The 72,089-nt window shown below is 33.9% G+C and overlaps 3 protein-coding genes across 6 annotated transcripts; 2 read left to right on the top strand and 1 right to left on the bottom strand.

The window, feature by feature from the left end:
* The first annotated feature begins 34,897 nt into the window (after positions 1-34,897).
* LOC127083245 (protein MAINTENANCE OF MERISTEMS-like) lies at positions 34,898-35,683 on the top strand. Its single transcript, XM_051023537.1, has 2 exons — positions 34,898-35,160; positions 35,255-35,683. Exons 1-2 carry the CDS (start codon positions 35,101-35,103, stop codon positions 35,681-35,683), a joined length of 489 nt encoding a protein of 162 aa, XP_050879494.1. The 5' UTR covers positions 34,898-35,100.
* Position 35,684: 1 nt separating this feature from the next.
* Positions 35,685-37,189, top strand: LOC127083244 (extensin-2-like). Its single transcript, XM_051023536.1, has 2 exons — positions 35,685-35,975; positions 36,057-37,189. The coding sequence occupies exon 2, from the start codon at positions 36,316-36,318 to the stop codon at positions 36,913-36,915; it is 600 nt and encodes a 199-aa protein (XP_050879493.1). The 5' UTR covers positions 35,685-35,975; positions 36,057-36,315; the 3' UTR covers positions 36,916-37,189.
* An 8,112-nt stretch (positions 37,190-45,301) lies between these two features.
* LOC127086558 (uncharacterized) lies at positions 45,302-52,021 on the bottom strand. 4 transcript variants are annotated; one of them, XR_007789507.1, is made up of 9 exons: positions 51,843-52,021; positions 50,231-51,120; positions 49,703-49,821; positions 47,545-48,402; positions 47,105-47,456; positions 46,832-46,997; positions 46,341-46,446; positions 46,062-46,252; positions 45,302-45,587 (listed from the first exon to the last, which is right to left on the bottom strand). XR_007789507.1 is itself a non-coding variant. In XM_051027332.1 (8 exons), the coding sequence occupies exons 2-8, from the start codon at positions 51,056-51,058 to the stop codon at positions 46,138-46,140; spliced, it is 2,544 nt and encodes an 847-aa protein (XP_050883289.1). In that variant the 5' UTR covers positions 51,059-51,120; positions 51,843-52,021; the 3' UTR covers positions 45,879-46,137. The 4 variants fall into 4 exon arrangements, 1 of the variants encoding a protein (XP_050883289.1); XR_007789508.1 differs by lacking the exon at positions 45,302-45,587 and adding an exon at positions 45,713-45,943; XR_007789509.1 differs by lacking the exon at positions 45,302-45,587 and adding an exon at positions 45,713-45,937.
* Positions 52,022-72,089: the final 20,068 nt, after the last annotated feature.

Below are 72,089 nucleotides of genomic sequence, written 5' to 3'. Positions count from 1 at the left end.
TTTGAGAAAAATGTTTTAAAAGGAAAAGTGCACAAAGGGTAGAAAATGATTTGAATGAGTTATGTATTTTTTAAGTATTTTGAAATTGGTCTATATATGCTTAAGATGGATTAGCATTTATTAAGAAAAGGTTTTGAAAAAATCACTTGACAAAAGTCAAGGTTTATTGAGAAAATGGTTCAGGTTAAAAAAACAAGAAGGTTTTGAAAAAGAGAGGAGATTTTGAAAATTAAAGAAGGAGAGAAGAAGAAGAGACTATCTTAAAGCATGAATTAAAAGCTAGGGAGGAAAGATATAACCTAGAGATACCAAGATGTGTGACATAAGTCAAACAAGAATTCCCTCCTTTGGATTAAACATCAAGCAAGCCAAATAAGCAAACCATAATTATGCATCAGATGAAATCAAAATAACCAAGTCAAGTCTTCACAGAGAAGTCCAAAGTCAAAGGTATCAGATGAATCTCAAGGTCTTGAGTCGCAAACTCCCAAATTAAGGGTCAAGGTCCTAGTTATAAGTTCATAAATCCATAAAAATGCTAAGGATAGTAATCATAAGTCCATGAATCAAGGGAAATTAATTATGTTTTAGGTATTTCCTTTGTTAATGTCTTTTACAAGGAAATGAAAGTCCAAATGGACAAAGAACAAATAATATAACATGAGATGCTAAAAATAAAGCATAAAGTAAATGAAAAAAGAGTAAACGTATAAGATAAAATGACATTAAAGTAAAGTCAAGGCAAAAATATGTTAGTAAATGTCAGTGATTAAAATGAAAGATGGTTTTGTCATCTTTTGGAGAACATTCAACTATTCATCCACAAGTATGAAAATATGAACCTCTACATCACTTATGAGAGGGACTCCAACTTGGATAAAATCAACAAGTATGCCACTGACTCTCATCAATGAAAAGGAGGCAATATTTTCACACAATACCATGAGGAGTTGGAGACTTACAATATCACTTATATAAATGACTTACTTATGGGAAAAATTTAGCGCTATGTTAGCAATCCTAATTGAACTTATATAGAAGTTACAACTATCTAAGGTCGGTCAATAATAATGTTTATTTTAATACATGCTATAGAAATGATATATAAATCATTCTCCTAAAGCCATGCCACACAAAAAGAAAAGAGGATGGATCAAGCACAAAGGCTGGGAGGATGGTCCATTACTTCAATCCATACTTCACAGTACTTAGGACAAACTTATGCGTCAATCCAAAGTATCTTAAATGATCCATGACCAATTAGGAGGTAGATTTGAAATGATGAAAGCTCATCAAGTACCAATCCATACATCATGAACAAGATGGACACAAGTCATCCAATTGATCAAGGGGAAAGAAAGGAATGAAGGAGAAGTGGACAAGAGAGATCAACACCCAAATTGGATCAAAGGTTTGATCAAGTCATCATCAAAATCAATCATCCATTTTGGGGGATTAGGGTTTTCACCCCATCAATACCCAAGATCCATTGAGTTTGATGAGACCTATGATTAAAATAACTATGATCCAAGGCTAACAGAAGTCCACAAAGGTCAAGCAAATATAAAATGAATTTAAATGAAAAAAAATGCAACAAAAGTATTTTTTAAATGAGTTTTAAAATGGAAATAAAAGGTAAAATCCATAAAGTCCTTCAAAGCACCAAATAAATGGCCAAGAAAATTATAGAAGGTTGAAAATAAAATACGAAACATATAATAAATTTTTCAAAATTTTAAAATGCAGAAAAGTATTTTAAAACCAATTAAATCAAAGGAGAAAAGAGAAAATCCATGAAAAATAGAAAATCAATAAATTAAATGTGAAAAAATAAAAATCAGATGAAGAAAAATAAAAGAGAATTCTAGAAATTATTTTGGGATTTTTCTGATGTAAAATGAATTATCTATGAATTTTATAAAATAATGAAATTAAAAATAAAAATAGAAAAAGGAAAAAAAATACGAAGCGTTGGATATGGCCTCATTAATTAATATGGAAGATCCAACAATCCTCAGGCTAGGATGCATGGTGGAATTTAGCCAGAATAAAACCCGGGATCTAATTCAAGTTGGACCAATCAAAACATTCACATTATCCAATGTATCTCCAAACTCATATGACCTGAGATAAACTCCAATAATCTTCTATGATGGTCCCTCACTGGAGTTTATTTGTTTGTTAAATTCAGAACACGAGACCACCACCAATGTGATCGCATCCTCATCATGAATTCAACCTTATTCTCCAAATTCATTTATCTAAATTGAGCACGTGAAATTTCAGAGAAGTTTTAGAAACAAGCAAGCCACGACAAATAAAATAAAATGATGAACACGATCAATCAACACCAGATAAGTTAAGGGAAAGTATCATAGAGTGAAGAACTACATTGTGGTAACTTGTTTGAGTTCAAATGGTGCTCAGAACTACCTTGTCTAAATGGTGATCAGAGGTTGATGAAGTTTGATCTAGTTAGACCACTTCAGGAGCTCTCAGGGATTGGGAATTGTTGCAAAAGCTTCATAGGAGGCCGAAGATGCTAATGGAATCAATAAATTGGGTTGAAACAAGATGGAATTCAAAACACGACAGTTGAGTTTTTCTAGAAAATTTCATATTAAAGCAGGGGTTTCTTGGCTCTCAAAAGCTTGGAAATCAATGCAGTAACTTCCTCTATTTATAGAAAATGTGTTTGGATCCAAATACATGTGGAATCAAGCTTAATTCGTGCAAAATGAATTAGATCATGAAGTGAGAAAAATGTTACTTGCAATTCATCGAAACTTAGCCAAATGATGTGTTTCAAGGGTCAATTAACTTTTGAAGACTTGTTTAAACATGTTTAGGTCCAAAACGTATGCTAATTTGGCTTGGAATTGAGATTAGTGAAGTTCAAATTCGGGCAATGGTGATTTCTTCAGTTCCAAGTCACCATGTTCAGCTTAATGGGGCATCTTGCTCAAGAGGCTTTTTGGTCCCATTGTTTTTATGATGTGTTGAAATCATATCAAAGATTAAAATATGCCAAGAAAGTTTGCATTTGGATGCTTAAGCATAAAGTTATGGCACGTTGAAGTTGGCATGAAAAACTGGTCATGTAATTTAGAAAAATCTAAGTCTCAAATGCCTGAAAATGACCTGTAATGTTTCAATGAATTTCGTGTTCTTCCAAGCATAATTTAACTTTGATCCTTGAAGCAAACTTGTAGAGGGAATCATAAATTATATTGTACAAAAAGAATCAGTCTAAAATGTTGAAAAATGAAGAAGTTGTGAACCTTGAAAGTTGAGGAAAAGTTACTTGAAAATAGGTCAAATTTCACTAAGTCCACAAATGACCTATAATGTCTTCAAACTTTTGATGATCCTCCAAGCATAATTGGCTCTTGTCATGTAAAGATAATTTGTAGAGGATAATGGGAAGAGTCATATGAAAAAAGAAGCATTAAAAATGTTGAGAATTGAAGGAGTTGTGATCCTTGGAACTTTGACTTCAAATGTTGACTTTTTGGTCAAACCACTTGGAACAAGCTTATGCACTTAGACTCAAACTACGGTGTCTTTGAATGTCTCTTGGTTAGAATGCTCAAATCTTGAAGTAGCTTGTTGAATAAGGCATGCAAAAAAACACATGAACCTTTGACTTTCTTTGAGAAGTTAGCCACAAAACTTTGAAATGTCCTTGATCCTAATGAGATACAAAGGTGATTTATAACCTTAGAGATCATGCCTTGAAAGATAGCCCATTGAGAATCAATGGTTGACCATATTTTGACTTGAGGAATCAACACAAACCCTAGCTGAGGACCCATGCTTGATGATTTTAATGGAAATCCTTATCTTGCACAATAAACTTAAAGAAACAAAACATATTTTGGCTATTTTGATTAGTGGTTAGATAAGTAATGAACATATAAACACAAAAGTAAAACACTAACAAAGAGGTGCTTGATGATCCTTGCTAAAAGGCAAACCCAAAGACGAGAGGGGGGATACCAAGATGTGATCTTGTTTGTGTAGCAATGATGCAAATGATATGTGGGATCTTAGGGTTAAAAATTACGGTATCACAGTAAGCATGTCATCATTAAGGTAGAAGAGAAAACACATATGCTCCCCTAAATAGTAGAAAAAAGGAAAGAACTACTCCCTCTCCATTAGTACTCCCCCTCATGGGGGAAAGGCATAACGAGGAATAAGCAAAAGAGAGAAAAATACAAAATAACCACACCACTACTCCCTCTTTTTAGCCAAAAAATTGACAAACAACCACAAAAAACTGAAAATAGAGATATTAGAGCATACGAAATATTATGTTACAGACCATAAGCACTAAAAACACTCAAATATGCATGGCATAGCCCACAAAACAAATACATAAGAAATAATCAAACCATATCAGATGTCAAAACTGGAATTTGTTTCAGTAGCAGCATCTGCATCAGCATTCCCATCCTCCTTATTTTCTTCTTCCACATCACCAGCCACATTACCATCAATACCCTCCTTAGTTAAGTCTTTCCAATATGATTTTCTTTTTAGTGCAAGTTTTAATGGTTTCATCCAAATCCTTAAAGGCATATTTCAGTTCATCAATTATTCCATCCTTTGAGGTTGAGATGGCAGTTTCCTTACCATATGTCATGACAATGTTTCGTACATGTGTCCATACAAACAACCTATAATGCAAGGATAAAGGATATTCCCTCTTACTTTTTGCATCATAATTGATCATGATCCCAGGGTGCTGACTCAGAATTATTCCACAAATTAGATAGGGAAAAGCAATAGGCATTTTCATAGCAAAAGTACTATCATGCTTCAGGGTTTGCTCAAAGATATAAGACCCAAAATCAAACTTGGTTTTGGTTCCAACAATTTAAATGAATTTACCTAAACCTGTAGATATGGTTTAGGTATGATTTGTAGGAATCCAATTGGCAGCTTCTATCCTATGAAGCACAACATTCTTCACACTGAACTTGCTAGCTGATAGCTTGCCATTTCTTGGCCATTGCGACACCTATTTGGCAGTGATTTATTTGCAAATAGTGTTATTGTAAGACCCCAATTTTTACCCTAAGATCCCTCATGCTATTCTCATCATATGCATTGGCATTGGGATCACACCTTGGCATTCTCCTTATCCCTCACTCATTGGGTTTGCATTGGGAGAGATCACCAAGCACTTTTGGTTGTATCATAATTCATCTTTTATTATTTACTAACCAAAATACCAAAAATTATGTCATTGTTAGCTTAACTCTTTCGTAGGTAGTGTGTGTGCTCACATATGCTCTATCAAGCTCATATCTAGGGTTTAAGACCCTCATTGCAAGGATCTCAGTCAAGAATTGGTTTACATTGGCTCTAAGTATCATATATGGATTCCCATGACCTCCACATGTTATTTTTATCAAGAGATCATCAAGAGTTTGGAGTTGGTTTGCCTTGAAAACCCTAATTCATCTAAGTATCTTGTGTGACTTCTTCAACAAGTTTCTTCAACAATTGATCAAATATTTCAAGTTATACTTCATATTACATCATCTTATGCATATATGATCCTCCATGAGTCCCAAAAGTCAAGAGAATGTCAAGCTAGCAAGTTGGTTCATGGTGGTTGATCAGAGAAAGTCAACTGGTCAAAATTGGGGTTCCCTAGACCCTATCTCCTACAATGTTAGTCATATGAAACTGATCCCAAGATCAAAGTTACTATATATGACATTCCAAACAACTTTCATGTTTAGGTCTAGAGCTAATTTTTCTTGGAAAGTCAATTTTTATGGTGAAAGATTATAGGTCATTTTGTCTAAACCCTAATTTGGAAGTCACCTTCCCAAGGCCATAGCTTGCTCACTTTTGATGAGATGAAAGCCATTAAAATTGCATTATTAAAATCAAGATATCTAATTCAACTTTTATGTTTGGAGGAATTTCAAATTCAACTTGAAAACGCATGTGCCAAGAGGAAACATTATAGGTAATTTTGGACCAATACCATTGAACAAGTGATTTTCCTCAACTTCTAAAATGCATAACTCCTTCATGCCAAATCCAAATGAGGTCAAATTGGTGACTAAATTGAAGAGGTTTGAAAGCTCTACAACTTTGATGAAGTAATGTTTCTCATTTGAAGTCAATATAAAAAGTTATTCAAGATGGAAGAAGCGGTCATTTGACTTGGTACTTAGAAAAATTTCAATTATGTTTGATTTATCAAACTTCCACCTTAAAATTCATCATGATCCAAGCTTCAAATGAAAAAGTCTTCAACATGAAATTTGTTCCCCTTGATCTCGCCTTTCCAAAACATCTAAGATCATCTCATTTGAACTAGAATTGAAGGACATGCGCGTGGCTTCATTATGGGAAGTGTTTTGGTAAGATTGAACTTCACATGATCATTTCCATTTGCATGCTTGCACATGATGGTTTCAGCAAACTTTGTACAAGATTTGGAAGTGGATTGCATCATCCTCAAGGCCTAAATGATTGCCCATGCACCCATGCAAGGAAGTTGCTAATTTTGTCCAATTTTTAAGTGGTGCAAATATCAAACACATTGCCTATTTAAACAAGCTTAAGGCTTCAGATTCATCATCAACACCTTGCCCAAGATTTGCTAGACCATTGTAAACCCTCACTGCCATAGAATTTTCTGAGATTTCTCTTGAAATCGAGCTTGAACTTCACCGTCTGTTTGGAAGTTCAAACTCTAGAAATTCACTTCCATTTTCATTCCATTTGGTTTCTGCAGTAAGAGGAGGAGAAAACAATCAAATCCAGATCAAGATCAAGTGAAATTGGATCAACTAGAAGGTGATTTTTCAGAAAATTCTCCTCTTTGATTCTCTCTCAATTCTCCACTATTCTTGTTGATTTTTGGTTGTCTGGAGTCCTACCAATTTAGGCAACAAGATTGAGTTGCTTTGAGGTCAAATCGAAGCAACTCAGTTCATGATCCTCAAAATTCAACTCCCTATATCTTCTCATATACTTGGAGTTAGACAAAATTAAGGTCAGATTCGAGCTCCTGAGCATTTTTTCTTTAAATACATGTCTTGCTTTTTCATTTTGGTAATGGTTGAAGGTGGACCAGTCTGGTGAGGTCCACCGGAGAAGAAGGCTGAAGCTCTGGCTCCGACGATGTGTTGGAAGCATCTCAACCATAGGACCCATTTAAATTGTTTTAATCATGTGCATTGGTTCTGATTACCACGCGTGCTTCGCAGTTGACTTAAGTACATGTGGAATACGCACGCTGATCCATCTGATCTGCCACCTCAATTAATGAGGGAGATCAGATGGTCCACGTTTTTTTTGAATTTCTGTTAATTTCTTTTATTTGCATTATTTTCATTAATTCATATTAATTTCATTATTGATCCAAAAAACATGAGACTTTCACCAAAAATTCAAATATTTTTCTCTTTCATTTTCTGAATTAAAATTATTTTTTGGATCAATATTGATATTTTTCATGATTTAATTGTTTTTGTGTATATTTTTAATTGTTTAAAAATACTTCTGACTTTTCAAAAATAGTGAAAAAAATTCTCCAAGGTCCTTTGACCTAGTTTAACATATGATAAATCTCTTGGCCGTTTATTTGGTGCTTTGAAGAGGTTTTAGATTTTTGATAAAACATAATTTAATTTAATGCATTTTAATTTGATTTTTAATTGCTTAAGTATTGAATAAATTGTGTTGAGCCATTTCTATTGACTTGTGAAGTTTGACTATGTGTTTGGGCCTTGGTCAAGGTTGATTTGACTTTTGTTGGATTAAAATTATTGGATTTAGGGGATTGATGAAATGTACATTTCATCTCCCAAAATGAACGAATGATTTTAATTTGATAAAACTCCTCCCATGACCAATTTGTGTTTGTCTCATCTCCCCTCCCTCTTCATCTTCAATCCCTTTCTATCCCATTCCTCTCATTGGCCAATGACATCTCAATATCCTAAGGCTAATTGGTTCATGAACCAATACAAGTATGGATGAGATTAGGTCCACCCTTTATTCATCTTCTTTTTGTGTATGGTATTTTTTAGGAGTATGGTTCATTATACCATATCTCTAACATGCATTAACACCAAAAAAATTTATTGCCCCGCCTCAGATAGTTGTGACTTCTACATAAGTCCAATTACGATTGCTTAACATAGTGCAAAATTTTGACACAAAAGGCATAGCATTCTAGTAAGTGAGATTGTAAGTCTCCCCCCTTTCATGGTATAGTGTGGAAACTTGGCCTTTTTTTCCTTCCTTTGGAAGATGTCTTGGTTCAAGGATCCATGCTTGTGAATAGAGGGTTGAGTGTTCTCCAAAGAATGACTTAAACCATTGAAAAGCAAAACTCCAATAACTTCTAATCAACTAACATTTGACTAACTCTTATTATTAATTGCTTTTAATTTCAAGTCATTTACTTTATGCCATTTAAATTCAATCCATTTATCATTTACCATTATACATATCATTAAACCTGTTTATTTTAATGTCATTTTCCCTTTGCTCACTTGAGCCATATATTGTGATTGTATATATTTGTTGGTGTACCTTGTTTGTGTGTGGTCTTAGGACCTTAAATACTTAATAAACAACAAAAACCCCTAAAAAATGTTTGTGTGGACTGTTGGATTTGATCTGAGCTTTGGACTTAGAATTAGGCAACATTTCCTATGCAAAAGGACTTAGACAATACCAACATTTCTGAAACCAAGTCATTGTGATGTGAGCTTTCATCTAATGTAAGTATTGGGATCCACTTGAGTTCATCTGCTACATGGTCTTGATGTAAATGTTACTTTGAACCTGTGTTCAATGCCTTATCATGAGCCATTCAAGGGGTATGTCATCTGATACATGGGGAAGATTATGAAGAAGACTATGAAGTTGCTAGCTTGGATGTGGCTATCTTTATTTGATGCCTTTCTTTTCATCTTTCTTGCTTATTGATATTTCTTAATTTTAAAGTCCAAAGGAAAAGTGGGTTTCTATATGATATTCTTCTCTATTGGATTACATCCCATCGGTCAGATCTTTTCAACTCTTAGCTTTTAATTTTTGCTTAGGATTAGTCTCTTCGTCTCCTCCCACTTCTTAAATTTCAAATATCTCCCTCCTTTTCAAAATCTTCTTTGCTTGTGATTTCTAAACTTAGACTCTATTGCAAATTAGAAACTTTGGCCTTATGTCATTGCATTTTAAACTATTTTCTTAAATCAAACCTGTAAATGAATCTAATCATATTGACTTAAAATTTCAAAAGACAAAAAGAACTAAAACTCATTCAAACTCTTTTAGGCCCTTTTTAGCCTCTTTTAAATTTAAATTTTTGTTAAAAGTAATTCACTCACTTTGAAATTGATACCATGAATTATGAGGTTTTGATCCCTCATTTTATGTTGATACGTAGGCACAAGTCTGAAGGTCTTGTCAAACACAAAAAATATAATTAATGAATTGTTTTCTCATCCCCTCACTCTATTTATTGCAAACATCATTTCATACCAAAACACATGCACACATAAAAAAGGATTCCCTAGGAGTACCTAGAACACTTTGGGTGCTAACACTTTCTCTCTGTGTAACCAACCCCCTTACCTGTAATCTCTGGAATTTTATTAGTTTTGATTTGAAAACTTCTTATCCTTGGGTTTTGTTCGTACGTTTTCCCTTTTCCTTTGGAAACAATAAAAGCACGGTGGCGACTCTGGTTTTATTGATGTTAAGTTTATCCATAGCTTAATGGTCATGAATTTACCACTACAGAAATTAAGTGGCGACTCTGCTAGGGAGTAGTCCTCAGTGGGTTTAGCCTACTTTTTTATGTGTATATAATTGTATATCTGATGTTTGTAATGATTTATGCTTTCTGCTGAATTTTCTGTTTGAAGTAACACTAAAGAAGTGAGATCAACTGTGCATTTTAGAAATGGCAATTAGATGATCACTCCTTTACAATGCAGATGGAATGAATGACCAGATGAAATGGTCATGACATGTATGTTTATGAAGTAAAAGATCCAAGGGTCAAAATTTAGGGTATCACAACCAGAAGCATGGAAATAGAATCATATGGTAGAACGATTGAAAAATGTTGACCCTGACATGTTAGAGATATGCATGGGTTCAAGCTAAAGAACTTGAGAAGGAAGCATAATTAAAGAAGACTTTTGGCATGCCAAAGAGCTAAGCCAAGATGAAGATACCATAAAATAAGGAAAGCTCTACAAAGAAAAAGAGCTCAAAGAAAACAAAAGGAAAAAGGCCACCTCTTTATCATGATCGAACATGTCACGCAACCTACCTCAACAATGCAACAGATGACCATTAAATCCTCTCTAAAACTAAAAACTAAGAAGATGAAATTTTTTATTGTTGCTGAGACTAAGGCTCGGTCTGTGAACAAGGATGCAAAGGAAAAAAGGGCAAGAAATTAGAAAAAAGTTAAGAAGAGGAAGAGAGCAAAAAATTCAGAAGGAACAAGAAAAATTAGCAGCTTCAAGCCTAACTAAGAGATAACCACCTGACAAACCCACCATGAATGAAAAATTAGTTTTAGTTTTAAAATTTTAGGTTATATCATGGAAAAAATCATCAAGCTTACCTTCAGAACATTGTTTTTACTTTAGTTTTAGGGGGTATGGCACTTATAAATGTTGCTCATCTTTATTTTTCTTATGCTAGTTTGCTATCTTTTACCAATTTTATTAGTGGCATGTGTAATACACACACACACACACACACACACACACACACACACACACACACACACACACACACACACATATATATATATATATATATATATATATATATATATATATATATATATATATATATATATATATATATATATATGTATATATATATAATGTTGGAAACAATGTTTTAGTAAATAAACAAACATTGTGTACTAATTATAACTTGGCAAGTGATGAACGCATGTCATGCCAAAAGAAGTCAGAGAGTAGCTACTTTCTTAAGTAGTTTGAATTGCTCTAGTGTATGGAATAAGTTTTATTGTAGGATTTAGTTTAGGGGAGAAAATACTAGTAAATAAGGCTTGCAAATGGGACTATTGCAATTACTAATGCATGTTTAAAAGAAAATAAATATAAATATAAAAATTTGTAAAAATACAAAATGAACATGATGAATATTGATCATGTGTCTGAAACTGGAGGAACAATAGATATTTTCAGTCTAAGTAATAGGTTGGACTAATTACAAGTGAGATCTCTAACACCCTAAACACCCCGGTGATTTTTTTTAAAGTCTTAAATCATTTAGAATATAAGAACATTAGGGCATTACACACAAAAACTCCCTATTTATTTCAAAGAAAATATAAGAATTAGAATATCAATAAAACGACAATAAATTCAAGTTGCAACAAATATCAAATCAAGGTTCCCGCCAGATGTTACAATTTCAGAGTTGCGAGTAACTACAACTATTGGCCAACATCGAGGTTAGGCAAAACATGAAATACACGAAATAAAATAAGCATATTCTAACAGAAGCTGGATTACTCCTTAAGGTAAATCTGAGAGTCAACTGTATGAGTTCACAATTTTAACACATAGAAACAACCAGGGGTGAGAATATGTTCGAAAATTATCATTGGCATAATAATAGCAGCACATCTTACACATTTAGTCATAAACACAATACATGATATTATCATACGAATAACAAATACATTTTCATAATACTCATTCAGACACCACATTCAATAATATAATTCATTCAATGATGCAACATTATGCTCAACTCCTCTACTCTCATGCAAGTGGTACCAACCTACAATACTGGACCAAAGTCCATCATCGTCGGATCAAGGTCCGTCATCGTTGGACCTAAGTCCATTATCGTCGGACCGTAGTCCTAACCTAAACTCCGATATACATGATGCATGAATCAAACTAATGCAAAATTCTTTGTCCAAACCTCATACGCTCATTATTAAGTACCAATCACAACACTCGGCCAAAGTCCTACAACACTAGAGTGAAGTTCTACATCTTCGGACTAAAGTCCATCATTGCCGATTCTCATGGACCCATCTCAACAACTATCCTTATGCATGTAAATAATACAACATCAATATTCATCAATTAATGGATATTCTTCAACATATTATAATCAAATACATCAAAGTTCGTCATAGTTTATTATTTCATAACTCTTTGATTTTAGTCACATCTTGCCTTATGCTTTAATTTATCAAATACTAGACTTTCATCCCCAATGTTACATCGTTTGCACATTTAGTGGCTTTTAATTACTTAACTGCTACATGTGAGATACAAAATTGATCTAATCAGTTCTATAGTCCATCAGTATATTGATAACCCAATTGATCAATGCATTTTTATGCACATTCTTCTACTATTGTACTTAGGAAACTCTATAGTTTATTCTGCTATTTTTACTCTTTTAGTATGTATTTATATTTTAAGTTTATTTTTGACTTTATTTTATTTTTCGTACTTTATTTTCAGCATAAACGGTTATTTGATACCTTGTCAATGTGTAGAGCATAACTTGAGCTATAAAAATCGGATTGACGCGTTCTAATATGCGTTAGAAAGATAAGAGAAGGAGAAACAAGTTATGTGTTAAAGTCAAAAGCTGATACAGAGTGAAGGAGGGTCTAATAATTCGTTGAAGTTCCGGACTTAATTAAAATAGTTGGTTTGTGCCGGTTTTTGTAATTTTCGGGTCAGATTCCATAAAGGCACAAATTTCCCTTTTGTTATATTAGGATTTACGCTACTACAATAGATTCATTATAAATTTTCATGATACAATATTGCTTAGAAGATTGCATGGAGAACTAAAGTTCACAAGATTGATCTGTTGTAATCGGTTTCGGCCAATACTTTAAGGTTTCTTAATTTTCAATCAAATTTCTTCTCCCTTTCAATATTTTGTTCTATTTCTTTATGATTTATTCAAGCTCTATAAAATATGTGTTGATTAATTTTGATTGATATATATTCCATAATTGTGTTTGCTTAATTTGCATGTGCTTAACCTGTTTACTTAATTCAGAATTTGTTTTCTTAATTCAGAAATTATGAACACCAATGATAAGTTAGGAAACCATATATTAGTATCCGTTTAGGGCATAGAAGTTATATTAACCAACGATAAGTTAGGAAACCAAAACAGTAGATCGGCTTATTTCATAATCACTTTTTATAATCACTTTTTATAATCATTTATTCTAAATCGAATCGAAATCTCCTATTTTATTTTCTTATTTGATTAATTTGTCAAGAGTCCTTGCGATACAATACTCGAGTGTCGCTTCCCTGCACTACAGTTCTAGTTACTCGTTTTTTACTCGTGTGCGACAACGAATCAATTTGGCGCCGTTGTCGGGGACTCTTATAGATTTTAACAATTATTATAGTCATATGTGTTGTTTTTCAGCGTTCTTGCCCCAACGTTCTTGCGTTCTGGCTTTTTCTCGTTTTAGCATAAAAAAAATATGTTTTTAAGAAAATCGTCTCAGATTATTCTGATTCTTTGTCGATTCATTAGAAAAAAATCAAGGATCGAAAGTCTTTATGTAGAAACTATTTTTTTATTTTTTTATTTTTCTATTTCTTATTTTTCTAAATTTTTTCTTTTTTCTTTTTTTTATTTTTCTACTTTTTATGATTTTTTTTTCTATTTTAATAGTTTTAAAAAATTCTGAAAAAATTCTCAAAATTCTTATTTCTCTTAATTAGATTAAATTTTGTGTTTTTGTATTTTTATGAATTTATTTTGATTATTTTTTTCATATTTCAATTGTTTTGCTTAATAGGGACATTGTGGTATTTTCCTATTTGTTGATGCATTGCTGAATTAGTTATGTGTTTTCTCATTGTTTGTTTTTTTTTCCTTTTCTATTGAGTTTAGCATGACTGACCAAAGAACTATGAGAGACCTTGTTGCCCCTAATGTTAATTATAATGCTTTGTGTATTGAATATCATGTTGTCGTTGTATCTTTTGAATTGAAATTTGGTTTAATACACCTGTTGCCAAGGTTTAATGGTCTTGCAGGTGATGATTCGCATAGGTATTTAAAGGAATTTCATGTTGTGTGTTCTACACCTTTGAGACTTGAAGGAATCACAGAGAATCACATCAAGCTGAGAGTATTCCCGCTCTCACTACAAAGTGCTGCAAAAGATTGATTATACTATCTTGAGCCAAATTTTGTTACAACATGGAACGATTTAAAGAAAGTCTTCCTAGAAAGATACTTTCCTTCCTCCAGAGTTGCATCTATCAGAAAGAAAATATGTGGTATTAAACAAGGCAATGAATCATTGAATGAGTATTGGGAGAGATTCAAACAGTTAGTGTTCAGTTGCCCACAACACCGGATTACTGAACAATTGCTTATCAAGTATTTCTATGAGGGATAGAAACATTTTAGATGCAGCTAGTGTTGGAGAACTTATTGATAAGACTCCAACTACTGCCAAATCCTTGATTGAGAACATGTCACTCAATTCCCATCAGTTCACAACAAGGGATACTTATGTGGTCCAAACAAAAGGTGTGAATGAGATTCAAGTTTCTTCTTCCAACAAAGCTCTAGAAACCAGAATTGATGAACTCACCTCTTTAGTAAAATAGTTGATGCTACCCCTGCCACCACCACCACTGAACCCACCCCAAGTAACCACCTCTACACCTTCTGGACCTTCACTTGAGGATCTTGTCAAGCAAATGACTGTAAATAATCTTCATTTTCAACAACAAACAAATTCTAGTATTCATACTTTGCAAACACAAATTGGACATCTTGCCACTTTAATGAATGTCATACAACAAGCTCAAGGATCGAAACAACTATCTGCCCAAACAGTAGTGAATCCAAAAGGCCCCAATGTGAGTGAAATTTCCTTGAGATCCGGAAAAGTTGCAGAACCTGTCCCAAAAAAAATAAAAAAAAATTGTTACTACAGCACCTGAACCTTCTGTTATTGTTGAGGCTAGAAAAGAGTATGTACCACCAATCCCTTTCTCACAAAGAGTTCTAAAAAATAAGAAAATTGATGAGGAAGACAAAGAGATAGAGATTCTGGATGTATTCAGAAAGGTGGCAATGAACATTCCACTACTTGATGTGATTAAGCAGGTCCCAAAATACGCAAAATTTCTGAAGGATTTGTGCACACACAAAAGGAGGCTTACCAGAAACGAGAAAATGAATTTGGAACAAAATGTTTCGGCCCTTATTCAGCCTAAAACTTCACCTACTAGTACAACCCTCACTCAGGACATGCCACAAAAGTTCAAGGATCCATGAACTTTTGTTATTCCTTGTACCATTGGGGATAGTAAATTCAAAAATTGCATGCTTGATTTAGGAGTGGGCAATAATGTTATGCCTACTTCTGTGCATAATAATCTTGATCTTGGTCCTTTGCAACATACAGGTTTAATCATTCAACTGACGAACATAAGCAATGTTCGCCCCGCCGGAGTAGTGGAAGATGTGCTTGTTCAAGTTAATGACTTGAATTTTCCTGCAGATTTTTACATTCTGGACATGTATGGAGAAACAAATTCAAGCAGATCACCAATCATTTTGGGCAGACCGTTCATGAAAACAGCTAAAACAAAAGTTGACGTTGACGATGGAACCATGTCCATGGAGTTTGGTGACATTGTTGCTAAATTCAACATTTTTTATGCTATGAAACATCCCTTGAAAGATCATTCTATTTTTCAAATAGAGTTGCTTTCTGATGTTATTGATGAAGCCTATTCTTATTTGTTTTCAATTGATTTTCCAACTTTTTCTGCTTTTGATGATATTTACTCATGTGATGATAGTACTAACACTAACCTTTGTGTTGTTTGTGTTGAGATTGATGTTGCCTTGCATGGTGACAGTGTAAATGAAGTTGTTTATATAGCTGAAGCTCTTGACATCCCGGCTTCTCCAAACATACGTCCATTGAACAACCACCTTCTTTAGAGCCTAAACTAGTTCCTGAGGATTTATATTATTCATCAAAGCTTCAACTTAAGCAGAAATATAAGAAGGGAATTGGATGGACCTTGGTTGACACTTGTATGCGTAGGATATCACTTAAAGAGAGAACAAAAGAAGTGAGGCAGCCCCGTAATCCTTTGATTCCTGATGTTGTGAAAAAGGAGATCACTTTCACGTGCTCATTCAACACTTTTACTTATCGAAGATCCTTCTTTGATCTTGGAATATAAGGCAAAGGCACTAATCAAAATTTCAAGGTCAATAGACACTACCCAAAGCTACGCCATAAGAGCCCCACTTTGGAAGATGAGACGGTAGAAGACCTCTCTTTAGGAAAGGCTGCTTATGCAATCATTTATCTGCCTTGACTCCTAGGGTGTGTTCTTTCCTTTCTCTCACTCTTATATTATATTTATGTTCTTTCATTGAGGACGATGTATATTTTAAGTGTGGGGGAGGGAATCATTTACTTTGTTTTATTTCATTTAGTTTCTTTGTTTTTGTTTGTTTTCTCACATGAAAAAAATGCATGTTTTTCTGTGATTTTTGAGTTACAATTATGACTATTTTATTTGTTCTCTTGATTAAAGAATTGTAGTGTGATGTAATTGATTCTTTTTGTTCATTCTTAGTATGATATGTAGGACTAAACTCTAAATTGTACATCATTTGTGGTAGATCAATTAACCTTGTAAGATTTTGATTCTTTTAATGGATAACATTTAAAATTCTATCTCTTTCTTTCTTGTGTGATTTTACTTATGTCTGTTAGTCTCTAGAACTTGAATTTACTCTTTTTGAAATTGTTGATTACTTGTGCACACTGATATGATAAACACAACTTATTTTATTTTACTTTTAGCCACTTAGCCAAAAAGTCAACCCTGAGTAATATCTTCCCTTGGTTGAAAATCCCTTGAGCCTATTATTCCATTCTTTGTTTAAACTCATTACAAGTCTGAAAATGAAAAACAATATTATCACCCACTCATAGGATTGAAAGAGTCTTCTTTGGAGTTTTGTGGGGTTGAATAACTATAGTTGTGATATTTCATTCAAAAGTTGGAAGAAAAAAGAATATATATATATATATATATATATATATATATATATATATATATATATATATATATATATATATATATATATATATATATATATATATATATATATATATATATATATATATATATATGTAGAAAAAGAAAAAAAAAGTGGAAAAAACAAAGAAGGATGTCATTACATTTTCCTTCTGGAAAAAAAGAGAAGAAAAAGATAAAAGAGAAGAAAAATAGAAGAAAAGTTGTTGTTTGAAAATGAATGAATGTAGTTTAACTCCCACGAGTTCTTTCATGTCTCTTTTCTCCCTTTGAATCTTAGCCCAGTACCCCTTAGGATTTATCTCACTCATACCCTAGCCAAGTTACAACCTAATAAAAAATCAATTTGATCTTTGTGTGCATGTAATTCAATTGTGGATGTTAGAGTCTTTTCAAGCTAATGGTAGTGTTAATATTCATGATGTGCTTTGAGTGGAAACAGTTAACCTAAACACTTAAGAGTTAAGTGAATTTATCTTGTGAGAATCTTGTTGTTTTTGATGTACTTTTTGGTAATCTGTTTTTCGTATTTGCTTTGAATGTCACAAAAGAGTTACTTACTAATATCATTTTCTTGAAACTTAGACTTAGAATTTTTCTTTCACTTTGTATCTTGAGAACCTTTGGAATTTCATGTTTTATTTTGCTCTTGTTTTTTTCTATTTTGAGTTTTGAATTTATAATATTGCTCGGAGTGCAAAACTCGTCATAATCTATTATTTTATAACTCTTCGATTTTACTCACATTTTGCCTTATGCTTTAATTTATCAAATACAAGACTTATATCCTCAATGTGACATCGCTTGCACATTTAGTGGCTTTTAATTACTTAATTTCTACACGTGAGTTACAAAATTTATCTAATCAGTTCTATAGCCCATCAGTATATAGATAACCCAACTCTATTATATTCAAAAAAAATTATCAAAACTCATTATATCACTTTCAATGTCTATTAACCCTAAAATTTCTTTGATGTAATAACTCAAAGTTTATTTGGCTGTAACAGTCCTTCCGTACTCTTAGATTTTACCCCTAGAATTCTCTAAACTCATAACCTCGTTCTAAGGTTAATTCACTAAAACAACTCTTGATACTGGATTATCAGCACGCTAAATAAGTTGGAAAAGGCACAAAGGCATGAAAAATAAAACATATTACTGCAAATAAAGAAAACTAAAAAACCGATCAAACATGGGTCTACTGCCGCCACTATGGCTCTGCCTACCGCAATCGCATCCGCGGAGCCGCCGCGCCCCGCTGGTTGACCATTGCCACCAACTTTTCATGTGACTAGATTCCCGATTTCGACTCGTGGACTGATTCTCCCGATTTCGATCCGGATCTGATTTTTTCCAATTTGACCTGCAACCCGATTTACCTACGATACCGTCGTGGCCAATTTTGGCTGATTTTTGCTATAGTATCATCGCGGCCAAAAAAATTCCCCTGAAAAATTTCTAACCTAAGATTTTTGAATTTGACATCATCATTGAACCCTTTCACCAACTTAGACTGATCTCTACTCAAATAAGTCCCTGATGTACCGATCAAAAAAATAAGTAGCATTTTAACCCAATAACGGTTCTTACTCATACTCATAATTTAATAGATTAATAAGTCGTGCACACAAATCAACAAATTATCCATACTGACAATTTATAAGAATCAATTATTCATAATAAACATATCAATGATTCAACACGTGTTATAACATAGATCAACAATTCAATAATAGGTTGTCATGTTTGACCTAAATGGATTAAGGAATCCCCACTACCCCCTAACTACAAGCCAATTATCATATAATTCCCCTAACTCTTATCTGCTATGATGCCCCCTTTCTCCTCATCTTTCTCAAAAAATAATGTGTTTCTACCTCCTCTCACAACCTTAATCCCTATATTTATATTAGTTATTTTAAATTTTATTTTTCCAACTAGCCCCCTTTGGTTTTTCTCTATTCCTCATTTACCCCCTCTATTTTATTCATATTGTTTCTTAAATAATTATCACCATTTATTTTAATATTTTAAAAATACTACTAATAACCCCAAAATTCCAATAATTAATTAATACAACTCATTCTTCCTCGTAATTCAATTATTTCTGCATCAATACCTCATCTATATTATTTACAAAAAATTAAAAAAATAACACATTACTACTAAACATCAAAATATAAATTAATTATTTAATTACCAAAATTTGAGGCGTTACAAGATCCCGTTAGGTGAAAATATGGAATACCTAGCAAAAGTAACTTAGAAAGTAGTGCAAGCATAATTCCCAAGTTTAAAAAGAACCAAAAAGCCTCTGGATTAGTAAGCTAGTTAATCTCTTTGTCGGAATTGAAAGTAGAGCCATGCATTATAGGATAGAGCAACCAAACTAGAATTTAGGGTGATTATTTTTAAAAAGTACTTGTGGCATGACAAATGGCGTCATGGGTTACACATACACGCGTGCGCGCACGCACACACACACACACACCACATACACACATGCTAATTGAGAATTGATTTGACAATAGACTGAGTTGTGCCAGTGTTTAAATATAGTCCTCTGATAAAAATTCTAGTTGTAGAAAATATGTTGATGTTTATAGTTTTTTTAGATATTATTTATTTTTTATCTTATCGATTGCATCACTTTAGGATAGGTAATGGTTCAAGTTTGGAGGTGTGATAACTCACTATTTGTGAGATATTTAAGTCTCTTATACTTGAATTTCATATTAGAATTAAGCCTTAGTAATTTCATTTATTCATGTTTTATTTGACTTTAGTTAAAGTAGTATATAGCACATTAGGTGCTCTTTTTTTGTTCTTTTTATGTGTTTTTGTGTTTATGTAGAAATAGCTCTGGTGATAAGTTGTGTCACACTAGGAATTCATGAACACCAGTAGGCCTTGAGCCAAAACATGCTAGTATGGGTTTTCAATCTCAGTGATATGATTAACATGGTAGAGCTTTGAAGAATAAAATTAAGGTTGAGCTAGAGGAGATAAACGGGTAAGGATAAACACTAGAGGACAAACTTTGAAAAGTAATATCTGAGGCGGTGGAGGAGCCACCTTGCACAACAGGTATGTTGTGAGAGATGTTGTCTCCCGCGGGCATTTTGTACCAACCTAGTACGTGCACTTTTGGATAAATAAAAATGGAATATGATTTATTCTTTAGGCCACGTCAATGGATAATCAAAAGACTCATGATCCAAAAATTGAGAGCAACCCTAATAGTGAAGAAAGCTATAAGAGGACGTGTGTTGGGATTGGACAAAAAGGTTCATCCATTGAAAATCACTTTGATAAAAACACTCCACAAAAAAGGAAGGAAGGATGAGTAAGGTTCAGTCGTTCCTCTCTCTCTACAATTCTTGAAGAATAGCACTCAATCAAGTGTGATATAGCTTGCCTCTTGCTGGTTGAGGACTGCAAGGAGTAGAAGTGATACTTTTAGGTTTAAACATTCTTTTTATTTATGTTTAGAAAATTTAAGCTTGAAATCTTGTATATATTAATGTATTTCTTCTACTCACTATGAGCTAACTCTCTTTATGTTGAGCAATGTGATGTTTAATGAAAATTAATCTTATTGTGTGATGTGATGTGATTTTAGTGGTTTATTTTATCATATGTTTGAATGATATATTTTTATTACTTTGCATGACCATCTTAGCAATGGACATAAGTTTATTAGTATTGAGGAATCGTTTGATAAAATGGAAATTGTCGTACCTCGAAAAATGAGAACACGACCAAGCGAAGTGAAAACGCATGCTTGCATGATGGACTGAACAGAGTCGCCACCGAACTTTATTTATTCCTAAAAAGGAAAGGGGAAATATAGATAAAACCCAAGAAAGAATGATAATGATTATGGTCGTCACAACCAAATCAGGGTTCGGGAGTCGATTACGCAAGGGAAAGGTATTAGCACCCCTCACGTCCATTGTACTCAACGGGAACCATTAGGTTAATTATGTGTGTTAGTGTTAGCTTGAAATGTTAGGTTTTTTCGAGTTATTATGAGGGAAATAATAATAGGATCAAAAGAAAAAAGAAGATGTTTTTGGATTTTTTTGCAGCGAAGGGGACTAAACCTAAGTTTTTTATTAATGTGTCTGTCAAGATTTCGCAATCCTGCTCCTACGTATCTCAATAGAGAACTCAAGGCACACGTAGTTCTGGGTAGAAAATGTTTGTTGGTTGGTTGATTTTGGCGAAAGCTATCTTGTATTAATCGACGAGAAACATTGTTTTACCCAAAATTGATGAGGAGCGGGCGTATACATCACATCGAATGGATTTACAAAGCAACATTCGGAAAAACGTCATTTATCTCAACTCAACAATTATGGATGAAGCATTGTTTTGCATTATCTTAAGACAAGATGTCTTTCGTTTTGAAAAGGTTTTGAAGATTAATCACACGGTGGTGAGAAAAGAGTTTGATGTGTTGGACGTATTTTATAGGTGAATGAAGAACATTTGATGAGAACGAGACATAAGCCTCGGGATCAATCATTTGGGACTCCACCCGAATGCTAGATTCCAATGGTCCTTTTTTATTCGAAGTAATTGAGAAAATTGTTTGATGGACAACGAACATTTGATAAGAATCAATTGTTCAAAGAGTTGCGCCTGAATGCTTGATCCCAACGACCTTTATTTTGTCCAAGTTAATTAAAGTGTTTTAGGGTCGAAAGAAAAGAATAAACGGTTAACCCAAAATGCGAGGCTCGGGACCGATCATTCGAGGGTTCCCACCGGAATGCCAGATTCCAATGGTCCTATTCTTTCGAGTTATTTTAGAAAAAGGGGTTTAATATTTTAACTTACATAATAAAACATTAGAATCGGGATAAGAAACAAATTAATTAGATTAAAAGATACAACTTGGGGTAGGACCAAAGTTTAAGAAATTTATCATAAGTATTTTATTATATTAATTAATCAACATCATTACTAGATATTTATTTAATTATTTATTCGTAATATTCTAAAAATAATAAATAAAACTACAAAGAAAATGATATTATTTGAAAATAATAATTCTATAGTTATTCAAACATTTAGAGAAAATAAATTAAACATGATTCTTTTTTTTTCTTTTTAAAACCTTAATTAAAAGAAAAATAACAAAAGAAAATAAATCAAACCCAACTCTCTTTTTTATTGTCTAGTTTAAAAATCATAATAAAAATAACTAAATTAACTCTTTTTTATATATTTTTATAACATAATCTAAAATTAATAAATAAATAAAAAACTGAAATAATTCAAGGAATGGACTTGTGGGTAATGATGGAGACATGTTATAACGGTGGCCCACGGGAGACAAAAATGAAGGTGAAAACTTGTTGGGGATAACAATCCTACTAGAGGAAAAACAATTGGGGAGTATGCAAAGAGATTTTAACAACAGATTCATAAATGACCTGACAAACACCGGAATATTCAAGGAATTTTGAACAACAGGTTCAAACATTAACTTGGTGACAACCTGAATATCAAGGAAAGTTTAGTCAAATGTTCAAACATGATCTGACAGCACCAGAAAAAAAATCAAAGAATTCCATCAATAGGTTCATACATGACCCGACCATTTGGAATATTCAAAGAGTTTCAATAATAGGTTCAAACATGACCTGATAATGTTGGGGGATACCAAAAGGTTCCATCAACAGGTTCAAACGTTACCTGACAATACTGGAAAACACACAAAGAAAGTTCCATCAACAATGGAAATTGTCGATTCCTCAATTCTGGAGATTTCTTTGTGTGTTTTCCAGTATTGTCAGGTCATGTTTGAACCTGTTGATGGAACCTTTTGGTATCCCCCAGCATTATCAGGTCATGTTTGAACCTGTTATTGAAACTCTTTGAATATTCCAAATGGTCGGGTCATGTATGAACCTATTGATCGAATTCTTTGATTTTTTTCCGGTGCTGTCAGGTCATGTTTGAACTAGAACCATAAGGGATATTAGAACTCAGCAAGGTCGTGCACTTATGGTGTTGTGAGACTTAGGAGTTTGTTTTATATCTACTTGTTGTATTTATGTTGTTCTTGTAGGAATACACGACTAGGAGATATTTTGGTCTCATCTATCACAATAGATCTCATAACACTAACACTCTAGGTGAAACTCGGTAAATATATATTTTCTCAGCATGCTCTTATTTCTAATAAACTTCCTTACCATAAATTTATTAATATTCATTCTAAACTTGTGAAAAAAAATAACCATTATAATTTTTTGCTCATGAATATTCACAACTTTTGACTTGCAATTTAACTTAATTTAATATAATCTATTTAGGATCTATACTCTTACTTTTAACGTTCTCTCTGATTATGTATACTTGTACATACAAACGCAACATTGGTCTTTAACATTATCTCTTCCATTTATCATGACGTGATGGTATATATGAGTTTTGATTAAGGCTTCGTGAAACATCTCCTAGTTTTTGTTGTCTCTATTTTAGTTTTTTTATTAATCACCGCCTCCTGCATTTTTTCATATCCTCCCTGAGACAACCTATGTGGATAGATATTTTTATCCCTATTTTCCTTTCCTTTTTTACTCTTATCTTGTTATAAACATAATGAAAATTTTAATTTGCAGGTTTATATCTAAAAAAGACCAAGATAACTATGTTATAAGTATTTTTAGCCCAATATAAGATTACTATTAACTTGGAATTCTGGAGAAATATGACACTCCACAAACTTATTCCAAATTTAATGATCAAGATAACTATACATCTTAGTTGGATGAAAAATGTTAGGCCTAGAATTTATAATGTAATTTGTTATGAGTTATGTCTTAAATCCCCTCCAACACTCACCAATATATGAAATCCATCTATTCTTCAGTTTATCACTAATTGTAACCTCAAAAACATCCTACACTTATATCAAAAGTTGGTATTATTATTTAATAACAAAAATTGTCATATATAAAATTATGTAAGTTAAAATTAATATAGCAACATCGGCCTATATACTTTCTTCCACTTTAGGTTCTACTTGGTCCTAATCTTCTATCAAAATACTTGATTTACTTCAACCAAGTAACGTCATGTAACTCATAAATGTCGTAGTCACCATAACGCTTTCCACTTTTAAAATCAAACTTGATCCACATCTTAACATGTGTGTTCTAGACTTTTGTCAATGTTTACATCATAGTGGAACCTCTAAAATTTCTGGTTCTTTTATGCCGAATAAGAGAACTCTCATTTGTAAGAGGGATGTTGGATGAATCTCTCATCTATATATTTAAACAACAATAAAATTAAATCTTTTACTTAACACAACATCAACAACAATAAAAACAAATAATATGATTTGAGATTTTCTCTTTTACTCTTTACATGAATGGTTACATTAAACCTAATACCCTCAGTAATAACAACAACATATATTACTAATATAGATAAATCTTTAATCAAAACATTAAATATTTACAATAATGAAAACTAACATTGTTGAGTTACATACATGGATATAGTAATTTACGTACCAGAAACTTCAATTTACACAAAACACAAGACATATCTAAACCTCCAAAATTAATACCCTACTTCATCAATTGAACCTTCTATTTTTGTCCATGATATGTATGTCGTGTTCATGATATATATATATATATATATATATATATATATATATATATATATATATATATATATATATATATATATATATATATATATATATATATATATATATATAAACAACTTGTTATAAGTTAAAATGTAGCTATGTTCCTAATGTATATATAAGCTTTGTTATATTATATTATGTTTCTATGATATGAATATCTATTATCTTGATGCATATTATATGTCCTTGATGCATTAGCTAGGTTTAGTTATCTTCTATTTTATTTTTCCAATATGGATAGCTATTCTCTTGATGCAAATGACATATTCTTTTATTTTCTTATAATTACAAGTTTTTGTGTCACAAACAATGGTATAGATGATGATTATGGAATGCTTAGTCAAGTTGATGATTATGTAATACTTAGTCAAGTTGGTGGTGGAAAGCTTTGTGTGTTAGGAGGTCAAAGAAATATTAGTGCAAAAATTTCTAAGAAGTGATTCATTTCTTCTCCTATTAGTTCTACATAGTTAATAAGTTCAAGTTAATTGATCATGTCATTTAATTCTTCTTATAAGTTGGTTTTTATTCTTCAAGCATCATCGGTATAATTCTTGCAATCTATTACATTTTGATTTTGTTTTACAAATGTAGATAGTTTCTTATAATGTATTGTCCAATCATTCAAGAGGGTTGGTTATCGTATAGTTGTTTGAATCTTTCAAGATATTTCTAAGACATGTCGATTATTTTTGGGATGACCTCCTACTCATCTTTTTAAAATCAATTTTGACCTCAAGTTTACTGTATCCTAGTTGAAGTAAGAGAGTGAATTAACACCATACTTATAAATAATATAATTTTAACTTGATATCTATATTTAATATTTCATTCATTAAAGCCTTCACTATTTCAATTCACAAGGAGGACAATATTATTGATTTAGCATCAATTTTTACTAAAAAATAAAATGTATGGGTTCAATCTATCTTAATTTTCTATAATTTTTGTTTATTAAATATAGTGATTTTTATGTCACGTTAAACTGCCATTATTTTCAAACGAAAAACCTATATTATGGGAATTTGTGTAGAGATTAAAGTCAAACCTCCATTATTATGGGAAGCAAAAATGCAGTTATTTGATATCTGTAATATTATTCAGAAGCTACATATATTAACGTTTTTTTTTTCAAATGCATTTTGTAGTAACATAACTTTTTTTTCTTGAACATGCACCAGCAGGATAAATAGTGTTATACCTCCGCCCAATAAAAAATTGTCAATTTTTCACATCTACTAAATAATTTTAAAATATTTTTGTGATTTTGTTAAAATGTAAAATTATTTTACACTGACATTGTATTTTATTTTCTTAATTTTTATTTTTTTTTAAAAAGAGAAAAGCACTCTTTTAACCACTATCAAAATTAATAGGATCCAGCCTCTCTAAACTTGCTTTTGAATTCTTCCTTAAATGTCAATTTAAAATATCTAGCCTTAATTGGTTCCACATATCAATTTACAAAAGCATTTTGTCAAAAGAACGTAACTTGAAATATAAATTCTACGTATGTGTCACATTGTTTCTACTTGGATTTATTTTTTATTATATTTAATTTCTTATATCATTCTATTATTGTATTCACTAAAATAAAGTATAACATTATCTTCTTTTGAAAAAGAATCCCAATACATATTTTGTGAATGGCCATTGTTGAAGAAATTATATATATATATATATATATATATATATATATATATATATATATATATATATATATATATATATATATATATATATATATAGATATAGAGAGAGAGAGAGAGAGAGAGAGAGAGAGAGAGAGAGAGAGAGAGAGAGAGAGAGAGAGAGAGAGAGAGAGAGAGAGAGAGAGAGAGAGAGAGAGAGAGAGAGAGAGAGAGAGAGAGAGAGAGAGAGAGAGAGAGAGAGATGTGTGGACCACTAAGATTATTATTAGGAGTTTTGAGTTGGTCTTGCGTCTAAAGATAAAAAAAATTAACAATTGTATATTTGGTGATAAGGAAGGGGTTCCTTTATAGAGTTTATGGAGAACATTTTCTATGTAAAGTGGGAATGCTTCTTTTAAGTAAGATTGGAGAAAATGTAAGTAGGGAGGGTATTTGAGAGAGTCTTGTTAAATTGGTTATTAAGAGGCTATCTTTCTGGAGAAGAATAGGTATGTGAGTCTTGGGAGTACAATGGTTCTTTTAATTTAATTTTGAAATTTATTCCAATTTTTTCCCTTTCTTTTATGAAGATGTATGTGTCGTTTTGGAAGAAGTTTGTTGCAATGTAAAAAACTTTCTCTTTTTGCCTCTGTTGGTTTGGAGGGGTTCCAAACGTGGGATTAAGGTTGCGTGGGTCAAGTGAGAGGATGTGCTTAAATGTAAAATGTTGGGCGGATTAGGATTTAAGAACCTTAGGCAAGTTAATTTGGCATTCCTTAGCAAGTGGTATTGGGGGATTTTGGGGGATCATCCCTCATTGTAGATGGATATCATTTTAGAGATGTATAGTTTCTTAGTGATGAGGTCTCATAAGGGGGATGGGAAGGGAGTCTCAGGTGAAGAGATGTCTCTCTTTTAACTCCAACACTTTGGAGTCGTTTGATTAGTTTTTATTTGATATTAACAAATTGGTCTGGCATTATGTGTTGGTCAAGTTGGATCGGATCAATTATGTATGTTTTTGAGAGGTTATTTTTATCTCTTAGCAGAAGTCCCTTGAGGTGGGAAGAATGTGGTCCTAGGTGGGGGGGCGTCTAGAGATCTAACTTTAGACTGTGGTAGAGGTTGGTTGTTTTGGAGAAAGAGTTTTTGAAATTTTTAATGAATTGTATTGAGGGGTGGTTAAGCGGGATAAAGAGGATGTCTGGGTCTGGGCACCCGATCCTATTATTGGATTCTCGATGCGATTAACTTATGATTGTCTTTCAACCTCTGTTGTTGGAGAAGAGAGTAGGTTGGATCAAGTTACTAAGGGGTTAGTTAGATGTTGAAAGTGTTGGGTGTCTTCTTGGTTGCTTTCTCTTGGATGTTGTTGTGGGATTAGTTGTCTAATAGATTAAATCTTAGCAGACGCAACATTATGCAAGTTGACACTGGGGTGGGGTGTGTTGTGTCTCATGGTCAAGTAGAGTCGGTGAATTACTTGTTTATTCTTTGTGATGTTGTATATGTTATTTGATATAAGATTTTTAAGTGAATGAGTAGATCAGTACCTATTCTCAATTAGTTTTAAAAATGTTCGAGGTGTTTTTAATATTAGGTAGAAGGAGCTTAAATTTATTCTCGATCAAACAAGATTTAGAAAATAATTACTTAATGACTCAAAATATATGTCTAGACTTTTTTCTTTCAAAATATGTGTTAATTTCATTATTTGTAATCACAACTACTTGTATTAAAAATAATTTTATGTTTAATTAATTATTTTAATATGCATTTAATTAATTAATTTTTTCCGAGGAAATGTCTGTTTATTAGTGGGTTTAATAATATATTTTTTTTAAATAATCATATCCATAAAAATCACGACAAAAAAAAAAGAAAATTTATACATTTAATCCATATGTTTTAAATTTGTGATGTATATATTAAAACTAATTAGTTTTAGCCAATAAGTTTAAAACATTATCCTTTATAATAGAACTGTCCGTACCTCAATGAGATTTATTTGACTTTTATGATTAATTATTCAACTAATATTATAAAAATAGTATAAATACAACAATTTAAAATAATATCATAATTGGAAAGAAAAAAAAAATCTAAACAAAAAACTATGTATTTCATATATATATATATATATATATATATATATATATATATATATATATATATATATATATATATATATGGCTTGAAAGTAGCTGAAAAGTTTTCTATAAGGTAGGAAAGTCGTTTTTAATCAAAAGCTTTCAATTGTTCTTTCTCTTATTGATGTTATATATGTTTTATAGGTAGAAATTAAGTAGATTTGTGCTTATAGATGATTACTTTATATTTATAATTTATTTATTTTTGGCTTATTTTGTTAGTGAATATCTACAATGAAGACTAATGATGAGCAGAAAGATCGAACAGAACAAGAGCATGGCATCAAGAATTCGGAGATGAATATTGTTATTCCAAAATTTATGAAAGAAGATGATGAAGTAGAAGAGTTCAAAACACAGAATGATTCAAAGGTCGTTGGTATGTCTGCCTGCTCCAAAGAGGAAGCGTATGAAACGAAGAACATCAACTGCTTTGTTTCAGTTACCAGTGGTTGTGTGAGAAGTTTTCTAGGGCAAAAAAGAAGCACAAACGTAATTAAGGTTGTGTTTTACGACAAACAATGATAACTAATCTTAGTAATTAAATTTAAATCTTTTGAATTTTAGGGTTTGTTTATTTAGAGAAATTTGTGATTGGGACTGTTTTAAACCTCCATATAAGGCATGTTAGATAATTTACTTGTTTTGAGTAATTTGATATTTTAGAGTTATGGTGCAATCTATTTGTTTTTACCTAATTTGATGGGTTAGATTTATTCTTCTTTTTTTACACTTTTTCTTGAATGGATGGGGCGTTGCATGAAGAGTTGAAACTATAAGATATATTAATAATATCAAGGAAAAATTACACTCACCTCCATTTGAGGTTTAGATGTGTTAAAATGACACCAATGTTCCCTTTATTTTATAAACATGTATTGTTCCCTTTATTAAAATGAAACTAATATCGAATTTTTTTTTTAAATATCCAAAATTTTCAAAAAAAATTCAAAATTAACCATTTTTTCAAAAAAATTACACAAATGGGCAAAAATTGCCCTAATTGTGTACATAGGCGCCACCCTAGTTGGCGCCTACCCTTAATGGGTAGGGCAAGTCGCCACTAGGAGTGGCGCCTATGCCCAATCCCTTTTTTTTTTTTTTCTTTTTTTTTTTTAAATGTTTTATTAATTTTTTTTTTTAATTTTTTTTTTTAAATATTAGATATTTGATAAATATATTTTTTTTATAAATATATTAATTTATATTAACACTTATATATAAATAAAATTATTACAAGATATATATATATAATTTATATATATATTAATTATATATATATATATATATATATATATATATATATATATATTATATATATATATATATATATATATATATATATATTAATTTAATTTATAAACAATTAATATTATACACATTTAATTAATATATATAAATATTTATTTACAAGATATATATATATATATATATATATATATATATATATATATATATATATATATATATATATATAAATTAATATATATATATATATATATATATATATATATATATATATTATATATATATATTAATTTATATATATTATTAATTTATAAGTAAATAATATTATTTATAAATTTTTGGGAGAATTAGGGTTATTCATGTTAAGGTTAATCTATCAATTATAATTAGGGTTTATTGATCGGTTATAATCAGAGTTTGGTAGTTATGACCTAATTGAAACCCTAATTAATCAAGTGCGACACTAATTAGGGTTAAGTAGACTGGTGTACAACCCAGATCTTTTCCTATAAATAAAGTGTTATTTCCTTGCATTTTCTTCACCACTGTTTCCTATCACTTTCTGTATCAAGTTGAGTTCATGGCATCTCCAAGACCGTCGTCATGGCAGCGAACATCATCAAGGCGCCCGGATCCTGAACCAGTAATCTTAAAAAGGGATGGGCATGTTATTTTCTCGCCTTTGAAACCCCCAATGGAGATGAAATTTTGGAACATCCGTTCGTTGGACCAACTAAAAAGGTCCTTGATGTCTTGGTTAGAGGGAGATTACCAACCTGGTGAAGTCATCAGAAGGATTCAGAGGCTTAGAACAAGGTTCTCATTTGAAACTGGAGAAACGATACGTTGGTGGGTTGAAGTTGAAAGCGACATTGATTGCATCCAAATGATGCATGGATCAGACGACATAGTGTTAACTGTTGTAATTTCTTAGATTTTAATGGTTGTTTGTCATGTTGTTGTTGTATTTGTTATTGTTCTAGTACTTGTTCTTGTTTTAGTACTTGTTTTTGTTCCAGTATTTGTTTTTGTTTTAGTAATTGGTGTTGTAATGTGAGATGTTTGTGTTTGTTGTTCAAGTGTCATCTTCTATTTGGAATAAAAAGTAAACTTAAATTTAAAATGATTTTGGTACACAAATTTATGAATATGAAAACTAAGTTGTGGAACTAGATCCACGATATGGACAGTTGTTCTTATTATGCCCTAGTTGTCTACATATGCTACACTTCCTCTGCATTTTCTCTGCGACGTCCATTTCAGTTCTAATGCGCCTGCTATTTGGGCGACCACTTTTATTCCGCCGCATCGATTCGTTGTGCCAAACAACTTCCCCGTCATACTCTGGCCAATACGCCTCCAATGCTACCACCGGAAAGGGATTGTCGTATACATTGAGCAATGTTGCAACTTTGTAGATTGGAGACACTAGCGATAATGCATCGAAGTGGCTGTGTGAACACGCTGCAATGACATGGGAACAAGGCATACGATAGGCCTGAAATTGACCACAGTCGCACCAACGGTCTGGTATTAGGACCCTATACTCTTGCCTGGGCAACCCTTGGTTGTGGTCAATTGTTTCCTTGACACTAAAAGTGTGGCCATGGCGGTCGAATTCCGTAACCCGATGGCTGCTGGCTTTGGCAGATTCCTGCCTCATAAACTTCATGCAGGCATCACTATATACCTGACTCGTCTGCAACACTTCATGCCAGCGCCTGCCTCTTGTTACGAACAACGTTGCCATCCGAAAATAGGTCGCACTCACCAATGCGGTTACCGGGAGGTTACGTATGCCCTTAAAGACGCCGTTCATTGATTCCACAAGATTTGTTGTCATGTGGCCCCACCTCACCCCATCGTCATATGATCTAGTCCACTTCGCTCTGTCGATATTATCGATCCACCTCCCTGCATCAGAGTTTGCCAACACTATTTCCCGGCGGTAGTATTGGAATCCAGGTTGGTTTAATGCATACCCCGCATTTATCAAATGTTGCTTCAAGAAGTTATCCTTGAACTCCCGCATAAAATTTTGGGCAATATGCCTGATGCAGTAAACATGGGTAGACGGGGGGTCATGCCAACCATTTGCTGGATTATTGTATGCACTGTCTATTGAAGCGTGCCTGTCAGAAATCACGCAGATGCCAGCTTGTGGAGTCACGTGCGTTCGAAGATTCTTAAGGAAGAAACTCCATGCAGCAGCCGTTTCTCATTCCACCAATGCAAAGGCTATTGGGAAAATATTTGAATTGCCATCTTGTGCGACCGCCATCAGTAACGATCCTTTGTATTTCCCATACAGCCAAGTTCCATCGACTTGAACAAGTGGTTTGCAGAATGTGAACCCGATGATGCAGGGACGGAATGCCCAGAAAAGTCTGTGGAAAATTCCATTACCTTCTAGACGAGTTCCGTCAGGGGATTGTGCAGGCAAGGTCTCCATTATAGTAACCGTCCCAGGTGAATACAATCGTAGTGCAGCCAGGTAGCGTGGTAGTTGTTTGTATGATTCCTCCCAGTTACCGTACACCAGTTCAATTGCCTTGGTTTTCGCTAACCAAGCCTTTCTGTATGACGGTGTATATTTGAAAACAGCCACACAATGGGAGATAATTGTTTTGACCTTCAGTGACGGGTCAGCCTCAACTAGAGGTAATATGGAATGGCAGATCATGTCATGGCTAAGTTTGCGATGATCCTGTGCCATGTTGGTGTTGACGCAAATGTGAGCTTGAGATATGGACCCTATCACCCACGCATTATGCTTCTTCTTGTACGATGCCATCAACCTATATCCACACTCCGGATTTTTGCATACAATAACGTATCTTTCCGGATTTGATTTGATAACATCGTAGTCAACACAATTTTTCAAGTGCCAGTTCTTTATTGCTAACAGACACTCTTCCTTGGTCCGAAATTGGTCACCCTTCTTTAAGTCCTCATCAGACCTCATATATGGGTTGTAGAACATATCTGATGAGGGCTCATCCTCGCCCAAGTTAAGTGTTGTGAAGTGCGCAGGAGGTGAGTAGCGTTGCGCTATAGGTATTTGAGGTTGGTCTTCGTCTTCAGAATGACGGTTCACCAAGTCATCAACCACGTCTTCAGCATCATCAACCACATCGTCTTCAACGTGGTGCTCAGCATCTTGTTCGTCATCAATCACAGGATCAATAACCTGTGATTGAATATTCTGAGTTGGTTGAGGTTGTTCCAACACAATGTACAACACTATGTATTCGTAACCAGAGTACTCATGGTTACGAAGCATGTATTGTGTCTCCATGTCATTTTGAATCAATGACTTATAAAACTTGACAGAGTTGTTTTCTGAAAAAAAAGGTTGTTGATAAAAAATTTGGGACACGGGTTGTCTTAGTTTGGACTCAATCTTCCTTTTCAGATAAGAGAAGTCAGCTCCTCTATTTAGACAAAACCGAGTGCATTCGGTGTTTCTAAATAGGAAGCCAGACATATCACATTCATAAGTCTCACCGTTGACGTGAGCTTTGACTTTGTATTGTGAAGAAGATGACATGTTTTGTGAAGACATTGTGAAGGTTTTGTGAAGGTTTTGTGAAGGTTTTGTGAAGGTTTTGTGAAGATATTGTCAAGGTTTTGTGAAGATTGCTGTGAAGATATTGTGAATACCTTTGCGAAAATGTGTGTGAATATTTATACTGCAAGAATCTTACTGAAGATTGCTGTGAAGATATGTGTGTGAAGATTGCTGTGAAGATATTGTGAATACCTCAGAGATTCCCATGCATGCCTGTTCCCCATCAAGTCTTCACCACCAAGTCTCAGAGATTCCCACGCATGCCTTACACGTGTCACACCCTTGAATGCAACACTCCCACCTAGTCTGTACTAATGCATGCCAACCTATCCACCTAGCCTGAACTTAGTCTCAGAGATTCCCATGCATGCCTGTTCCCCATCAAGTCTTCACCACCAAGTCTCAGAGATTCCCACGCATGCCTTACACGTGTCACACCCTTGAATGCAACACTCCCACCTAGTCTGTACTAATGCATGCCAACCTATCCACCTAGCCTGAACTTAGTCTCAGAGATTCCCATGCATGCCTGTTCCCCATCAAGTCTTCACCACCAAGTCTCAGAGATTCCCACGCATGCCTTACACGTGTCACACCCTTGAATGCAACACTCCCACCTAGTCTGTACTAATGCATGCCAACCTATCCACCTAGCCTGAACTTAGTCTCAGAGATTCCCATGCATGCCTGTTCCCCATCAAGTCTTCACCACCAAGTCTCAGAGATTCCCACGCATGCCTTACACGTGTCACACCCTTGAATGCAACACTCCCACCTAGTCTGTACTAATGCATGCCAACCTATCCACCTAGCCTGAACTTAGTCTCAGAGATTCCCATGCATGCCTGTTCCCCATCAAGTCTTCACCACCAAGTCTCAGAGATTCCCACGCATGCCTTACACGTGTCACACCCTTGAATGCAACACTCCCACCTAGTCTGTACTAATGCATGCCAACCTATCCACCTAGCCTAAACTTAGTCTCAGAGATTCCCAAGGGGGTGGTAAATTAAAAATGTTGGATAAATATTTGGAGTGATTAAACTCCCCTCACTGATAAAGAGATTCTTAAAATCGTGTTAGTAGTTTCTTACAAATAAAGTAAAATAGTGATTATGTGTTTAAAATAATATTCAATCTTACTTACGCTTAATTATTTATTTTAAATAAGATTCCCACTTGTATGCCTTCCACGTGTCACACCTTTGCATCATCAGATTCCACCAAGTCTTCCCCAAGACAAGACAACTCCCACCTAGTCTGCACCTATGCATGCCAACACTGCCACCTAGCCTGCACCTATTCTGCAAGATTCCCACGCATGCCTTACACTTGTCACACCTTTGCATCATCAGATTCCACCAAGTCTTCCCCAAGACAAGACAACTCCCACCTAGTCTGCACCTATGCATGCCAACACTGCCACCTAGTCTGCACCTATTCTGCAAGATTCCCACGCATGCCTTACACTTGTCACGTTTCTGCATCATCAGATTCCACCAATGCATGCCAACACTACCACGCATGCCTTACACTTGTCACATTTTTGCATATTCAGTCTACTTGAAAACGAGTATAAATAGAGGGTCATTCTTGCAAGTTTTCATCAACCACTAACACTTTTATTCAGAGAACTCAGGCGAAACTTCTCATCCACCAAGCTTCTTCCTACATTGCAGTCATGTCGCTTCTTACCATGGGCCAAGAACACAGAGGAACTAGGGCAAACATTGCCTCATTCGTAAGTTTTTCTTGAACATTGCCTCTTTCGTATGTTTGTAATTAGTTTTTTAAAAGTCCAATATAATGATTTTTTATATTGTTTGTTTTTAAAGGATCCCAAGAAATTTCGTCAACGTTCACACCCAATGCCTTATCCAGACCCATGGTGCGTACCTTACATAGAGCGTGGGGGTTTCGGTCATGTAATGCATGTCGTAAATGCCACCATTGATGCCAAATTCATTTTGGCTCTGTGTGAACGTTGGAGACCTGAGACACACACCTTTCACCTACCAACTGGTGAATGTACCGTCACATTAGAGGACGTGTACATGCTTTTAGGTCTTAGAATAGATGGTAAGCCTGTGACCGGAAATGTTCAACAGCCTAACCAAATATGTGTTCAAATGTTGGGGGTAGATCTGGTCGAGGGTGAGGGGTCTACCAAAGCAAGGGGTCAGGGTATTAAATTATCTAGCCTACAGTTGTACCACGACTCCATAACTTTGACTGAGGAATCCTCCGAACAAGAAAAGTCATAAAAACCCGGGTTTACATTATGCTATTGTTTGGGAACTTGCTATTTCCCGAAGGGACGGGAAATAGCATAAATTTTATGTACTTGAGTTTGCTCGGGGACATTGATAGAATAAGCACATATAGTTGGGGTTCTGCAGTATTAGCATTCCTATATAGCTCTTTGTGTAAAAATGCACAAAATGAGCACTGTACATTTTCTGGATGTGCTTTTTTGCTTCAAACATGGGGGTGGTGGAGATTGCCGAGGCTAGCCCCAGAAAATCCTAATGACTACTCCTTCCCCTACGCAACTAGGTAAATTTATGATCTTATTTCATTTTGTATATTTATTCTATAAATATTTGTAACTAATATTATTTATCTTTTTTTGTTTAGGTTCATTACAACCGGACTGGATTACAGTCTTACCCCCAAAAATAAAATTATATTTTATCGTCAACTGTTGGATCGTCTCCGAGCACAGGATGTATTACCACTAAATCACTCAACTTCTAACTGATTTATTAATGTCATGCATTCTCGATAAATAACATATTTACTTTTTTCTTTGCAGTTTATTTGGAGGCCATATTTGGGATTGGAACATCAACCCAACCCCGAAGATGCAGCTGTTTGGACAGCAAAAACGGCCATAATGCGGTTCACCACTGTGGAGATGCACCAAAGTGACCGTGTCAAGCTTCAATTCGGAATGCATCAAGAAATCCCAGGCCCCCCAATGTCTATGGAACCTTGGCATCTAAAAAAAGTCAGCCACCAGTGGTATGCCCAAAATTGGAAGGAATTTACTAAGGAGTTTCGAAAAATGTGGAAAGACCGTGCCCACTATGTTCTACAATTTCCGGTGGCGCCCAACGAAATGAAGCCGACAAGGGAATATGTGGAATGGTATAGAGCAAATACCAATCCAGAAATGATTGTGTCTGACCCGTTCTATTTGGACGATCCCCGGATGCAACAGCCATATTTCCAACAACAACAACCACCACAGTATTCCCAACAACAACAACCACCACCTTATTACCAACAACAACCACCACAACCATTTTACCAACAACAACCACCACCACCTTATTACCAACAACAACCACCACCACCATATTATCAACAACAACAACCACAACACATGTCCACCCCCCAACCAAATCAACAATACATACCACAAACTCAATCCCAATACCATGAAGACTACCAACAACAAACTCAACATTCCCACCACCATCAACAGTCCTAACACCTACCACAATATCAATCCCCCTACTTCCACCAATCCCAACACTTCCAACACGACAATTTCCCAAGCTCTTCCAGTCCTCCACCTAGCCCCGACACGGGTATACAAGAGGACTACCAACAGGACTACTACACACCACAACAAACATTGCACTTTGGCCAACCCGATTCAACCCTAAACTACCAAAGACCACAATTCGATGGCGCACCCAGCAGTAGTCAGTTTGTCCCACCGAGACAAAGCTTCGAGGGCGCAGAGGGGACCCGTCTTTCCTACAGCACTGAAGGGACTTCGACCGAACCACAACGGCAAGCGGCAAGGGGGCGCGTTAGGGCAAGGGGTGGTAATAGGGAAGCACCACCACCACGTGAACCGTCTAGGCGAGTAACTAGACCTCCCCCGTGCGGATCGTACAAGGGACCGCATCATATGTGATTAATCATATCTTTGTAATATTTGTCTTGTCTATTATTTAAATAAAAATATTTTCTGTTTATTATCTTTATATCTTTATCTTTATCTTTAAAAATATTGTCTATCATATCTTTATACATATATAAATTAATTTTTTTCCAAAAATTTACAAATAATATTAATTACTTATAAATTATATTAATATATATATATATATAAATTAATATATATATATATAAATTAATATATATATATATATATATATATATATATATATATATATATATATATTGTAAAAAAATTTATTTATATATATGTGTTAACATAAATTAATATACTTAATAAAAAACATAAATTTATAAATAAAAAAAAAATTAAAAAAACAAAAAAAATAACATTAAAAAAAAAAAAAAAAAAAAAGGATTGGGCATAGGCGCCACTCCTAGTGGCGACTTGCCCTACCCATTAAGGGTAGGCGCCAACTAGGGTGGCGCCTAAGGGTAAAAAATGGCCAATTTTGGCCATTTGTGTAATTATTTTGAAAAATTGGATATTTTTGAAATTTTTTTGAAATTTTTGGATATTTTAAAAAAAAACTCACTAATATCTTCCTCTAATTCTTAGTGACAATAAAAAATTATAGATATAAATAATATTTATTTATAGTTTTTGATCGGTCACTATTTTTTTTGTTGATATATGTATGTTTATGGGTAATAGGGAATGTTTTAAAACTGAAGTGTCCGTGTCATTTTAACAAACTTTGAAGAAGGTGAGTGTAATTTTCTCTAATATAAATTGAGTCGTAGTGTAAACAAAGTTTTTGAGTTATTATGTAATCATTTAGCTTCTATAAAAAAATAGATATTTAATATAATTCATTTTATTTTTAAACAATAAAACTAAAAAATTAAGAAGAAAACTATTTGGAATTAGATAGTGTTCTTGGTCGGTTTAGTCTCATTTCCATTGTAAGGAAGACTCAATTTCATTCACTACATAACAAATATTATTGCTTGAGTAGAAAATGTATAATTTTAATGTATAACTGACTCTGTTCCTTTTATTAAAAACAAATTTGAATGTTGGAGTGTGTTAATTTTACGTATCCACCCCACATAACCATATTGGAACAACTCGTGTCACCGTATTAAGAATTTGCATCGACCATCGTAAGTTTCAAACAAATCATATATATATATATATATATATATATATATATATATATATATATATATATATATATATATATATATATATATATATATATATATATATATATATATATATATATATATATATATATATATATATATATATATATATATATATATATATATATATATATATATATATATATATATATATATATATATATATATATATATATATATATATATATATATAGATAACTATAAGATTGTGTTATTAATCAATTTTATCATTTTATTAATTATAAAAATATAAATTATTAATTATTTATATTATTAATTTATTAATTATTTTTACTATTTTGTTAACCATCAAAATACATAATACTAACCACTTTCAGATATTAAATTATAAACATCCCTTAACTAATATTTTACCGATCTATTAGTCAATTTCAGTTTAAATACTTAAGAATTTTTTTTATCTTTAGATACATATTAACCAAATTATAAACTGTTTTATTAATTATCATTTTACATATTATTAAAATTGATTTATCATGTTTAACTTTTGTTTGAATTTTGTCAAATTTTGGAGAACTCCGAATCAATTTTGATGAATAAAAATAAATTCTTTTGATTGATTTTGTCTTTTGTGCTTCACTCTCACTTGAGTAAATCAACCACACCATTGGTTGTAAGGTTTTTATTCAACTTTTCTTGTTTCGCTCCGCCTTTAAACTATTTTATTCAACTTTTCTTCACTATGTAACTCTATTATTACAACGATAGAATACCTTTTTATTTATAAGTTGAGATTGTTTGCAAATCAAGCAACCTCCAACTAATCTAACTCAGCTAAAAATACAATAAAGTTAAGTCTTAAATTTCTGTCGAAGATACATTTTTTTGATATTTCGACAACTATACAAATTCTCCACAGAACATTTCGACAACAACAAATTCAATTGAAATTGTGCTTTGATACAAAAAAATCCTATTTTCAACAATTTTACTATTTGATGTAATGACACTTAATAACTATATTAATTAATATTTTATATTCAATTAATCAACTTTACATGATAGCTACTTTTTACATATATTAACTAAATTATTAATTATTAATTATATTAATCAAATTTTTACATTTTATTAATTAAAGTTTTAAAATAAATATTAAAACGTTAAAATTTAAAAAATTATTATTCATCGTATTTGTGAATAATAACATCAGTGTCAAATATTATGTGATCCAATATTATTGATTGTTTAAATGCCATATTTAAATGAAGCTAATAATCCCCTCCTTAAAATTTGAGTGCTGTAAATATTGAAAAGAAAATAATTAAATTTTTGTAATATTTTTTTCTGAGTTTTAATAGTATTAGTTGTAAATGATAAGGCTCAAATTTAATAGGGAAATAGATATATCAATATCATGTACGTAACCTAAATTCCTTCAAAATACGTTTGATGTATCTTACTTAAAATTAAATGAAACACATTAATTTTTTAAATATTATTTTAATTTATTTAATATTGAATGAATTTATAAAATTGCAAAAAGTCATGCTGAATTGGAACGGGTGATCACCAAAGAATGCAATTATTAAAAGACAAAAAAATCTAAGATAAAAACATTCACTCTCCCATAAATATTATAAAAAAAATAATTAAACTCTTTGAAAAAATGATGTATTTTATTGTTCGTATGTCAGATAAATTAATTATTTAATAAATCTAAAACGAAATTGTTACATAATGACTAGAAAATTTAGTTCATACTATGCATGCTTGCTCTAATACTTTGACAATGGTTTAAGTTGTAAGTGTTTTGTGTTTGAAAAATAATATATTGTTATTAACGTTATGTAATTGACTAAAAATAGTGGAATAATTTTGAATAGAGATGACATTATATTAATTTAAAACTGGATATGATCGGTAATAGTTGTTCAAATACATAGAACAATTTGATGGATTAAGTATGTTAGATATTTTTTTTATAATAAAATAATATATTAATAAAGAGATGGAAGTCATCAAAAATACACACAATATTAATTAATACAAGAAAAATCAACCAAAAAACAAAAATACAATCAAAAAAAATCAAAACAAAAAAAAAATATATATCAAACAACTAAAAATCTAAAAGGACCTTAAAAAAAATCACTTAGCTACAAACCTCTCACACACATAATCATCCTCAATATATTAGAATTCATTAAGAGAGAATCAAAAATCACAACCAACCTTATAATCAAGACAAACACTTGATTTATTATTGATTAAGATAGGGTTTTAAAGATAGTCAAAGAATCTTAGAGATATATCTCTTTAGCTATTTTATTGTTCATCTATTGGGTGTTTTAGTGAGCTTTATCGTTACCTAATTATGTTACCTTGGTAGCTTAGAAAATAATTAAGCTATAGTTATAGGTTAACTCTAATTGTAACCGTTATCTTCATCTTTTGACCTTGTATATATGTGAACAGTTTTTTCTGTTAGATTATATGAAATAGATAATCATTTTTCATCTTTCATTTGCTGCTATGTATTTTGCATCGCTGTCATGAGATGAATCTCACGGAGATTGAACTCTAACATGATATCATTCGATGGTTTCGATCTTCCTCCATCTTCAATTTTTCTTCCGTGTTGCTAATCTCTCTGAGCTATTTCGTTCGATTAACACATTGAATGTCTTCATCTTAACGTGTGTGATTGATTCTACTGATTAACAATGCATTAAGTACTCAAGGCGTCATTCATATCTTGCTACAATGCTTTATAAGATTTTACAGATGATGAAGTTATCATTTTCCTATTCTGGCATTGCTCAATGGTTTGGTAGACATGAGTTCCATCTTTATCTACTTAACACTACTTTATTTTCATAATTTAGTAATCCTTACAATTTTATTTTTTATTCTTATTTGTAAGCTAGTTTGTTTTATGAAGCTCCTATCGAATAGGCAAGAAGGAAGGGAAGGCACTTGCGAGAGCTTAGATCCGTATGAGGAAAAATAAGTTGTGATAGAAAGAGTTGTGAAAGAAAAAGCTGCAAGAGTAAGCGCTCCTCTTGGAATTGAAGCAGTTCCCGAATCAGCTCTTAGGACAACTAGGCTTCTTTGCGCAATTGAATCAATAGTTAACCCACGCACAAAATGCTCACTGAGGTGGTCTACTAGCTGCCTGACTTCTGCGGAAGAACTTGTCGGTTCCCCGATTTGCGTTGCCTCCGCCAGCTCACTATGTATGGCCAATGAACTCCTCGCTTTAGTCCGTTCTTTTCCTTCTTTGGGTTTGTGGTTGTTAGCACTAGTTTGTGAATCAGTTTAAGACTCTCTTGTACCCTTATGGCATTTTTTATGAAAAAAAATTAGTGAGACCAAGTCTAAATTTTCACAAAGAGCTAACATTTATTTTATGGGGATTTCTTAATGCATTTATATGTTTCTTAGACACCACGTGAAAATACTTAAATGTCGTTAGATTTCGGGGATGCATCTCCGGACGCACCCAAGCCTAAATTAGCATTGAAATATACCAGAGATGCATCTATGGAATAATGTCGGAGGTGCATCTCCGAAACTATTTGGAGCTTAAATCGCGTAAGAACCCCTCTCCTTCCTCATTTTCTCATATTTCTCAAAATCACACTTCAAACTCTCTCAAATTTTCTTTCATCACCAAGTCCAAAATCAAGCAATCAAGGTCAAAGTAACTTCAACCAACATCGGAAACATCATCCAATACTAAAGCAAAAAGAAAAATTATAAGTTTTTTGATGTTTTGAAAAGTTTTTGAATTTTTGTGTAAATGGGTATAAATTGATGTATAATGTAAGAAATAAGTATAAATTGGATGGTTTATAGTTTAGACATAGTATAAAACATGATAGTTGGCTAAAAATGATGATCAAGGCAATATTTATTTGGTTTACATGTCTGCATTGCCTCTATTGGCGCAGCTACTGAGTTGCAGAAAATTTTGGAGATGCATCTCCTGAAATTTCAACGTTTTAGTTTTCCAGCAACCGGAGATCCATCTCCTGAAATTTTAACGTATAGGCATAATGGTTGATTGACACGATAGACTGAGGCACAAGAGGGTTGCACATCACGCATCAGTGCGGCGGGAGAAGAGTCAGCAGGTTTCAGATGCTTCTGGTCTCTCTAGCCATGTAGAGCCATCTACTTATGGGACTCGTGCTTCTCCGTCTTCTTCTCCCCGTAAGAGACGAGTTTCACCTACCGACACATCGATCCCTCCATCCTCCCGTAGGCGCTATGTTTCACCTATTTAGGTGCATGAGGTACCTGAGTCACCAGTGATACCGGAGACACCATTGTCACCTCCTATTGTTGATGTTGATGAGTCAGTGTCATCTTCAGAGAATGAGGTTGTTACGAATGCTAAACCAAAGACATTTAAAAGAGGCAATGTAGATTTGTCACTAGCGTCTCTCTACCTAGACCATACTCTACTATGACCTACATTTGTTTCATATTATACAAGTAATAATCATAAATATTTAATGCGATGAGATACACTTGAATTAACAAATCATGGTTAATATTCAAGTTCTGAAGGAAGAGAATGCTCATATGTGTAGGCATATGGTTGCTGCGTAGTGGCAATCATAGCAATAACTTTAGAATATGAGATAGAGGCTTCATGTGTATCACTTTTGGTGTGTTGGTTTCCTGATGCATTTGATTGAGTGTGAAAGGCACATAGGACTCATCAAAGTTATGTCATCAATCATTTACAAATTTGTTATATTTACCGCACAATTGACATGTAATATTGTGTCGGTATAAAATAATTTTATACCAACATCAAAAACATAATGTATAATCCGTCAAATTAAAAAAAAAAAATCAAAATTATTTATATGATATAATAGATTGGTGATTTCTTATTAAACAATTGTTACAATATTTGCATGTTCATTGACTTAAATATTTAAAAATATAAATAAAATTGGCAAAATTTCTTTTTTCTTTAACTTTACCTTAGGATTCAGTTTGGTCTCTATATTTTTAAAAAGATCGATCAGTCAAAGTCAAAATAAATAACCACTTAAGATACACTTGAGGCTGATGTACCAACTTATTCATTTAAAATCCAGATTTCTTGCACCATTCATACCATTGCCCTAAAATTCAAATGGTTGGATATTAGCCGCCAATTTCACATATTCCATAACATCTTCATGCCTCATTTTTACTCTTCCACTCACATCACCAACAACTACAACACAACCATTTCTCAATGTCTTATTCTCCTCTTTCAAGAAAAATGAAAACACCCTAAAATGTCAAATTCCACAAAGAACACAATTAGAACCTGAAAACAAACCACAAGATAAAGAGATTTCTTTCTGCCTTCCCCAATCAAACTTGACACTTTCAATATATATGAAAAGACAACATTACCCTTATAAAATCACTTCATCTATTTTCTAAATTTACAGATTTGAAACGGTTTTTTAAAAATTCTAAGATGATATTGAAAATTTCGAAACAACTACTAAAAATTTCAAAAACAATATATTTTTTTATCGTAAAAATAAAAAATTTCGGGATTTTGTATTGAAAATTCCAAAATTTTCAATATTAAGATTTATTATTATACCAAAAATTTCAAAAAATTTAATACAAAATTTCATTTGGTTTATCGAAAATTTCAAATTTTCTAATAGTTATAAATATTTGATTTTTTATCGGAAATTTTGAAATTTCCGATATGAATACAAAATTTATTTTTATACAAATAACTCTACGAAAAATTTCACTTTGGTTGAAATTTCTGGTATCAACCAATAAATTTCAAATTTCTGAAATTATTTGGAATATAAAATTTCCAATATATCGAAAAATTGTATACCAAAAATTTCAATGTAAATTTCATTCATTTCAATCGATGACAATTTTGATAATATAAAAGTACGAGGGTGCCCGATTTAAATTTTCGGTATCGTCTTAGAATTTTTAAAAAACCGTTTCAAATATGTAAACTTAGGAAATTTTATACGTATCGAAATTTCATTTTTGTCTATGGAAAATTTCAATGTAAATTTTATTCAAATTTCAATCCGTGACAATTTTGATAATATAAAAATACGAGGATGCCCGATTTAATTTGGAGAGTGTTAGATAAACCATCAAAACCACTACCAAATCCCTTTTTCCCCACTTCCAAAGCTCACCATGAACATCCTTTGCCATTGTTCGTCTTTCACAGATTAAATCTTCACACCCCAATAAAGAAAGATACTAACTTTACTCCTCTTTCTTCTAAAATTAGAAACCCATATTCTTCCCTAAGAAGAACAACGTTTTGAGTAAAGGGTATTCAAAATGAAGGGATCTACACTTTTTTTCAAACATACAAAAAGGACAACAAAGATCCAAGCATACAAAACCAAATAATAGATCTGGAATGGCAAATTGGTTGCTCAGTTGAATGTTATGCTATAAGATGTGAAGTGAATCGAAGGGTTGTCGTAGTAGGCGTTGGATGCAATGGCAAATTGATTGCTCAGTTGAATTGTTGTTTTTAATTAAAAGAATCATTTTTTCAATCTATAACAAATGTAGCTAAGAAATCAACCCTATTAAAAGGTAGCAAATTCACTTAAAATTAAAAGTGTAACAAAATTACATAAACCGAATGATTTTTATTATTAATTTACCATCTAGCAAAACAAATTCTTCTTTCAAACTTCAACTATTATTGAATCATTTTTTTATGATTACTTTTATCAAATCTTTATGTTAAAACACAGAAATGTTTAAGATTGATGTCATCGCAAACTGAAAATCAAACTTTCGGATGTAAGTTTTCAAAGGCTTCAAATTTGTTGTTTTGTTTGGTTTTTCCTTCACCTCAACGGGAAGCAGCAACAGTATATATAACATGTATTTACATAATTGTTCAAGATACATGATCATCAAAAAGCTCCGGGTAAGACAATAATCTTCCTAAAACCAGATTGTGATCGAAGAGTACGACGAGAAATCCGAGATTGTTTCAAGATATAGAACAAGAACTGAATCGTTTTCTACAGTGCTGAGATTGCTTCAACAGTGCTGAAAATTAATATATTCCGTTAGTACTGATGAAAATTCAAAGGAAAGTTTAATTTTAAATCCATTATCTTTGAGAAAAAAATATATATTTAGAGGCACTATTTTTTTTCTAAGGAGACCTATAATTGGGTAAAAAAAATTATGCAATCAAAATGGAACAGTTACAAAAATTCCTGTTTCTTATGCAATCAATAAACTGAGGATGCAACTTTACATAACAAACCCAAAAACGGGTCCTATAAGATCTAATCTATACAATCATATACAAGAACATATCTCAAAACACCAAAATCAAACAAAATACACTTTTTATTTATTTCCGAATCATGGCCCCAAAATAGAACCATTGGCTGGTCCTTCAAAAGAAAAAAGAACCATCAGGTGTTTCCCTTGATGGATTCAGACAAAAAATACAGTAATCACAGCACCAACATTGGCAAGAATCAGAAAACAAATTTAGAAAGAAAAAAATACCTGGAAAAGTCTAGGAGTTAAAACTTGTTGTAGTTCTGTATTTTGTTATGTGACCCTTTATTGCAAAAAAATACTATTATATAGAATAAGCACGTATCACTTCCACCACTGGTGCTCGACACATTGGACACTTTCTTCTACTATCGAGCAGTTGATTTGCGCATTTTGAACATGTGCACATGTGCCCGCATCTGCAACACAAGTACAAGAACATGTAAAAAGTGATTAACATTAGGAACAAAGTAGTTGCTAATGTGTCAAATTGATACTTAAGGTTACCTGTACAACAAACAATCAATATTGCCTTCGCAGCATATACAGCAAAGTCCTTTCCTCACGCATTCCCATTTAGATTTATCGTCTGGTGTAATATGGTCTCGTACTCCTGTGATGAATTTAACTTGGTTATCTAAATGTTGTACTTATGTGAGAGATTGATAAACGACAATTAGCTTTGTAAAATCGATTTAGTTATAAGTGAGTTTGAAGTAAAATAAAGTGATTTGTTTAAAACATTTACTACTCCTAGTATAACTATGATTTAGAGTCAAAATCAGTTGTCTAACAAGAACAAACATATTTCGCTATAATCACATTTGACATAGAACAAAATTAATTTTGACACAAGTCAGGGTGAAACTATGTGATATTTAACACACATCAAGACTATTCCCATAGGAAAGTTGCTTTTCTTGAAGATTAACATCACAGGTCAAGGCAAAGACAGAAAATAGAATAGGAATTAGGAAAGGCCCCGAAAAATTGTAGACCTGATGAACCACTTGAGCGGTTAAGGGCTGCAGAGACTTCTTGTCTTATTGAGCGTTGCAACTCAAGCTGCATATCCATACAGGCCTCTAGCATTCTCTGCATATTATTCATCCTTTGCTGTAGCCTAACCATGTCAATTCTCAAGTCACTAATATTATCCAACTCCTGCAAAAAAAATCAAATCAGAAAATCATTCAAATAATAACACAAGTATGACGTACAAAAGCTGGAAACTTTGTTGTAAAGACTCGAGACTAGGGAGTATAGAGTACATCAGTTAGAGGAAAGCGGTTGTGTCCTGCAAATGGATGGACAGTTCCTCGGCGCTGACTATTTATACTATTCTGGGACCAATTGTCATGACGCGAGTGTCGATCCCATAGAGGCAAAGGAGGAGGAGTTGGAGGTAAAGGCAGGTTAAGTGAACTATTGACAATGTCCTCCGTATCAACAATCTGATTCCTTCTCTGCTGCTCCAGGTCTTGTTCTGTCGAGGGAGAAGAAGGGGTTGTTTCTTGCAGCTCCCACTCAATGCGAGCATGACCTCGCCTTTCAACATATGATTGTATCAACTGGTCAAGACTTTCTCGGAAACTGCTGCGTAGGAGGTTTGAGACACTCCTCCTGCAAAAGGAAATGACACATTTATTCTAAACAACATTATGTATTTTAAAAAGATATTTGCTGAAACTCTCCGGTCATATATACACACCTGCTTAGCAGTTCCCTGAGTTCAACACTGTACACATTGTCGTCTTCTGGAAAATAAAATCCATGAGTTCTACCAACTGGAGCTACTTCGTTATCAGAAGGTCCTCCCAACCAAATTTCCACAGCCTCCTGAAAGCTACCATCTTCTTGCCAGACTTCAGCTACTTGATCTTGTAGACGAGAATTGTCTCCATCTTCCGTTCCTAAGATGTTTTGGGGCCATTCATTTGACGTGCTACTGAGCTGATTATCATCCACACTTTCCTGGGTACTGTCTCTCCAGTCAATATTAGTTTGATTCCACTCACTTCCTTCATTTTCAACAATAATTTCCTCATGGGGCCCTCTTTCTATTGCAACAGATTCAACTGAATCTACATCATCAACAATATTTTCCTCTACACGATTGTTGTGATTTGATAGATTGCTCTCTTCACCATCTATATCACCCTGCAGAGCTTGCTCAGTTTGTATCACACTTGGTTCTTGTTCTTGCATATCGATATGCTCCGTAACTTCAACTTGCAAGCTTTGTTGGGTAATGCCGTTATCAGTATCTTCAGTTGGCATTGTATCAACATTTTGTGTGGTGTCATCTCTTCTTTCAACCCTAATATTGGAAGATGACTCCAAGTTTCTTTCTTCTTCTTCATCACAAGCATGTGATATCCCAAGTCTATCACTTTCCTTATTATTAGGCTTTGATCGTTCAGAATGTACAGAGGGGACTAATTGTGAACTGGTAGCTCCAGTTTGTTCAACTGTATCAACATCAGTATCACTGTCAGATGAGGTCTCAGATAGGTTGCTTGCTGCTTGGCCGTAACCTGAATTGTTTTTTCTAGAAGAAAATCCTTCCCTGTTCGGAAGACAAGTCAGTGTCATTGGTATAATAGAGACACAGAAGGAAAAAAAATATAAATGAAGGAAGGGAAAAAGGACAAGTAGCTTTAAACAGTAAAAATGAAGCAACAACGGTCGCAAGGGGAAAAAAGAATAAAAAGCAGATTATTTCAACCATTTGGACATATTTGCAATAACAAGATTAATTTCAAAATGATCTTCTGGCAGCAGTAACCTTAACCTATCAAACTGTCATTTCGCAACAAAATACATACTATACGATACACACACGCAACAATTTGGCCATGTTTGCAATAACATTAATTTCAAAATGGTCCTAAAGCAAAAGTAACCTTATAAACCATCAATTCTGTCATTTTCCCAACAAAATACATACTACTACAAAATAAAATAGACACAAACTCTCATATAAATCGTGTCCTAATTTGCATGTCAACTAAAACAAAAACAAAAAAAAAAAACTCTTCCATAAACGGAAAAAAAAAATGAAGGCGTGTAAAATTTTCATAAATCATGGTTATTAGGAAAATCCCAAGTCCCACATTGGTTAACGAAGGAGCCTAAAAAGGGTTTATATAGAGTGACACCCCTCACCTTATTAGCCAATTTTGTAAGAATAGGTTAGGTTAAGCTCTAACTCTATCATAGTAATGGACGTAACTATATCCAATCAACAAGCCTAATAGAGAGTGTTAGGCGTAATTATATCGAACCACCAAGCCCGCATTGGTTAAAGATGGAACCTAAAAAGGAGGATTTATATAGAGTGGGTCCACTTAATTTTGATGATAGAAATATAACTATATCCAATCACCAAGCCTAATAGAGAGTGTTGGGCGTAATTATATCGAACCACCAAGCCCGCATTGGTTAAAGATGGAACCTAAAAAGGAGGATTTATATAGAGTGGGTCCACTTAATTTTGATGATAGAAATATTCACCTTAACTTCAATTTTACGACCTTATTTACCAATTACCGTACTAAATTACTCAGCAGACGTCAGCTTAGAATAATCAAATTTAAAGCTAGATATTTCCTGTATCAAAGTGTTTGAACAAATACAACAGATGCACACCAGTCTGCCCTTATTATATATTGGAACGAATTGTTAGACATTCAAAAGATGGATACAATGGCAGAATATCTCAGGCTGTGTCATTATATGGATTGAAATTTAGGAAAGAAAAAAGTAAGTGACAAATAGAGAAGCTGGAAGAGAAATCAATCAATCAGAAGACTTCAAATAAAATTAAAATGAACTTTTCTCAACTTAATGGAAATATGACTGCGTACCTTAGACATGATACAGTCTGTTTTTGTCTCAATAATCCCAATTCACTTTCTGCAATGGAAGTGGACCGGATATTATCAATGGGTCTATCATTTCTCAAAAATCTGCCTCTAAGCAAGGCCTGAAATATTTTCAACAAATAATCATCAATTCTGAGAGCAAATCTCAAATTCAAATAAAGTCCTAATGTTAAATTCTTAGATTATTGATTTAATATGGGTATGTTTGTTTTAGATTTGAAGAAATGCTTTTAAGGTATAAAGTCCTAAATGTATAATTTTCAGTTTCTAGGTATTTTCGTACTTTATAATGCACAAACTACTAATCACCTTTGGCTATGCCTACCATGATAGTGTTTCACTTAACGCTCCTCAACAAATTGAGCATAAATTGATAAAAATAACCTAAGTGTTCACTAACAGGTTGGCTAACAAATAAATTTACTCATTACATAGAAAAAAATGGTTCAAAGTCCGCATTGTATACACATATGGTACAAAATATGATAAAAAAATATTTAGTAGACAAACCTGAATCCGATTGCGATGGGGAAAATGAGATACAGCCCGGCGTTCCAATAATTCCTGGACTTCTCTTTGCCTTTCCATCTCAGCCTTCTTTACCATATCAAGCAGCACCTGCCGACCACGTAGTTTACGGATTCTTCTTCGTGATATATGCTCACTTTGGCCTTCATTCTGATTTACAGCCAATCCATCACGAACACACTCAACTTGGTTACCTAATTCAGCAGACTGTTCCTCCCTATTTTCCCCAACAGAAACACCTCTCAGCTGGCTACTCATCTCTACCCATTCCCTTACGACACTCACTCTTTCCTGGTCAGTTTCCCCAAGCAATTCACCCCTTGAACCACTATTTCGTGGAGCAATATTTGATGCATGATCCCTAGAACCACCATTACTCATCCATTCCCTGAAAACTTTCCTCACTCTTTCCCTTCCACTCTCTCCAATATTAGAAGAGTTTTCACGACTAGAATTGTTCAACTCCTCCTGATCCTGTTCACATTGAGACCCATTCTGACTCTGTGACTGTGACCAAGTTTCAGATTCATTCTCACCCAAAACTGAACCTTCTGTCATATGATTCGTACTTTCCTGTGACGGGTCTGCAACCAACCCATCACTTCTTTGTTGAACTAACACTTCGTCAGATCTTCCTTGAACTTGTCTCACCACGTGCTCATCTTCAATCTCCCGCCACCTTTGCAAGAGTGAAGATGATCGTCTACCTCCCCTTCCTCCATCTTCTTGCCTCCTTGGCGACTGAGAATGAGAGTCCCTCAAAAATGTAGACTCCATCCCAGCTGCATTATGCACTCCAGCAATAGCCATTTCTAATTTCCAAGCAAGCACACCGAATCACCGATCTTTTCAAACCATTTGATTCAAATTCACTGAAATTCGTAAGCACGCGTTGAGATGAGAAAATCAAACATACTCCCAATCAGATAATTTCAATTAATTCTACTAGATTCAAATAACATTTTCCATTATTATTATTATTATTATTATTCTAAATCCCCCGCTATCATCAATATTACAGTTTTAAATAGCCGTCGCAGTAAGGGTTATGGTCCCGCGATCCTTGATATTGTACAAAACCGGGGTCGCGTTATCGTTACAACAACATCAAAAACAGTTACGCCGCGGCCCACGGCTTTGAACCTTTTACTTAAAACCCTTCATCCTTATTAACCCCATAAAAAAAACCAATAACAAACTAAAATTTTTCAAAATTTACAATTGAAGAATGTTGCTACTAACTATATCAAATCAACCTTGTAATAATAATAGTATAATAACTGATTACAAAAAAAAAAAGTAATAATAGCATCATCATAATATAAAAATAACAATAATAAAACAATTCGTACCTATATTAGATACCAGCCAAAAAAATAAAGAGCTAAATTAAGCTAAAATTCTAAACAAGTTCGAATCACAAAATTTCAAAAGGAGCAAAACGGCATTCAAATCGGCGTTTCAGATCATTCAATTATAAATTATAATCCAATAGTTGAAGAAAAAATAATCGAAAAATTACTGGTTAAACACGAATCAGTTAAAACGCTGCGTTTGATTTGAATGAGATAGAAATTCATGAAAAGAAACATACCAGTGATGCGGAATTTGGAGTAGGATCAGAAAACCCTATGTATCTGAATAGAGATTTTAGAGAGAGAAAGAACGAGCGAAAATGGAATATACAGTTGAAATGAAGAGAGAGACAGAGAGAGAGGAAGAATAAATATGGACACGTCAGCGGTTGCGGTGGTGACTTTTGCTTTCGAAACTGCCGTGACTTGGTCACAATATTTTATTTGTTTTAATCAAATAGGTCATCATTTCATTGACACGTGGCGGTTTCTGATTTGACTGAGGAATTGACGAAATGCCAAATCTTAAATCGGACGTCAAGTTTTGGAAAAGCTACAAATCAAATGGATCTAAACGACGTCGCTGGTAAAAGATCCATAGGATTTGGTAAAAAATCAAAAAAGAATTTTAATTTATTAATAATCTCTCTTTTTTAATTTTAAGTTGATTTCAAAATAAAAAATATTTACTATAAATTATACTATATATCACTTTATAATTTTAATAAAATTTTCTTTTTTTATCATATTTCTTATTTTCTCTTTTTTCTTTTTTTTTTCAATTTCTTTTTTGAATATTACTATAAAAAATAATTTTAAAATTCTTCTATAATTGTTTTTCTATTTAAAATTAATCACTTTTTTTATTTGGTTTGAAATGAATCAACTCGTATTGAAAATCTATAGAAACAATTATCAATTATCTATTAAAGAGATTCTTATATTAACATTTTTAGAATATGAATCAACTAATTATCAACTAAATAAGATAAAAGGAAATTTAAATTTTAAATATTGATTAATCCTTCAACTATTTAACGTTTATTTATTCTACTTTTTCTTAATTTTGCAAATAGATAGAGACAATTCAACATTTTCTATCTATCCGAGGACTTGTTTGATCACAAATATAAATAATGTATTTAGACACACGCAAACATTAAAAATATATAAAAGAAAAAATAAATTAAATATTATATATTTTTAAAATATTTAAATAATATATATCTTATGAGTTTGTGCCTAAATAAATTTTATTTAAGTTTGTACCTATATAAGTATTTCACATTACCTATACAATACTCTCTCTACTTGATATGTTTTGTATATTTATTTTATTTCATCATTTTATACATAGTAATGTGAAAGAAAAAAATATAATTTTATCAAATCACTTGTGTTATTTTTCTAAATTTAATGGCGGGAATTTTATATTTTAAATATAAATAAATGAAATGTATTATGAAAATAAACACTAATGCAATCCAATGTTTTTACATAATTATTAATTCAGTTGATTTAACGAAATTTATTGATATATTTTCTATTATCAAAAAGATATTGATATATTTCTATAAATATGAATATAAAATAATATTAAGAACTCAAAATTATGTGCATAACATTAATTAAATGATAATAATAAAAAATAAGCCATTAAATTAAAGATGAGTTTTTAGAATGATCGCGATCCATCAATATTTAAAATAAGGCTAAATGCTCATTGTTCTTCGTAGATTTTTTTTTAATAATCACATTTTTTAAATTAATTATTAAAATAATCAATATTTCAAAAAAATTATCCGAATAACCATCATTTAAAACAGATGCGTCAGATTAATTGGCGCATCCATTTAAAAGCAAGAGGAGGCATTAGTACTATTGGTGCATGTTTTAAAAGCAATGCATGGAGGCGTTAAGGCTGTTGGCGCATGCATGTGCTTGCGCCCATGCTTCTGGCGCATGCATGTGATCACATGTGTGGCGCCTAGCCCTTTGGCGCATGCATTTTGATACTTCATCTATAAATAACTCGCCTTTCACCCATATTTTTTACACAACTTTTACCCTACAATTACATTTTCTTTCATTCAACTTCAATCTCCTTCAAATTTTTGAGTTTTAACCATGTTTTTTCACATTCACAAGAGAAATGTTGATTTAGTCTTTTCCGTCGTCGCGTCTCCGATAAAGATTCGAGTTTGGAATATAGATTAGTCTGAAAGTCTTAATCGGACGTTGGGGCGTTAGTTAGAAAGGGAAATTGTTGATGGTGAAAGGATTAGAAGGATTCAATGGCTTGAGTCCATGTTCAACCAAAATGGAGAAGTGCGTGAACTGGTGGATATTAAGACTGACAGAGATGTTCATAGGATGATGCATTATATGTTCAAAATTGTTTTGATGGTTGTAATCGCTTAGTTATTGTAATGGTACTTTGATTGTTTTAGTTGTTTGTGTTGTTGTTTATGTAATGGTATTTCCTCACAAACTTATAATATGAAATAAATTTTGTTTTTTATATATTGCAAAAGAGGTACATGTGAATTTATCTTGTTGTGCTCGTTCCAACACTATGACAGTTAGTACGATTGTGACCTGGTTGACGGCATGAACTACATAATATAACCATTTTGTTCGCCGTATCCATTTCGATTCAAATACGGGTGTTGTTTGGGCGACCCTTTTTCTTTCTTCGCATAACTTCGTTGTGCCAGACAATATCCCCTTGATATTCTGGCCAGTAATCCTCTTTTGACACTACTGAAAAACTTATTTTGTAAGCATTTGATAGGCTTATGACTTTGTAAACGTCAAATAATAAGTATGATGGATCCCTTCGAACCTTTGAACACGTCGCAATGACATGGGAGCAGAGCGTACGAAAGGCTTGGAACTTTCCGCAGTCGCACCAACTTCTATCTAGTTCCACTTTATATTGTCCCATCGGCATGCCCTCATTATGATCCATGGACTCAGCAACACTATACCAACCTTTAGTATGGTCAAACATCGTGACCACGTGTGTGTTTGCTTTGGCAGCTTCGTGTCTAATGAATTTCATTGAAGCATCACTGAACAACTGTCCAGATTGCAACACTGAACTCCATTTGGAACGTCTGGTCTCAAACAGGCCCCCTGGCCTGAAATATGTTGCTTGCACCAAAGTGGTTATAGATAGGTTTAGGATGCCTTTGAAGACATAGTTCATTGATTCCACAAGATTTGTTGTCATGTGGCCCCAACGTTGATCGTTGTCGTATGCCCTAGTCCACTTCTCCAATGGAATACTATCGATCCATTGTACTGCACCTGCATTTGACAATCTTATTTCTTCGCGGTAGTGTTTGAAAGAAGGTTCTGATAATGTGTAACTTGCATTGACAACCTTCTTCCGCGATGTTTTGTCTTTGATCTCCCACATAAAATTTTGAGCAATATCTCTAATGCAAAAGACATGCGTCGAAGGAGGATCCTGCCAGCCATTATCAATGTTTTTATACGCACTGATGATTGAAGGGTGTCGGTCGGAGATCAAACATAAGTTAGGTTGAGGTGCAACGTGCAATCAGAGATTTCTTAGGAAAAAAACTCCATCCTTTAGCAGTCTCCCTTCAACAAGGGAAAAAGCGAATGGAAAAGTGTTGTTGTTTCCATCTTGTGCCACTGCCATGAGTAACGTTCCTTTATATTTCCCGTACAATCATGTACCATCAATTTGTATAATAGGTTTACATAAAGAAAAACCCTTGATGCATGGTTGATACGCCCAGAAGAGACGGTGGAATATTCCATTTTCAATAGCACACGTCTCGTCTGGTGTATACGCTGGCAACGTTTCCAACTTAACAATAGTCCCTGGAGCATATTGTTTAAGAGCCAACAGGTATTTTGGAAGTTGTTTGTAAGACTCCTCCCAATTTCCATACACTTTTTCAACCGCATTTGTCCTATCTATCCAAGCCTTCCTATATGATGGAGTGTAGTGGTATTGTGCTACAATATACGAGATTATTGTACTCACCTTTATTGATGGATTGTCGCTAATGACAGAAAAAATTTCATTGCATATTAACTGGGAGCTAAGTTTCCGATGGTTTTGTATTGGGTTTGTGAGCATGCATGTGTGAGCTGGACCCGTGGATCCAATCTCCCAAGAATCACTCCTCTTTCGATACGAAGCTGACAACCTGAAAAGGCAGTGCTCATTTGGACAATAAATTTTGTACCTCAATGCATTAGTTCTATCAACACTTAAATCAGCTGATAGTTCCATGTGAAACTTTTTAATGACTTTTACACAATCTTCTTTTGTGCAAAATGTGTCTCCTTGTTTCAAAGATCCATGCATTTGCACATAAGGATTGTACCATATATCTGATGAAGGTTCATCGGAACCCAAATTCAAGTTTGTCATGTGTTGAGGTGGACAGTATACATGACTAGCTAGTAATGGCTCCTCTTCTTCATCATCGTTCACCATTGAATCAACCAAAATCTCATCTTCTTCTTCCTCATCTGCAACATTCACCTCAGCTTGTTCGTCGTCATCAGTTTCACAAAACACTTATGACTGATCAATGAACTGAGACACTTGTTGTTGTTATGGTAATATATACAACTCTATATCGTTGTACCCAGATTTTTCGTGACTGATAAACATATGATGAACATCGTCATCATCTCGAATCTTCTTCTGATAAAACTTTACCTGGTTGTCTGCAAACCACACCGAATTTTTATAGATGATTTGGCCCACAGGACTGCACTATAATTTATTTTCTATTCTTTGTTTCAGATGTGAAAAATTTGATCATCGATTTATTGTAAATCGAGTTACCTTTGTGTTGCGAAAATAAAAACCGAATAATTGATGCTCAAATATTTCACCTTCAGTATGGGCATTGATCATGTAATGTGGTGAGGAAGACATTTTTTAAAATCTAACTTTAGTGTATGGGTATTGATGGTGAACGCATTGATCTGTTATTCACATGCAATTAAATATGTAAACATTGAATGCATTGATCACACAATTCATCTGCAAATACAAGACAATGTAATGCAAAGAATCCATGCAAAGACAAGATAATATAATGCATGCGCCTAGTAGAATCTCTGCACACACAAAGCATGCTCCTGCACACAAGGAATCTCACAAGGAATATGTGCCTTAATAGTCCAAAGCAAGCGCCCATTCCAATGGTGCATAAAGCAACCTAGGCGCCCTTGCCTTTGGCGCCTCTTTATTGCATGGCAAAAAAGACATGCATGCGCCACTAGCCTTGGCGCATGTGACCATGCATGTCATAAAGCAAGCATGCGTCATAGCCTTAGGCTCCTACTCCTCTCAGGTCACATGCATCCAATCCAATGCTTCACATGTTGCGTACCTATTCAACCTATTCAAGACTCCCTCGTCTATAAATAGGGCATCAACTCACAACATCTCATCATCTGCAACACTAACAATCAATCTCTGCAACATTCCATCTTTACCACACTCAACCTCTACAACACTCAACCTCTGCAGCATTATGTATATGTTGACTATGGGTGATGAACACAGAGAAATAATCGACAATATCTCGATATTTATATGCTATTACTCTCTTTTTACTTATTTCATATTTATTTTCTATTTATGTTTTTATTGTATATTACTTCTTCTTACTTTATTTCTTAATTATGTTTTATTAGGACCCAAAACGATTTCGATGTCGTGTACATGAATATGTACCCCCACGATCCTTTTATAGAACCATATATTAGAGGATGTGGTTTTGGAAATCTCCTCAACATAGTCTCGTACTCGGTTGACTACAAATTTATTCTTGCTTTGTTGGAGAGATGGAGACCCGAGACCCACACATTTCACCTTCCTTTTGGTGAGTGTACCATCACACTTGAGGACGTCTACATGTTATTGGGTCTACGTATAGATGGTAAGGTCGTGAATGGTAGAGTTAACCAGGATAACTCTATCTGTAATGAATTATTCGGTGCCCCTTTGTGTGACGACCAAGATGAGGGAGAGTCATTCGGTCAAGCTATGGGGGAATGTTAAAATATCTCAAACAATATTACGCGAGTATAATATTGCCCGAAGAATCAACCGAGTACGAAAAAATAATTAAAGTTCAGTGTTATATTCTGATTTTATTTGGTAATTTTTTATTTCCAGAAAGTACTGGTAATACGGTAAATATTATGTATTTACCGTTGTTGGGCAACATTAATAAGGTAAGCACATATAGTTGGGGTTCAGCTGTATTGGGCCATCTATATAGTGCGATGTGTAAAAATGCCAAAAAAAAATACTTGTACTTTTTATTCATATGCATATTTGCTACAAGCATGAGGTTGGTGAAGAATGTTGTCACTCACCCCGGTAAACGAGAACCCATTCATTTTCTTGTTTGCAACAAAGTAAGTTTAACACTTTACCATTTAATTAATTAGACTTTATATTACAATTAACTGTAAATAATATTTTTCAACTGTTTATGATCTAGGTGGTCAGTTAGAGGGATGAGCTACAATAGGTGTTTGAAACACGTTATAGTAGTCTATCGCAATCTATTGGACCACATTGAACCAAACAATGTAATACTCCTACACAATTCTATTTTAATTTAGAAATACTTATCAAACTATTTATCATCTAATCGTGTCATATTGTTGTACATTTTATCTGGAGGCCATGTCTGGGTCTTGATCATCAGGTTAACCCTGATGATGATGCAGTTTGGATAACAAAGACACCAATTATCTGATTCACTACTATGGAGATGCACCGGAGTGACCGAGTAAAACTGCAGTTCGGCATGCAGCAACAAATTCCAAAACCTCTGACGTGTTCGGGAGATTGGCATCAAAAAAGAGTCGATGCCCAATGGGATTATTCCGACTGGAGAGACTTCGCAAAAGAGATGTGTCGTCATTGGAGGAATCAACGACAACACATCTTAAACGACGACAACACCTCAGGAAAATCGTGGGAGACCTCGAAGACAGATTAACGCACCTGGATGTGGAATAGGGGAGACGTTTCGATCGGGCCGGTCATTGAATTTTTGTTAATCCCATGTAACTTTTATTATATCATGAATAATTTTTTTTATAATATTTTATTTAATTATTTATTAAATAAACAATAAAAAATGTAAAAAAAATATATTAAGGTGTATGCGCCAGATGAGTTGGCGCATACACCAAGGCACATGCATAGGCGTCATGGTTGTTGGCGCCTCCATGCAATGCTTTGAAAGCATGCGCCAGCATCAGTGGCGCCTCCTCTTGCTTTTAAATGGATGTGCCAGTTGATCTGGTGCATCTGTTTTGAATGGTGGTTATTCTGGTGTTTTTTTTTTAAATATTAGTTATTTTAGAAATTAATTTAAAAAATATGGTTATTTTAAAAAAAAATCTTCTTCGTAAGTCACCAAATATTTGCAACGTTGGTCAATAACATAGACAAAAATATTATCATGTCTTAGAAAAATAGAGTGTCATTGATATCTTAAAGAATAGTTTGAAATAATAATAAAAAATTATATATATATATATATATATATATATATATATATATATATATATATATATATATATATATATATATATATATATATTATTAAGACAAAACATAAAAATATTGCATTTTATCTTAAAATTATAAGAAATTATATGATGATTTGCGACACCCTTCAAAAATAATAAATCCTAACATTCATTATCTTTAGGTATATTGTTCTGTTCACGAACTAGAAATTAATGCAATTTAAAAACTGATGATTTTGAAAGGTATCTTTGATTTCCTTTACATTGACGTGGGTGGAGTGGACTTGAATGTTTAACACTCTATCGTTAAGTCATTTCAAATTTTAAGATGTGTGTAATGAAAAAATGAAGATCAGATATTGTATCTTACTTTTAGCGTATGAACTGATTTTATACTTTGGATCAAGTGGAGTGGATTTCAGATGAATTGGATCTTAGTCATTTGAGTCTTTGACTAGTCCAGAATAGTTGCTCCCAAGGATTTTTCGGGCACTGAAGGAGTCGGGGAAGCCTTAAGTAATATTGATCGGCCTCCATGACTTGGTCTGATGTGAAATGGAACTCAAATGCTTGGAATCAATTGAAAAATTAATGGAGAACAAGTATGCGGTCCCATCATTAAAATGCTTCATTACCCTCTTCTGATATGTATAGTGATGTGACCAGCTAGGGTATGACGCAATTTACAGAGTACTTGAGTGCACTCGAGTTGGTGAGTATCCACGAGTAGAAATCTAGCCATTGATCTTGTGATTTATTTTTGAAGTCGATATGAACCCTTCATTTGTCTTTACTTATAAATAGAGCAACTCAAATTTTTGGAAGTTTTTGCAACCCTTAGCATTCAAAGTTACAGTTACTTTCTCATAAAACATCTTCATTCCATCTTCTCTAAGAGTTATACTAGAAGCGATTTCAGTGTTCTACTTGGAGCTTTCACATTTCTTTATCTTCTCTCACTTCTCCAATTTCACATTGAAGGTGTGAAAAACACAAGAAATTGGGGTTTAAATTGGGTTTTACAAGCAAAAGTTTTTTCCAAAACAAAAACACCACTAACAAGTTAATGACAAAGAGATAAAAACACAAGTATTTTTATCCTGGCTCGCTTGAACTCAAAGCTAATCCAATCCACCCACCAAGGTGATTTTGCTTTATATTCAAGGACTTAATCCACTATAATCAACAGATTACAATAAACACAAAGAATAACATTCTTTTTCTTCTCAAGGATCCAACTAAACCTTAGTCTCCTCAAGGACTCACAAAGAACAACTTTCTTTGTCTTCTCAAGGATAACCTCCTTAAGGACTCAAACAAATAGTTTGAAGAATATTTAGGGTGTTAGAAAATGCTTCTACACAAGAAGAATTTACACAAATGAATAATAAACACTTAAAGAAAATTGTATACAAAGAATGATATCTTTTCACAAAGAAAAAATAGTTTGTCAAAATACTTGTGCAACCAGCATTTTCTTCAAGTCTCCAATGCATGCTTATATAGCATAAGCATGTGACTGTTGGAGGGGAAAATAGGGAAAGCTCCTTTGAGCGGATGCCAACTGTTGGATGGGAAAGAAATGATATTGCATACTGTCTTTTTACCCACAAATTCAGTGATAGGTATGATGTATAGTATTGTCCTTGTCCATGAAATCAGGTAATGGAAAGGTTGTTCGATTTGTATCATGTACTATTTGATCATGTTCCCATTTTTATCTTATCTTCAAATTCATTGGCTTTTGATGAAAGTTGATTGAAGCATGAAGTGAAGAAATAGAGAGTTGGATTTAGAAACTTCAGAACCTTGGGCCAGAACCTTGACAGCGTCAGTAGTCTGGCTTGAGGTCTTCAGTATCTTCAGAATCTTCAGAGTCTTCAGAACCTTGATAACTTCAATCGTCTGGCTTGAGATCTTCAGAATCCTCAGCTTCATAACACAACTTTAGAAGCTTGCAATTCTTCAGAAGTTTGGTTATCAGAGTCTCGTCCAGAAGCACGAATTGGGAGAACATTACAACAGCAACATATAATCTCCTCATAAGCTTCAGATTAGTGAAATATATCAGAAGAAAAAAGAATATTGCAACAACAATATTGACGTCTTTCAGAACTTCTAGTAACTTGTGCAGAAGCAGATTTAGAACACATAGTTCAGAAATTGATGATGTTGCACATCATATATTTAGAATCAGAACTGGTTGTTATAGCTACACAATAGCAAACCATTAGGGTACCAAAATTGTTCTCACACAAATACAATATTGTTATCATCAAAACTCAAGGTATAAATGCAAAACCAAATCTTGTTCTAATAATCTCCCCCTTTTTTATGATGACAAAAACATGTATTTTAATGAACAATTTTGTACAGGATAATCATAGAAGAATACATCTTACAGAAGCACAAAGCTCCCCCTGAGATGTATAATCCTATAAAGATAAAATCAGAATGAAAGAACACTTTCCTGATTAACCTTTTTGAAGTGCCAGAGTGAATATTCATTCAGAATTTGGTTTATCTTTAGAAGTTAGTTGAGGTTGTCCAGAGCATTGGTTGATAACATCATCGTTCTGATAGGCTTCACTTCAGAAGCTTTTAAAGGAGCGGGTTTCTTATTTTAACCTTGACTTTTCAAGTCAGGTTACTCTAGAAGAAAAACTATCTTATCAGAAATAACATATTCAAAACCATTCGGATTCTTGAGAAATAACCCTACAAAAACACTTAACAAATTCTTTTTCAAAGTATTTGTTAGCAGAAACATTAATCAATGTTTGGGTTTTTAATTAAGTAGATTAGGTATCAAAATAAACTTTAATTCTTCCCCTTTAGAATGTTATGTTTTCTCCCCCTTTATCATCAATCAAAAAGATAAAAGATAAAAATAAAGTAAATAAATAGAGAAACAAAACATTTGTCATTGATAAAATTCAAATAGGTAGTGTAGGGTACAATTGAAAAGAAGAAAAGGGTTTTTTTTAAGAAAGTAAAAAATAAAACTAAGGGTTTTGGGGAGGAGGAGGAAACTTTGCAAGAATCAATTGAAACATAAGATCTTGGTTATCCAGACGCTCATTGACCTTTGTATTATCAGCCTTGATTTGCTCGATTGTCCTCAGAAGAGAAATGAGAATAGGATGAGAGGCAGAAGCTTCAGAGACAACCATCTGAGTAGGAGTTTCTTCCATAACACAATCTTGAGGGTCAGAAGTAGCAGCAGGTTCTGGAGCAGACTTAATGTGCTAAACTGTCTCAATTTCTAGAGTAGCTTCTTCTTCCATAGCTTTAGGAGAAGTTTCCTTGATTTCTGGAGCCGAAAGACGGGGTTGGAAGTTTCTTAGCTTCCAGAATTTCATTAAGGGCACGAACCCAGAACGTAATTTTCTTTACGCAAGAGTATACACAAGATCCTTCAGCTTGGAAATCTTGAAGTTCATCCAGCTTTTGTACTCTTCTCATGCTTAATCACTCGCAGCAGGATTTGCAGAAGAATGACTAATAGACATTGCTTCATGAAAGCGGCTTTTAGATTCCGATTCAAATTTCTTCAGAGCCTTACCAAATTCAGGGAAGGATTTTGTTGGTAGTTTGGGGTATTTGACTATAAGGTTGATTCTGGACTCATCAAAGTCAGGACCATATATAGAGGGATTTGATGGTGGAATAACAGGAGGTGATTCAGGTGAAATGGGTTTTGGTTCAAAATTGAACATTCCTTCAGGAGTTCTATCAGAAACGTGTCCGTCAGAAACTCTAGAGGGAGATGTTCTAAGAGTTGTTATATTTGGATTTGTTGGTTGGGGAGCATTATCATTTGGTGGTGAGATGGGTGAATTTTGTAACTGTGGAGCAGATGATGGTGGTGAAATTTGTTGTTGTTCTAACAAAGGAGAAGAAACTAAAGAAGTTTTTGTGATAGGTGTTTCTATAATAGGAGTTTCTATTATGGGATTTTCTATGATAGGATTGATAAAAGATGATTCTGGTGGTGGAAATGGGATTAGTTTAGAAATAGTGGATTGAGATGGAGGAGGGATTGGTAAGACCCTTCAAGACAAAAGTGAATAGGAATTTAATAGAGTACTATCAGAAGGAAGCTTACCAAATTCTATATCAGAATCTCTTAAAGAAGATTGGACTACTCCAGAATTATCCTTCAGAATCATTGCCTTTTGGTGCTCACTTGGAGGCACCTCGTCTTCATCCTGAAAGATAGCAATCTTCTTCTTCTTCTGAGCCCTAGAAGATCCTCCGCCTATGAACTACTTCTTTCTTTTACCATGAATATCAGGGCAAGTATCTAGAAGGTTAAAAGGATCCACCAAAGGTTCAATTCCACCCTTCATACAACTTTCCAAATAAGCCATCAAAACCTGTGGAGGATCAATTTTGGTGAAGATTGGGTAGTTATCAATGGGATTCCTTGTACCACATATATCATCCTTAGACAAAATGACAACTGTCCTTTGAAATCTGGAGATGAGACCCATGCTCTTCATATTCTTTCCCCAGAAGACTTTACCAGCATCCTTCACCAGCTCTTATGTCAAACCACTGACCAGAAGGCATCTGTAATACCCCAAAATTTACCCTTCATTTTTCCTGGAAGCATACGCTTTACACCTCATGCATGCATTCATTTTTAGGTCATTTAGCATTTGCATTTCATCATGGCAATCGGAATCGGATCCAAGAAGCTTGAACATCATCCAGGACACTTTGTGGGCTCTATTTAGATGATCAGACAACACAAGGGAAAGACTTGAGTTACTTCCAACAGGGGTCTATTCGTCAGTCAAAACGTTAATCTTGAAGGAGCAAAGGTTTGTTCATGAGCTGTCATGCTCGCTAGGCGAAGCCCACGTGTTTTGAAAAAAAAAATGAATAAATAAATAAATAAATAAATAAATAAAAGAAAAAATCTTGGACTTGGACCTCTCTCATTTGAGCCCACAGGTCCACAAAAATCAGGTTATAAATTCAGAGTTTCAGTGAAACAAAAGGCCATTCTATTCCTATTACCCTGTCTGGGAAAAAGATAGTGAGAGAAGAACCCTGGGGAAAAAGATAGTGAGAGAAGAGCTAACAGAGTTCAGAGCAACCTCCAGGCAACTCTGAAAGGTTCATTCTGACTCACACACTTTCAACTCAAGCAAACCCTAACATTGGTTTGCAAATCCAGCCGTGCCATTTGACTTTGACCGATCTCTCCAATCAGGTTTGCCCTTATTCCCATTACCTTTGTGCTTTGAAGTTGAATACTCTGAATATTTGAGGTATGATGGATGAATTTCATTAGGTTTTTGCCCACGGGTTCATAATTATGTATGAATGTATAAATAATGCCTTGAATGCTTAATCGTTTAATTTCTGAAGTGTATGCCGCAGGGTTTGAGGTTTCTGAAACCATACTGTTATCCATGAAAAAAATGCTTATCGTGTTTCACTAACCCTTTTGTTGAGTTTTTGTGAAGGCTCACATGACTTTTACAGGGATAGCTCGCTGGATATTCCACTTTGCTTGTGGGATACCATTTGGGAGATTTATTTTGATTACCTTGTTGGCACATTTACTTTATACATGTTCGTTTTGTATGTGTTCGTATCCCCGCAGGTAGCGCGGTTCCTTCGTCAAGGACTGCCTTTTTGCATGAGCATCCCAAACCCTAACCCTTCATTGATTTTTCTTCTCCTAAACACACGTTCACTCCTTCTACTACAGGTGAGTAAGTCTCCAAAGGTCGAGCACCCGGTAGATTGTGTAGTAACGTCGTCCACCCCCAAAACATAATCCTTAACCCCGTAGTTAGCCAAACTACGACTTGCTCTGATTCTCATTCCAGATGAGATACGTAGGCATAAGACGCGATGTCTTAGCGAGCACACATCCCCTCAACCCATAGGTCAGCCGAGCTACGAAGACTCTGATTCTCATATTCAGATGAGATACGTATGCAGTGGATGCGACATCCGCGCGAGTCATTTTCATTTAACCCCTTTTTTAGTAAACAGCACAAGATAAACTCACACCCTTTAGACAAGAACTACAAAAGTGGATCCCGTAGAGTACTACAGATGCGTAGGGATGCTAATACCTTCCCTTCGCATAACCGACTCCCGAACCCAAGATTTGGTTGCGAGACCTTGTCTTTTCCTTTCCTCTTTTCAGGTTTACTTCGAGCGTTTCCTTTACCTCCTTTGGGATAAATAATGCACGGTGGCGACTCTTCTGTCATTTTCTTTCGCCGGTTCTTTTTTCGCACACTGTATTTTTCAGGTTGCGACAGCTGGCGACTCTGCTGGGGACCCGGTTTCCCTAAGCGAGTCCCTCCTAGTTTTTGTAGTTTGTTTGTTTATTGGGTGTTCATGCTTTTGTATAGTTATTTATTTACCTGCTTTACCTTATTGCATTGTGTACATATCATTGTTGTATATGTTGGCTGGCTATGGCTGCTTGGTGATCTTTGTGAGATGAGTTCTATACCCGAACTCGAGTGCACTTAGGATAGGAGAATGGCATAGTCTTGTCGACTTGTGTGGAGTTATTCCTTAGCAAGTTGACTTGCAAGCCCATTCACTTGGTGGAGGTCATGTTGAGATCAATAATGTCACACAAGTAAGTTGTGGTTAGTGTAGCGGTGTATTCGTCGCTATATGATTTATTGACTAATTCAAAAGCAAAGCATACAAAGAATCGAGTCGCCACCGCACTTTTATTTATCCAAAGGATTGGCTAAAAAGCGAGCAAAAGCCTAAGAAGTTTTACACATAGAAAACTAATGAAAAGATCAGAGAATCTGAGTAAGGGGTAAATTATGCAATGGGAAGGTGTTAGGCACCCATCACGTCCTAGGTACTCCTAGGGAGCCCTTTTCACACTTGTTGTATAAGAAATGTTTATTTGTTTATGACATATTGTGCAAACATGAATGGGATGACGAGAAAAGAATGTACATTTTTATTATTTTTGTGTTTGAATGGATGAACCCGTTGCCTACGTACCTTCCATCAAAGGTAAGGATCAAAACGCCGTAGTTCGGCTAAAAGATTTCCAAAAATTAATGAGTTCATTTTAAAACACGAGCACTAAGGCTTTTCATTACCAACGGGAGAAAACTCAACCTGAATCAACAATCCACCATGCGAGGATGGATTCAACATACTAGTGAGGGGTTAACCCTATAATAAGTATGGAAGACTTACAATCAACTCACTAAGGATAAGGTAAGATTTACATCAACCACTATGGTAATTTAAACCTATGGCTAATGTATGAAAGCATATTAACAATGGACAAAGCCACAAAACAATTGAATGGGTGAAGTTAATTGATTATGAGTATTCACAAAATATGGTCAAAGTATGATTAATATTCAATTCAAAGAAGTATTATCAAAAGTGAAGTTTGAAAAGTCAAGGACTTAGGGTCCAGGTTTCTAATTTGAAAAGAGATGAGAATGTTTGCACAACTTGCATTTACAAGTTTTAAAAGTCAACAAGTGAAAAGGGATTTAGAAACAAAAGGATGTGGATGGAGTGTAAAACTTCCTAGAAGTTCACCTCTTGAAATCATATAGAAGATGATTCAAGTGTGTCCTTTGGAATAAGGCGACAAAGCAAGTAAACAAAATAAAGGCAATGTGATACTGGATGCCATCAATGGACTTATACCAATCTCACAAACAAAAGCGGATACCGGATACCAATAAATGGGTTTACACCAATCTCCTAAAACAAAACAATGATACTGGATGCCAATAAATGGACTTACTCCAATCTCACAAAACAAAACAGATCAAAAGGGTGGATACTGGATGCCAATTAACTGGACTTATACCAATCTCCAAAGAATCAAGACATGGATGTCAGATGCCAATCTATCTGGACTTATACCAACCTCCAAAGGATGATCATAGGAGTACAAATGCCAACAACATGGTCTTACAATTGCATCCTCACAAAGCAAACACAAAACAAAAAGATGGATGTCAGATGCCAATCTATCTGGACTTACTCTAATCTCCAACAGATGATCATGGGAGTACAAATGCCAACGACATGGACTTATAATTGCATCCTCACATACAACAACAAACACAAGCATTAAGCAAAGAGGACATAAGTGGCCAATGAAATGGTCTTACACTCAATCCCTTCCAAATCATAGGAACAATGGCCAACAAGTGGACTTATAGTTGATTCCTCAATGGGCAAACTCAAGCAAATCACAAAGATATGAAATGATGATCATGCAATAATGAACAATTAAGGATGGTAAATGCACAAAGGCAAACAAGCAAACATGTACAGATGCATCAAGCAGACAAACAAAGTCATTTAGCACCCACTATAACCAAGCAATCAGGCTCAAGCAAAGGGTTAGACTTTAAAGTCAACTGGAATGGGGTAAGTGGTCCTCTTAACCTTAACATTGAGAGTTAAGGTGAAGTAGATGAAAGGATATGAGGGGTGTGCCTCATTGCTCTTATCCCTGGTCAGGGAGAGCATTGAATATCAGAAGGTGTGGGAGTTCAGAAAGTTGGAACTCTCTCCACAAGTTAATGACTCTATAGATCTTGGGTTTTTACCCACTATGCATCAACACATGTGGTGTGAGCAAGGTGAGTGACACACAGAATAGTAAGAGATGGATTACACATCTCTTTTGTCTACCAATTGCCTTATCAAAAGGACTTTACCTGCTTGGGGACAAAGATAAACAACCACAACCATTGCCTCTTAAGGAGGACTTCAGACAGGTGCCTGGCTAGGGTCAAAAGAGGAGAAATAAACCAAAACAGAACATGAAAGTTGATCAAAATCAACATTAATCAAATAAGAACAAAGTCTAATTGGTCTCATATCAAAACTATTCATCAAACTCATTTCATAAGCAAAACATGTCAAACTAGGCAAGAGTGAATCACATTGGAGCAAAGAGAATGAACACAAGCATATCAATACCAAAATGGCTCAATAAATTCCAAGAAAAATCATGCTTAAACAGAACACATTGAATGAGCAACATACCAAAAATCATGGCATTTGGATAAAGGGAAGCAAGTCAATTAAAATCAACAAGTCAAAGCATGTTCAAACAAGCTCATACAAGGCCACAAATGGTACATCAAGTTCATGCAAGCATCAAACAGAAACCACACATGATAAATGAATGAAACCAAAGCCATGTCAAACTTCAAGATGTCTGTAATACACATACCAAATTTTAGGTCCATCCAATAAACACCAAGAATTTCACAAATCATATGATATCATGACTCACAAAAGATTCACAATTGGTCAAACAGGGGAGAAATTCTCAAACAAATAGAAAATGAATTCAAAAATTCCAGGAAAAATTACAAGCAAACTTAACATCCATAAGTATCAACATGCAAAAATCCAGATCAATTCAAGTTCAATAGGCATGGCAAAGAAATTCCACAAAATGGACAAGAAATTGTGTGACATACATTGTCACACCTCCAAAGATCAGGCCATATCTCACAATCCAGAAATGCAAAAATCACAAACCATATACCAAAATGTTCATCAAAGTGTCTAGATTACACATGTAAAATTTCAAGAATTTTGGATCAACCATCATGATTTCATAAAAGAAATGGCAAGCTATGTGCAAGAAATGACATGTGAGAACAAACCCTAGGCAATTATTTTTTCCAGCCGTGCACAAATCTTGAAAAAATATCCAAAAACAAGTAGACATGATGATGAACATTCCACAAAAAATTTCATGTGATTTGGATTATTATTTCATGAGTTATGGATTTTTTATGTGGAAGAAAAATAAAAAAATGTGAAAGGAAACATGTTAACATGTGATAAGCATATGTGTGAGAAAATGCAACAAGGCAATTTGAATTTGATGGAGCGGGGAATCGAACCCCTGGACAATTCAAATGGAAGCGCTACTTAAGTGAAACGCTGCGTTTCACTTAAGTACATGGCGCAGTATGATTGGTCACATGGCACCTAAACACGAAATTCATGCAGAATGAAGGCCAGGCAAGATCTACACACGATCTGGAAACGAAATTTAAACATTCATCATCATCTTCATCATGTTCATAACCACCAAGATCCAATGTTCACAGAAATGCATAAAAATTATATCACTCGAATCACCTCATCATGCACAACACTAATCCAACTTCAATTTCAATTAATTCTAACTATATTAAGAGCATCGATCAAAACAAGTTTCAACATCCAGATTTCAAATCCACATAACTTGCTCAAAACTTAATGAAATTTCATGATTCAAATTGCAGAATGATCTACATGCTAGGATCTACAAAAGCCACATGATAATTGCAAGAATTGGAGGATTCGAGTTCTTACCTCTATGAAGATGCAGCAGCTGATTTGTTGGATTCAAAGCCTGGAAGGTGAAAACAGATGATCTATGGGGATGAGGAAGATGAATGAGTGATGTACTTTAGCTCAACAATGCTCAGATTCGAAGAAATCTCCAATTACCATGTGAATGCTCAAGCTTCAACAGTTGTAATCTTCAAGGAATCTTCCAAGATTTGCTTCAACAGATCTTCAATACTTCCTGCAGATGATGATCGGCACAAGAACAAGCAAAAGGAATGGTGAAATTCGATGAAAAAAAGTTGAAAAAGTTTGAGAGAATTTGAGAGAATTTGAGATGAAAATGAGTTTGGATCTGAAATTGTGAAGTGTTCCTTGCAGAATTCTGTTATGATTAGTGCTTTATACCACCTGTTAATCCAGCTAGTTAATCATGATTAGCAAAATGTACATGGATTAAGTGAAATAAGCATGTTATGCCAAAATGTCAAAACCACCCTTATGATCATGTGCCAATGGAACAGTGCGAAATTCAATTGTAACAAGTCCAAAATTCTGTTTTAAGGCAATTGGCATTGGTTTGAAGTGAAAATTGTGCATACTTTTCAAAACCACTTTTTCCCACCAAAATTCAAAATGAATTCACTTGAAAATGCACTTTTTGTATGATGATTTTTGATGAAATGTAATGAATGATTTGAATAGAGGGGATCAAAAGAAATTTGCTCAAAAAAGAATCACATGAATTGGCCTTTTGGTTCAAAAGTTATGCCTTCTTGAAGTTCAAAATTTCTTGACAATGATTTGATCATAACTTGCCAACCACAAATGAGAAATTGATGTTCTTGGACTTTTTGGAAAGGTGAGAGCAAGATCTTCAACTTTCATGTTGGACAAAATTTGATTTGAAGCTTGATTGATGATGTATAGTTGAGGAGAAGACCTTTCCATTTTTGGCAGTTTGAAATTACAGGTCACTTACTATTTTTGGAAACTTTTTGTCTGACCTCCAATTCTTCAATGTGGATGTTTGACATGTTATATGAGGCTTGTATGGACATGAATAAGGTCTCTCAAACCATCTCCCACCATCAAATCCCTGATTTTATGCACAGTTGACTTTGCTAGGGTTTCAGTTGACTGAGCCATGCTTTGATGAATTTCAAGCCTCTACCACTTGAGATCTTGATTCAAAATGATGTCACAACTCATACGAATCTCTTATGAATGATCATGGTGCCCAAATTCTTCAGAATGGCCACCATCTATGGCTTAATGAATGCCTTTGACTGGTTTGACCTAGTTGCTTCATCTGCAAGTAACAAGGTTAGATGACAATATTTTTGTACTTTTGGGTTAATAAACAAATGAAAAGCAATGATATACAAATGCAAAACATGTTTGGTGATCAAGAAACCACACTCAAAAGAGAACCCACCCACAAGGAGGGGAAGCAAAGTGCACAATGATCCTTGAGGCAATGAATGACATGATATGATGCCATGAGGGATCTTAGGGACAAAATTGGGGTCTCACAGATGCCCCTATTTAAGGTCATTCTACCCGGAGAATTGAAGTTTAGAAATCTTCATCTCGACGCAGTAGAATGGGCTTAAATAACAGAAATGAGACAAATTTTGGTCCCTAAGAGACCTCATGATGCAGATGTATGCATGCAAAAGACACAAACTCTGTGGGGATATGGTTCACACAGAAGAAAAGACGATCCATCGGAGTAATACACTCACCAGGAACAGAGACTCTAACAGGACTCTTACAGGGACTCTTATTGGGGATAAAAAGAAAAAGAATGCGTGAGCAGGACACGGCTTTGATTTGGGGAATACAGAAAACAGACTGGAGACTTTACTGGGGAAGTAAAGGACTCACACTGGGGATCAGACGAATTCCAAAGGAAACACATCCGTTGGAAAGACACAAGCTGACTCAAACTATCCACAAAGGATACTTCGGATAAAAATCCGGACTCGGACCAAGGAAAAGATTCACAAAGAAACTCCCTGCTGGGGAAAATCGCATATATTGGGGAAAACGCCAATACAACAAAGGGGAAAAAAATCACAACAGGATACTCCACTGGAGAAGGTCTAACAAAGAGACTCTCACGGGGAACAGCAACAAGATGAGGTATTACCGGTATAAGGGTAACAAACTCGGGAAGAATGAATATCTAAGACCGGTATAAGGGTGAGAGATATCAATCAACCAAACATCTGAGAAAGACCTGAAAAAGGTACATCAACTCAGGGAAAACTGACTCCACAGGGGACCAAGGTCATAATAGGGAGCAGAAAGGAAGGAACACCAGGGATACCGAGGTATATAATAGGTGACCGACCAAAGCGTGAATTGGTATATATGCCAAAACACTCATCATCCGAAAGGAGGGCTTGAAAAAGCAAATCGACTTACAGGATGGACATTCGAATCCACAAAGGGAAGACGAATCTTACTCAACTGGGGACACAAACCCGAAGAGTGTATGAGATATAATATCCATTACCGTCAGAACGTGGATAGAATACTCGCATGAGATGTATTATCTATTACCGTCAGAACGT

The sequence above is a fragment of the Lathyrus oleraceus genome, chromosome 5, assembly GCF_024323335.1.
Source record: "Lathyrus oleraceus cultivar Zhongwan6 chromosome 5, CAAS_Psat_ZW6_1.0, whole genome shotgun sequence".
Lineage (NCBI taxonomy): Eukaryota > Viridiplantae > Streptophyta > Magnoliopsida > Fabales > Fabaceae > Lathyrus > Lathyrus oleraceus.
This window is presented reverse-complemented; position numbering and strand designations above follow the sequence as displayed.

Excerpts from the sequence above, each read along its gene's own strand:
- LOC127083245 (XM_051023537.1), top strand. The coding sequence starts at position 35,101 with ATGTCGCTTCTTACCATGGGCCAAGAACACAGAGGAACTAGGGCAAAC. Across the intron at positions 35,161-35,254 it reads GGGCAAACATTGCCTCATTC|GATCCCAAGAAATTTCGTCA; the intron begins GTAAGTTTTTCT and ends TTGTTTTTAAAG.
- LOC127083244 (XM_051023536.1), top strand. The coding sequence starts at position 36,316 with ATGCGGTTCACCACTGTGGAGATGCACCAAAGTGACCGTGTCAAGCTT.
- LOC127086558 (XM_051027332.1), bottom strand. The coding sequence starts at position 51,058 with ATGGCTATTGCTGGAGTGCATAATGCAGCTGGGATGGAGTCTACATTT. Across the intron at positions 49,822-50,230 it reads CCCATCGCAATCGGATTCAG|GCCTTGCTTAGAGGCAGATT; the intron begins GTTTGTCTACTA and ends AAAATATTTCAG. Across the intron at positions 47,457-47,544 it reads CTCAGGGAACTGCTAAGCAG|GAGGAGTGTCTCAAACCTCC; the intron begins GTGTGTATATAT and ends TTCCTTTTGCAG.